This window comes from Haemaphysalis longicornis, unplaced genomic scaffold, assembly GCF_048455015.1.
Source record: "Haemaphysalis longicornis isolate Haplotype H1 unplaced genomic scaffold, Haemaphysalis longicornis Haplotype H1 scaffold_8, whole genome shotgun sequence".
In the NCBI taxonomy this organism is placed as follows: domain Eukaryota; kingdom Metazoa; phylum Arthropoda; class Arachnida; order Ixodida; family Ixodidae; genus Haemaphysalis; species Haemaphysalis longicornis.
In genome coordinates, this window is record NW_027526445.1 from 60,231,871 (window position 1) to 60,303,959 (window position 72,089).

Sequence of the window (72,089 nt, forward strand, 5' to 3'; positions counted from 1 at the left end):
AACTCAGCCAACGGGTGGGTGGCACCACTGAACTTGTGGCACTGGCTTGTTACCTGGCTTCCCGGTTTGCCCAGCGGGAATCGACCTTCCCGCTTTCTTCCTCCTTGCGCCGCGCCCTGTGGGGGCAAATACGACATTGAGTTTTTCCAATTAAGAGCCGCGTGACTCTCTTCCGCGGCGTCGGGCACCGCAAAAAGGTCCACGATGGCGCTGGCTCTGCACCGCTCATTGTCCTCGCCTAACGTCACATAGCGCTACTCGTCTTGGCTCAGTATTTTCTTGAACTGCTCCGCGACCAGCAGCCCCACCACTTCCTCAAAAGAGCGAACCAGCCTGGCCTCCAAATAGAAATGGAGGTAGCTCGCAAGCCGCGTAGTGAAATTCTGCCAGCCCTGTTCTTTCCTCATAGCTACCCCTAGGAATTTTTTCGGTATTCGCTCGAGGTCAGCCGTAGTCCCTTCATAACACACTGTAAACGCAAACTAGCCGGAAATGAAGTTGTAATCAAGTAATGTGCCCTTAAAAGTTTCTATAGCAAAAAGTGTTCTCCCAAGGCTTGGTGTAAAAAAGTGGACGAACCCTTATGGTAGTACCGTTGATCATCCGTGTAGCAAAAGAGAGGATTTAGAATGACTTAACACCATTTGTGAGATGGTGTTCGGTTCCTTGTATAGTACTACGTCCACAACAAACTCCCGATTTGGGGTAATCATCTCAAGCGGGCGGTCGCCATGTTATTCTTGTGTTGTTTCCGTGTATCAGCACTTCAACCGGGGCCTAATGCAAATTAGAACGAGTAAGCAGGACGCGACAGTTGCCTGCAGCTACAAAACCGATCCCGTACGTATACGCATATAGATGCTTCAGCAAGCGCGATCACAGGCAGACAGCGCGGCCGAGTTGTTTCATTTTGTTTATTTTGCGATAGGTGTTGTCAAACTCTGCTGCTAACAAAGAGACAGTTCTCGCCATTGCAAAAAATTGCTATGTTCATCTCCTTGGCTTGCTTGCGCATGTATAGACGATTTAAATTCTTGTGCCAGCATGGCAACGCAACCGACTGCACCTACTCAACTAGGCCTGGCAGCACGACTTGCTGCGAGCATGTAAACAACCTCCATGCTATTAACGCAGCGCGGCCGGTGACTAGGTGCAGCCAGAGCTTCAAGCCTCGCCTTGGGCCATCGTTTTTTCTTATTTTAGAATGACTAGTAGTGCCATTTGGGGGAAAGATTTTCATGTGCTCCTGTCACACGAGGAACGGCCGCTAACAGCGTTTGGGTACGGCGACAGCTGTGGACAGCTCGCTGGTAAGTGGTCTCTCATCAGTCGATGCGTTTGTCACACGTTTGTATATGGTTAACAGCGAAGTACCCGGGTACTCGTGCCCCACACAGCACGTACACGCACGGGCAAAGAAAAAAACGCACACTCGTTTTATTTTACTTGTTTGTGGGTTTTGGGGTATGCATTCGCATTCTTTTGTAGGCTGGTTTGTAACAGGGCATTCGAGATGCAATTGTTTGTCACGCGCGGCGTCGTTTTAAAGAAACGTGATGGTTACTTCGTGCTGGCGAAAATCAGCACAGTCAGACTGGAGCGGGAAGGAAGGTAGAGAGGTCGGGAGACAGGGCGTTCATAGTTAAAAGAAAGCGTAATATAAGACGAGATAAGGAACGCGACCCGCCTGCATTTCTCCGAACTTCAGGACAGAGCCACACATGGGTACGTTGTCACAAACTTGAACGAACGACGTATAAAAGTACCGTATATTTTTTTATTTCTATTCCACAGCGCCAAATTCTTGTACAGTCGTCCAATTCATTCATTCATTTAGGTTCAGTTCAATTCGCCCCGAGTAGTAGTACTAGTAGTAGTAGTAGTATTAATACCTTCATTGAGAGAAGAGAGAAAACGCTGAAACTCTCTAACGAAGCGGCGGTAACCCGACCACTCGCAGGCTCGCCGGCAAGAAAATACCAAAATGAAAACCCCGCCGCTCAGCTTTCACCGAAGCTCGAGTTTTTTCGAAGAGGCGAGCGTATATTTGCCAGTGCAATGCGCGTCGATGATTCTAGAAGGGAGAAAGAGGGAAGTGGTGCGCTTGTCGGCGGCGGGCGCGTAGCGGGTTGTGCCCTCTTTCTCTGCGAAGTGCGCAGTTATAAAAATAGACTAAGTTAGTTAGACGTTAGACTTAGTCAAGCTGAGCTAAGAGACAGAGTTGGCTATGTTTGGACGTCGTTATGTGACAACGGCACCTGCCAGTTTGTGCACCACACCATCGGCGACCGCTGCCTGGAGGACTCCAACGTAATCTCGGGCCTCGAATCACCGCGATCGTCTCGGACGGCCTGGCGTACGACGATGCCACGCATCACAGGCAGCCGAATCGCCTCCGACAGCCGTCCATCGTCCAGCCCGGGCGGTGAATACTGTGGGACTCTGTCTCTCATATGCCTCGAACTGTTTGTGTTCTTTCAATTAACTACTCTATTTTGTAATATTTATTAGTATCGCTCCTGATGGTTTGCCTGTCCAAATATAAGTCTTTGGGTTGTTTTAGTTCAAGGCTCTGACTCATTTGTACCGCTTTCGTCGGCAAAAGCCCCACATCAGCCGGCCACCCCCTTCGACACCTGTGCCCTGTACAATCGGTGGGGTTGTTTGCTCGCTTGAGTAGACTCCCCATATCTTCTAACAGCGCACCCTATTAAGGAATTGGTAACATACGTAAAAGATGCTATGACGCTATCGACCGATGAAATGCATATAGTGTGGTCCACGACGGCGACGTGGTTCGAACCCGAAATGTTTTTTATTTCTTTCGGATGATAATGAGGGGTCGGTATACAATCGAGGCCTGTCAATTGCCAGCTAAGGCCACGTAATAAAAACAAAAATTAATGCCCTGATGGAAGAGAACCGAGTTTGCCGTAGCATGACGCAAGTCTGCTGGGCACTAGAAGGGATATCGTTTTTTAGAAGAGCAATGCTCACACTCTTTTGTTGGCAATAACTTTGTCCTAATCAATAGCAACACCATACACAAAAATTACTCGAATAAACTCCATTTTGGCACGGAGCAGCTCCACACAAATGCACTGTGGTTTTTTGTGGCGAAAACTTCTACAATCGCGTTAACATTAATTAGGGCAGGTGTGTGTGGCCTTCAGTGTCGGTAAGTTTGCAACAATAGCGTTTCCATTTCAACTGTTTTTTTTGTTGACATGCAATCATAAGTAATTTGGTGCCATGAACGAGGTTTACGTTAGCTAACAAGGCTGTAGTAAAGGTTGCGGCAACAAATGACCGTTTGCACCAGTCATGCTTGTCAGCAGGGTGGCACAGAATACTAAGGTGTCGGAATACGGAAGGCTGACTCACCTATTTTATCACTACTGTAAAAAAAGAAAGTGTTTTCTGACCCAGTGAAGAACTTTCCTGTTTGACTGTGTTATGACAGATGGCCATACTAGATGAGACAAGCCGTAACAAATTAGCTTTGGATGTAACACCACGAGGAAAATAGGTGGAGGTATCTGCAAGTATCACTGAAACAGTGTGCGTCTGTCGGCATGAATCATTATTTGCTGACACGATTTTCTTCTGCAGATCCTGATACATGATCGAGTTGAATGACTTCATAGATCTGAAGGCAGGGTAGGCTGTGCTGTACAAGGCAAAGCTGCATTTGGAAACCAGGTTGGCTCCTCCAGCAGAAGTGAGTATTGCCACGGCTCACAAAAGCTGCACTTTTTTATGAAAGTGAGCCACCATGGTAGGGGAGAGGCAGTGTGAGTGTTTGCATCTTTAACTATGTGCCCACTCACTGGAACACATGCAAGCCGGCATCCTAAAGCAAGAAACAGCAGGTAACAAAACCGTTCCATACCAAAGTGTTTTAGTCAAAAACAGAAAAACGTGCACGCGTTCTGAACGAACCCCATGCAACCTCGAAAATGAAAACGCACGTTTGTCCTAAACAAGCTCGGCAGGAATTGTCAAGCCAAAATAGACATGAATCATGGTATCAATTCAGAGCATACTTGCAGCGCTGCTCTTTTTTTTTGCATCCAAACGTGGAACGAAATCCTCGAAAAATTTCTTGCAGGCGCCGTCAATGTTGTGCATTTGCCTTCCTTTTTCTTTGTCTTGCTTAATTGGAAATTTTTGTAGCGTGTCTGGGAACTGGGCTTTTTGCACGACATGCCAGCGGTGCAAAAAGCGGGACACACAAGAGGCAGCATATAGGTGTTTGGGCAACTGTTAGTTACAAGAGCAAATCTTCTGGCAATTTGAGATGCATCAGCATAGAAGTCAGCTTCAAAAGGCAAACATTAAATTGCGTGGGTGACCTCAGCTGCATTTGCGAATACCTCTACATTACGAAATGGATCTAGATAGTTCAACGTGGAGCCCTTCATTGTTTTGCAAGCTTGAGAAAGCTCCACAGCACATTCATAGTTGAGAACCACTGATCTAGCTACTGTGAATTTAAAATAAAATGAATATTTTATCAGGAGGCATAAAACCTAAGTATGAGAATCACTTCTTCGCAGGGTAAACTAGCAGACCAGCTTCAGCACGACCACACATTTGTGATTGTTTTTGCTGCCTGAAGGAATGCATTCGCTGATAATCAGATAATTGTGCATTTTATATGGATGCTTACTGCAGAAGCAATGTTCAAGAAATTCTCAGATAGGTACCTAGGAGTGCTAAAGGCGAACAAGTAAACAGGAATGTGCAACATTGGATAGGCCTTGGCATATATATATATATATATATATATATATATATATATATATGTTATCTCTGAGGGGCTGTGCATGTGCCCACAGCTCAGTCAATATGGAGAACTAGGCATCTGGTATTGGTTTGTGTGGGTTTTAATTCAGTCCGAGGTTCCTTTTGGGTGTGCGGGGGTAGTACAAGCAGGCTGGGTCAGGCTGTCTCCACTAACATATCTGAGCTCCTACCGAATCTTCTAAAACATGCTCTTCTTGCTGGCATGGGTACTTGATGGCTTACTTCCTTGCATTCTGTTGCTGATAGACACTCACATATCTTCACTTGCATGCCGACTTGCTTGCTTGCCTAGAAGGTTCGTTGTGGTTTTTTAAGAACTTTAAAACTTTTCAGGAGCAGTAAAACTGCTATATTTATATTCCAAAGTATTACAACCAAGCACTTCAATAGGTGCATGCTTGTTTTATATTCTGTTATAGATCAGCGAAATGGAATTCAGTTTTGAACGAGGAATTGATGGTGCGATGCTTTTTAAAAAATGACAAGCCACTTTAGTTTTTTTTACTGTACATAACCTGGCACGATTGCAAGTGGAACATTTTGATGAAGTTTAGTCTTATTACAAAACTGCCTTTCAAAACATTTGCAGGGGTTGGGATTCCGGCCTTGCTCGCATTAATTGTCGCCGTGGTGATTCATTCGAGGCCATTTTGACCCAGGTAAGTTTCAGGTTACAGTTGAGCCATGGCAAAGAGATATGGGAAGTTAAAATGACGCTGTTAGGTAAACTCAGCATAACTGGTACACTGATTTGCCTTGCTGCGACGAAAGTGATGGGCAGTTGAAAACGATTAATTCAAATGGCTAAAGCATGGCCATTAACTAGGCTGAACAAAAAGGCAATCTTCTTTTTCATACAGGTGTAGCACAAACAACAGTAACAGAAGCATAGATTCTAGGCTTCAGCTGGAGATTGCTCACTGGTCACTCAGTAATGGCTCAAAATAACAGTCGTTTGCTAGGAAAGGGATGTCGTTGCTGAAGAGGTATCATGATTTTTCATTCAGACAAATAATAATTGCCATCCTGCATCTCGAGAGATAACAAATCTAGTCATATTCATCGTCATCAGCCGCTGCTCATCAGCCGTCTGCTCATCAGCCACTGACCCATCAAAAGTGTGCTCGTGATTCTGATTCTCATGAAACTAACGAGCCAAACAAAGACTCCCTGTCACTATCTATCTTAAAGCATAGCGATCTTACTCCTCCAGATACTCTCCTAGGGGCAAGTCGTCTCTCTGTAAATATCAGGTTGCATTGGTGCCGTCGACACGTTGGGAGAATACCGTACAAAAGAAACTTTTGTGCTTAGAAACAGGATTCAACAAATTCTGTGGTTACATTTCAAGCTGAGATGGCTACTGAGACTGGTCACAAACGCGCCTCTACTGGGGCAGAAGTTAAGGATCGCTGGGTGGCTGTGAGAGGCGTTCTGTGGGGCCACTATTAGATCGGCTTCAACATTCATGGGGCCTCAAAAGGGCAATATGTTTTTCTTTAACAAAGCGTCAATACTGATGATTATGGGTTGCTTTAAAAAATATCTGTAATTGTCCAGAGCAGCCAAGGACGTCGGAGTTTGGGGAAGCACGACTGCTTTAGCTGAAAGTGATAAAACCTCTTGGTACATGGTAACGTTGAATTCAGTTGCTCCTATAGGCCATACATCACAGCTGCCTGGCTCACTTCCTGTTTATTCTAATGCAAACAGGGGCTGCATCATGAAACTGCTGCGAAGGAAATGCATTGTTTGATTAAAGATTTCGTAGCAATTAGAGCATCCTTCGGCAGCACATTAACACTGAAATGGCTATGGGAAGGTCTGGTTCATTTGAAACCAACTTGCTGTCCTCTTTCCACTCTGAAATGTTCTAGCTCCCTACCAGGGAAACCGTTACGGTCTAAGGTGTTTCAACTGAAAACCTTTCATTTTAAATGAAGATCCTATGCTCCGTAAAAATGAGTTGCATGTCCTTTTATGTACGGCAAAATCTCGCGCATCGCGCCAATCTGCCATGGGGCCATATCCTAATGTCAATGCACACACTATGAAAGAAGCTTGCACCTAATGCGTCACATTGTCTGCTGATAAGCATTTTAACTTTGCCCCTCTCATCATCAATCACTTCGTGGAGACGGCGGCATTTTTTTGCTTGCATGCTTTGTTGTCACTGTAGTAATTAATAGCAGAATCAGTGCTACAAATCACAGAATCGGTTCGTTTCACGTTAAAAATACTCACAGTAACACAATTTGCACCGCACGGAGGAACAATCGGTTTCAGTGATTACGCATAAGGGTAACTTGTTGTTCCTAAAGGGTCCCTGAAGGCAACCAGCAAGTTGGTTTCAAAGGGAAGTCGAACCTCCCCAAACCCATTTCAGCATTGATTTAGTGCCATGATGCCTTAAGTGCTAATAAATCGCTGGTCAAATGCTTATCAAACATGACGCAAACACGACTGCAGTCGCTGTTTGCATCAGGATAAACCGGAAGCAAGTGAAGCAACGGTGCTAGCAGTGTAGAAGCCACTAAATAAAACATTACCACGTACCAAGCAGTTTGGTCAGTTTCGTTCAAATCGCTCATGCTTTCCGAAACTCCCCTGTCATTTGCCATTCCAGACCACTAAGCAAACTGTTTCTATATTGAACCCGTGACCAGTATTTACTTCATTGAAGAAAAACATTGGCTTTGTGAGGCTTCGCAGGTGTTGGCGTCGAACGATTTTCTTGTGCGTAGCTCGCATGCTCCCTGGAAAAGCGGTACTGCCACCCCAAGTATGGACGAGTAGCACCATCCAGCGGAAGCCAAGAAAGAAGTTGCGCCCGTTGAGCCATTTAGGCGCTTCCAGTGAAACCGTGTGTTTGCTAGTTTCAACCTTACTTAAAAAAAGCCAGGTGTAAGAGGGGTATAATAGTATTCTCCGTGAGCTAATCTATCAACCTACAGAGTCTTGCATTTTAACTTCACTGTCATTTAAGGTTGTTTTTCGAGTATATTGTGCGAAAGTAATATCTTTTTATTGCTGCAAAAGCCACGATGGTTAATGTACTGACTCTTGGTTTATGAAGCTTTTGCATTCCTAATTTAAGTACTGAAATTCGCAGGTAACCTGGCCTGACAATTTTATTACTGTACCCAATGACTAAGTTCCTTTCCCCATAGTGTCTCTTTTCAATTTTACGTGTGGGGCATTTTTTTTTTCTTTTTTGCTTTTTTCAGGCATATGTTCCTTTGACTCGTTGCCTGCATTCCGTGAGCGGGGAAGTTAGCCTCCACATCGATGGCCAGTCCGTCTTGACAGCATCACCTTTATTGGGAGGACTGTGTAATCTGTTTGCATCGTTCTGGGTTTTCAACATTAAACATCCCAAGAAGGCACAAAGAGCTCTATCGTTTGTGGAACATGCCTTTTTGGACCTTGCCAGCACCAAACCACTTGTGAAGGATTTAGAACTAATTACCTTTTATCACATCAATATTGCTCACTAATATATAATTTGTTTTCAATCCTGCTTTCAATTTCTTTTGTACCGCATCCTCGTCTCAGTAGACCTCGGCCCCATCGCAGGAACGTCCAGTGGCTGTTTCCACGCGTGGACTGTGAAGGGATGGCATGAGCCATTGTTCATCGCCTACGGCAAGGCCGAATCGACGCGCGCTGTTCGCTACACGAACATGACGACGAATGCCCGAGCTCCTCATATGGCGTATGCCCACGCGCGAGCCTTCACGACGGCTGCGTGTCGCCGCGAGGAACGCCCTTCACGTGCTTTCAGAATTTTCTCAGTGTGCCGAACGAATTTGTGTCGGGCCAAAACAGCTTTGCTGATAAAATATATTTAACCGTAGCAGCAACACCAATTCTTGCAAACGAGCTCACTGCCCAACTTCGATGGGCACAGTTAAAAATTCACAAAATTTGTGTCTTTTCTAAAAATGAAGTGGACAGAGCATTGTGGCGAATACTACATCTGCTAAGTGGACAAGTAAAATTTTGCAGAATAAAGGCTTAGTTCTTACTAATCCCGTAGGTAGAGCTTATCATCTCATTTTACCTTGCATATATTTTACCTTGCTCGATAAATTTGCATTGAAATTTTATGGGTGTACAATTTTTAGTTGCACATTAGCTGTTTATAAGTACAAAACTGTTGTTAACCGTGTATTTGTAATAAACAGCGCATCATTTTTTAGCCGTGTTCATACACCAGAAACAGATTTAGTGTTTCGTTTTCGGTTACCTGCTGTTGGTTACTCTTCCTGCCGTATAGTTTGTGGAAGGGGCTCCTTCAATACGCTAGACTGTGGCTTTTTCCGCTCCTCCACAGCAATTTATTTGCATGAGTCACAAGTCATATAAATTTGAAACCTAACATGTGACGTTTGAAAACCTTTCGTGGCTCGTTCGGCGATCCACTCTCCGTATCTTCACGAGTACCTCTTTATCTTTTGGTGCCCTTATGACTGACATTACCTTTAGCGACCCAAATTTTTTGTTTGCTGAAATTTTATCTAAACAAGCATCTGGTGTTGATGACTTTCCAAGTGCCGTTTTGCACCGGTACGCAGAGGATATTGTGGGGTGTCTCTACTCAATTTTAATGCATTCCTTAATCAATCCTGTCTACCAAATGCATGCCTGTGGCCAAATATGATATGAGTATTCAAGGCGTTTGCCGTTTCTATGTTGAGACGAATTTCTCTCATCGCACTTTGCTAACTACTGAAACGCATTATTGCGAGTTAAATATTCAGCCACTGATAAGCCAGCGGTTTTTTGTTATCGGCGTTGGGTTGGGATATAAAAAATGTTTCCAAGTGACACAGGTAAGTAAAAACAAATTGACGCAATATTTCTGCATATATCAAAAGCTTTCGATCGAGTACCTTATGTATGGTTCGTGAACAATATCACGGCCTCTGTATCCTACAAGTGATGCTGCGCTAAATTTTGCCTACCTGTCTAAAATAGTCGAGCTCCTCGAATGTAAAATTTCAACTTTAATGTACTACCGGCAGTCAGAGGTGAGAGAAGGGTCAGTAATAGGCACATAGTTCATTGTCATATTTATAAACCACTTTTTGCAGCAGTCTCATAAAAGTCTACATAATAATTTGTTTTCGGACATTGTGTTTTTCATTCTGTTATTCCAAGTATACATTCACAAGTATTTTTGAATAACAACCTCTATAAACTCGCTGTCTGGAGGAAGAGAATTTATTACTTATTAAAAACAATTTTTATGACAATAGAGATCACAAAAATTGGTTAGCGCTCTCCTATAAAATGACACACCGTAGAAAAAAATATCCGGATCTTAATATTTAGGCAGAATGATTGCTAAAATCTAGAAATGGAGCAGGCATTGCGATGTCATTGGTAACAACGCACTGAAAATGCTTTGCTTTCTGTGCGTAACACAAACGCACTCACCACAAATTTAAGGTAGAGGCATACCGTACATTGATTAAACCAGTCGTCCGGTATTTATCAATTGCATTCTGCACGTACTAAAAACTTAGAAAGAAGAGTTGAATAAGTTGGCTTCCAGCGCAATTCTTTCTTCCTCATTCACAACACCATCGTGTTGGAGATACGTGCCGAGGTAGTTTTAAAGCTACTTAGAAAAAACAGCGCCAAAAAACAATACGACAGGGAGTAAAGACAAACACTGGGCTCAACTGCCAACTGAGGTTCATTTAGAAGAACAATGAATATTTATATACTAGAATCAAATCCATAACACAAACACACAAAATGGAAGTTGATTGTGGAAATGAAAGCAGCCACGTTTAATGCGTTGATCATGATCCTAGGTATTTTATGTCCCCATCGTACGACTTTAGAGAGGGTGTGCTCACGCACCTATCTCCCATTGTGTGAATGACGAAAGCCTTGTGTATCTCCCTCGTGCGCTGCTCACGATACCGCTTCAGGATGACGGTGCGGTGAAATGCTGGTGGGAATATCTGGTATTGCTGGCACTTTGCACAGTGTGCAGCTAGATTGCTGCCAGTGCCTGTCCGTACGGTGTTTGCGTGCTCCTTGAGCCGGTCGTTAATGCAACGGACAGTTTGCCCGAAATACCTTTTGCCACACGAGAACTCAATTTTATACACCACACCATATATACACTCCCTGAAGCGGTTTGCGCGTTTCTTACTGCATTTTGTGCTGTTTACCGGCCCCGCTTTCACACGGCCGCACATACCGCTAAGTTTTGTAGTAGCCGAAAAAACAACACGCACGCCCGCGCGGCCACCAGCCCTCTTACTTAGATGGGACACGCTATGGACACGCTATGTCCATAGCGTGTCCCATTGAATTAAGAAGGCGTGTGGTCGGCGGGCTTTCGTGTTGTTTTCATCAGCGAACCTTCATCGATTGTTCGCCTGGAGTCCTCCACATTCGCTGACCATGCAATGTTTTCTCCAATGGCCTAGCCAAAATCAAGTGATGATGTGTTTGTCTTACCCCGTTCGTTTACCCTAACGTGGTGCCCGTGCACCACGAACGCAAACAATACAATGCTAACAGAAGTTAGGCGGCAGTATTGTCATTGTCTCTATTTCTGTGCTCTGGGTTTTGTCAAAAAAGCATATTGAACTATACCGTATGCCCTTCGAGAGCGTGCACGCGTTTCCCGCGCAAACACTGGCCGCAGCTTCAAGTGATTCCGCGCCGCATTGATCTCAGCGCGACCCTAAGCTGCGGCCGCGGTAGTACGTGCAGTGCTTACAGCACTATTTCGCTTGCAGCATGGAGACTAGGCAAGCATGGAGGGAGGAGAGGGCAGCATATCGCTGTAGCACACGCACCATCACTCCCGGCATCTCCACTCCACATGTCCGTGTATTTTTCACGTCCGCTGCCAGGTGACGGCACCGGTATCTTCGGCCGTGCGTTCCACTGTTCGTATTTCAGTTGTCCTGGACTGTACTTTAGTTTTGATAGTGAGCTATACCATTTTAAATCTTAATAGCACCAACTAGATTTTAGAACCACCACTACTGAAAAATGAGGCGGGAATGTTTTGTGCTGTTTTCTGTTGTCCCACCAACAAACGTCTAATGCAGTATTTTTGTGTCAATTTCTTTTTATCTTATTTGGGCTATGGCATCTTTTAATGCGGTAATCGTATTAGAAGCTCAGTTGTTTTTGTCCCAGATTCTTGTTTTCCAAAATTCAATTGTAAAACTTTTTTTGCTGCGTCTGAAATAAGAGCGGGACATTCAGCCTGCGTGGATAGAGAGAGAGAGATAGTGTAAGGAAGAAAACAATTTATTCAAAAGCCCGGGTAAGTGCGTTTGGTGAGCGACAGCCGCAGCCTGCCGGTGAGCATGGCAACGCTTTTCGCGATACTCTTCTGGGTCTTCAAGTCCGAGCTGCAAGCGCCTTCTCCCAGAGCTCATCTGAAGGCATCAAGGGAAAGGGGTCTCCAGAGCATGCCCATAAGAGAAAGGCAACTGTGTCCTTCGCACCACACGCAGAGCAGTTAGATGACGGATGTAAATTCGGGTGAATATGGTGCACTATGGAGTGACATTACAGCGTCTTCCTTTGTAGTAGGCGCCAGGTGTTCGTCGGCATTAGTAAGATCCCGATGTGCGGCATCTTGCATTTGGATACATTCGGCGGGAGAGGCGGTAGTGTGCGGTGGTTTTCGTGATAGCTGACTAAGCCGTCTCGGGCTGGTCTGGCACCCTGGTATTGCGACGAGGCTTGGTCTTGCTCGGGTCCTGAGCCCTCCAGCTGCTTGTTTGACCGCCTTGTTACCCCCCGACCATGTATGAGCAGGAGTCTAGATCAATTCAACTTTGGTATTAGGAGGGTTTCGTACGAGTATTTTGAGTGCCTGAGGGGAAGTAAACCCTTTGGCGAAGTTTCTGGTGGCCGTTTTCAAATCTGAAATTATGATATCAGGGGTCGGCCCGTGAGCTAGTGCCAAAGCAAAAGCCGTTTATTCTGCCGTTGCCGGATTGCGGGTGTGTACAGTAAAACAATTGATGGGTGGAGTTCTGGGGTCGTACAGAACCGTCACAGCATAAGCATCCTGTGGAGCACTCACTAATGTACCGACAGCCATTTTCTTATATTTAGTTCGGTTAACGGTTCTCCCTCTGCCGCATTTCTACTGCAGCTTTTCGGGCTTGTTTCTGTATCTTTTTGTTTGTTGCTGTTGATGCCAATTTTATTGCAATAATTTTATGTCTCTAGTTTCAGTGCTTTCTCTTACGTTGCAGGCTTTTTATTCGCGAGTTTTCCTCCAATGTGTCCTAAATAGAAGCTTGGTCTCCTTCTGTGTGGAAGTGGCGTATGAACCGCTTATGACACTGTGATATAAAATTCCAAATAAATTCGCCTTTGTGTGAGATCACAGAACGAAGCGATTCTTATGTAATACGTTCTTGGAAAAAATAAAGTGTGATTCGTTCAGTTTTTTTTTCATATTTAAAATTAGTTCTCTTTTGCTGTTAGCTTGTGGCTCTCTACAGTACCATCGCGGGGAAGGTGTCAATGGTAGCAGGCGGAGAGAAAACACGCTGCTTCGCGGGGAATAGCAGAACGCTCTTGGGGCGTGACGAGTTACTTTGAAATGCAGTAGCAGTACCCTTCGGCAGTATTCAGTAACGCTTCAGCCAATAGAGCTTATTCACTCTTTGGAGAGACGGAACGCTGCTTTGAAGGAGTACAGTAATTCTCATACAGGGATTAGGTACTACGCCTCGAAAGGAGTACGTTAATCACACGAGGAGTATGTCGCCTCTCGTTTTAGGGGCCACAAGCCACTTCGGGGAATGGAAGACCAATGCTTCCAAATGGGGGGAAAAGCGGGACAAAAGTTTCTCCTTCTAGACAAAGTTTCCTTTACTTGTAGACAGAGATTATTAACGCAGATTTCAGCTGTTATGTTTTGATAAGCAGCCTAATAAATTTTGGCCTCTAAGAATGCCCATTGGACAAAGTTTTTCTTATTTACTTCAACTACCCTCGGGGCCAAAAGGTGTCGCATAGGGAGTGGTTACTAAACAAAAGACGAAAGTTTTACGAAGTGCAGAACAAACTACTACTATTGTGAGCAATATGAAAGGGAACACAGGAACGCGTAGAAAGCACCCTCACACCCAGCTATAAGTGATAGGCAGCTGCCGCCGTCGGAAACAAAGTGGAAAGTTCTAACAAGTGTTCCCATTTCCACCGGGCGTCTTATCGGCTGTCGGGGGATACCATATTGTCACGTAGCCAAGGACGAAGCAGTTGTTTGGAAAAGAAACAAGTTTATTGGAGCGAACTTGTGCTCCCCTAACAACTGAAAAGAATACAGAGGCGGCGAAGCAGTGGTCAACAAAGTGACGTACGTGCGTCGGCGAGCGTCGCAGAATCGAATGCCCCGGCGTCTGCACTGCAGGCTTTTTATCTTTCGGCGCGCGTGGTTCTCGAAACGTCGATTCGCATCGAGAACATAGTAGATCCAAGAAGATTATTCTGGGCTGTTCACGTAAGATCAGAATGCTCTCCCTATCACAACAGATAACACATGCGGCACAGAAAGAAAGAATGGAACACGCGCTTCCCTTGGCGCAGAGATAACGCAGACCGGCGCAGCCTGGCGGTAAAAGCAAAACACAAATAAACAAACCCAATGTATGGTTCGCGGCATTACCCCCCCTCTAAGAGTGCATCGACCCGATGCTAACATAAGCGACAGTCCGAACCAATGAAAATAAAAGTTTGTCATCGTCCGTAGAAAGGTTTTAGGCGAACCACGTGGACGACTTCAGGCCGCCTGCGTTGTCGTGATGTGCCGGAGTCACCATCAGGGATCACTTCGTAGGTAAGTTGGCCAACACGTCGTAGAATCTGGTAGGGTCCGAAATAGCGTCGCAGGAGCTTCTCACTGAGTCCGCGTCGTCGGATGGGAGTCCAAACCCACACACGATCCCCTGGTTGGTACTCGGCGTCTCGGCGTCGGAGGTTGTAGCGGCCCGCATCCACCAGCTGCTGGTCCGTTATACGAACTCGAGCGAGCTGGCGGGCCTCCTCCGCACGTTGAAGATATTCGTGGACGTCGGCGTTGAGATCGTCGTCTTCTACGTGCGGAAGCATGGCGTCGAGCATCGTAGTCGGCCTTCTACCGTAGACAAGCTCGAACGGCATCAGCTGCGTCGTCTCCTGGATAGCCGTGTTGTACGCAAACGTGACATACGGGAGCACTTCGTCCCAAGTCTTATGTTCAACGTCAACGTACATTGACAGCATATCTGCGATTGTCTTGTTCAGACGTTCTGTTAGTCCGTTCGTTTGGGGGTGGTACGCCGTCGTTCTTCGGTGATCCGTGTTGCTGTAGCGTAATACTCCTTGCATCAGCTCCGCAGTAAATGCCGTTCCGCGGTCTGTGATTAGGACTTCCGGGGCTCCATGTCGCAGCACAACTTGGCTTCTAAAGAACTTCGCCACTTCTTGTGCAGTCCCCCTCGGAAGAGCGGCGGTCTCTGCGTAGCGCGTCATGTAGTCTGTCGCTACGACAATCCACTTGTTCTGTGATCGTGACGTAGGGAACGGGCCTAAAAGGTCCATTCCAATCGGTTGAAATGGTCTCGATGGGACGGCGATCGGTTGCAGAAGTCCGGCGGGTCTTGTCGGCGGCGTTTTTCGTCGCTGGCAGTCACGGCAGCTCCGGACGTAGTGGGTGACGTCAGAGGTAAGGCCGGGCCAGTAGTACCTCGCCTTGATTTTTCCAATAGTGCGGGCTGTGCCGAGATGTCCGGAAGACGGGTCGTCGTGGCACGCTTCCAAAATTTCGTCACGAAGGTCCGCGGGGATGACGAGAAGGTAATTCGCTCTTGTTCCGGGGCTGAAATTCTTCTTCACGAGGACGGAGTTTCTCAGGCTGAATGCTGGTAAGCTGCGCTTGAAGGCCCTAGGAACGGCAACGTTGCATCCCTCGAGGTACTCGATTATGACGCGTAAGTCGGGGTCGGCACGCTGCTGGGCGGCTAGGTCGCTCTCCGTCACGATCCCGAAGAACGGCTGTCTTCATCAGAGTCTTGTGGTGGTGGGTCGACGGGGGCGCGGGACAGGCAGTCTGCGTCGGAGTGTTTCCTGCCGGATTTATAAACGACTGTAACGTCGAACTCCTGCAGGCGCAAGCTCGGCGAATATTATCGGCGACATGGCGTAGGCTGCTGCTTTGTAGAAGTGCCAGAACGGTGGGAGTGCCAACAGTTAGTAAAAGAGCGCCCTCCTTTCACGCTTTGTTTTTCACAGCGCCATCCGCGTATCGCTCCGAGTCTGTTTCGAGGCTGTTTGCCACGACCTTCTATGTTCCCTTTCATATCGCTCCATACAGTACATCGCGGTGAAGATATTTATACACCGACTACAGGCTTTGTAGCAAATAAACGCACGGTAACTAAGAAATGTAAGCTAGAGTGAAAAAAAAACACAAGAAAAAGGTAAACGTTGTGCAGGGGCAATACAATAGCCGGTGGTGCAATACTTTGCTGTCTGAAATTATGCATATTTTATGCTAGCGCACTTTAAAAATGTAGGTGATTTTCAATGATTCCCGTGGAGCGGTACCGCGGTTCCGATTCTACAAGGTGCGTAATAATAAACATAATTGAAACTACGAGTTCCGCCAAAAGGTAACCCCCCTTTATCGGAAGGGTCCAAGCGAGATAAAATATAATAAAGGGGCAAGATACAATCGTCACACAACGATGGCTGGGGAAACGGCTTATCAAATAAGCGGAGAAAGCACATGTTGCGACACTTACAAAAGGGAAGTTAAGTCACGATTTCACAGCTTTCAAGGTTGCTACGCGCTTCTAAATACAACGAGCAGTGTGGTTCAGTACTATTTCGCAGCAGTGTACATGCGTGCAACGATAGTACACTAAACTGCAGCGGCATATTCAATGTTTGGTTTTATAGCGCAGTTGAACGATAAAGTTTCAAGGAAAACCGGGTGGTTCAATATTGCGGAGGAGATAATCTAACATTCGGGTAGCATTTTTACACCTGTGCTACACAGCCGTTTCCAAGGCCTTCCGAAGGCCCTTGAACTACTTGTCTATCTAGTGTCCCGTTGTAAATGCACAGACCGCACTTGCAGGGGAGCGTTCCATTGTTAATTGAAAGTCGCCGTGTCGCACAGGTATTACTTACGTATGTACGGTGTACAATCCATGTCAGGTCGGTTAGTAAATAATATTCATGATGTTTAAACTTGTTCTGGATACAATAAGTGTCTTATAAAAGTAATATCTTAGCAGTTGATTCTCCCTCGAACACGTAATAACTTACATTTCTTGGCTTTAATTTCCGTAAGCCAAGTTGATTGTTTGTTGATTGTTCATTGTAGGGTTTAGCGCGCCGACGCAACGCAGGCGATGAGGCGCGCCGTAGTGGAGGGCTCCGGATTAATTTTGACCACCTGGGGATCTTTAACGTGCGCCGAAATCTCGTACACAAGGGCGTTTTTGCTTTTCGCCTCCATCAGAAAAGCGGCCGCCGCGGCCGGGAATCGAACCCGGGACCTCGTGCTCAGCAGCGCAACGCCTTAGCCACTGAGCCACCGCGGCGGGTCAAAAGCCAAGTTTTACATCACAGAAAAACGCACTTGAGATAAATTTGAAGACAGGTTAAATTGTTGTCAAAATGTATCTATCGGAAGATTACGCAGTCTTCCGCTTAATAATGAATATTGGAGGTACTACGTGAAGGTACATCAATAAAGTGTATAAGAACGGCGTAATTAGTACTGTGCCTGGTGGTACGCTGGCGTATGTAAACAGCACTTGGCTCAGAACTCATTTTGTTAACTGGAACGATGGTATCGCGATTAGTATCAGAAAGCATTCGAAACATTACAAGTTTAGGATGTATATTACCTAAATGTATTTACTTCGTGAAGCAACAATTTCATTCCGCTTTATCAAATGCTTTGGAAAAATCTGTAAATATGCAGTGGGCGCAGCAATATATATATAAAAAATAAAATTTATTTTTAGGGTAAAGTTTAGAAGTAGAGCTTTTACGAAAATATTTTCCTAAATTTTTTTGGGTACTGCAAAAAAAACTACGTTGGATTCAGGAAAGCTTGCCAGATTCGAAAACAAAACGTTCTGAAACATTTTACACGGAATGCTAGTAAGGAAAACGTGTCTATAATTTAACGGCGAACATTTGTCACCGGAGTTATTAAATCGTACAATTTTTTCAATACTTCGATTTGAAATACGCCATCGGTAAGTAATTTTTTATGAATTTTAAGAACAATGACACATTAGTAAAAACCGGTGCCTTTCAAAAACTTGGTTGAAATCTTGTCGGGCCAGGCGTAGATATAGCGTCATTTCTGTATATCTCAGGAGGGGAGTAAATCTCTCCGAGGCGGTGTCTGCACTCCTTATTTGGGGTGTCAGTTCTCGCGCGAGGTCGTGCAACACCTCGTTTCTCTTTCACTCCCGTATGTGCTGCAGTCCATATGATCTGGATCTGTCGCTGGGGCGGGTGACGGAAGGCATTGCGCGGATCGCAGCGTGAACAGTTCCGGCCTGGAAGTGCCAGAGGGCCTGCTGGCTGTCCGTCACTACAGTAGTAGCCTGGGTAGAGGAGATGGCCAGTGCGATTGCAACATCTTCCGCTTCAGCTGGTGAGAGTGTTTTGAGAAAGGCAGTGATAGCGTGTCCTCGTTTGGCGGGGCTTACGGCCAAGGCGAACACAGGATAGGTGTAGTATGTGGCCGCGTCTGTGAAGACCGCGTCAGCATACCGCCTGTACTGACGTGAGATGGACTCCGCGCGAGCCTCACGGCCTCCACTGTCGTGCTCAGAGTGCGTATTACGCGGCAAGGGTTTTACTTTAATGAGGTCTTGGGTTGGTCGGGACTGGGGCTCTAGAATTGGGCCATTGTAGCCCGGTGTACAAATTCCCAGTCATTAGAGGACCCGGCGGCCAGCGTTAGTGAAAGAAAGCCGTCGGTATTGTTGTAAGAGATGTCCTTCAACTAGTACAGAAGTCGTATTGTGGATACCGAGTTTAAAGGGTAGCAGAGTGGATGTGTTTGTAGATAGGCATAGTGCGCGCTTGAATTACCTTCGGAATATTGTATTGATGCTTTCACCCGCCGCGGTGGCTCAGTGGCTAAGGCGTTGCGCTGCGGAGCACAAGGTCACGGGTTCGATTCCCGGCCGCGGCGGCCGCTTTTCTGATGGAGGCAAAAAGCAAGAACGCCCGTGTGCACGAGATTTCGGGGCACGTTAAAGATCCCCAGGTGGTCAAAATTAATCCGGAGCACTCCACTACGGCGCGCCTCATCGCCTGCGTTGTGTCGGCGCGTTAAACCCTACAATCAATCAATCAATCAATGTATTGACGCTTTATTTTTCCTGCTTGTTCAGCAGATCATATGGTAGTACGTACGTGATGCGGAAAAGAATGAAGTGAACGAAGGGTAGCACCGCATTCTCCCGAAAGCCGCGCCTCTTCGTGATATTTCGGCGCAGCATATGGGACACCTGGTCTATAGTGTGCTTCAGCTGAGTTATGAGCAAGCAGTGTCATTTATCTTGCTGGAAGACCGTCCCAAGGGTCTTGATTTGAGGAGTGTGGTGAATAGTCTGGCCCTCGAGGTGAATCTCGACCGCTGGATGTTGGTCACGCTTGGGTCTTCCTGGTTGGATCATGAGGAGCTCAGACTTTTGCGGAACACACGAGAGCCCGCAGTATTTGGCGTACTCAGTGACGACATCGGCCGCCTATTGAATGCGAGCTTCCGTGTACTGCCGCGAGCCTGTGCCCGTACAATTGTCACATCGTGGGCATAAAGCCCATGCTTGATGATTGGAAGAGCTGCAAGTCGTTGTGGCAGTCGGATTAGTACGATATAAAATAGCATTGAGGATAGTACTGCTCCTTGTAGAGTGCCTCTGCTACCCAGGTTGACGGGGTGGGACTTCACTTCGCCAACGTGGAGTACCGCTTGCCTCTTTGTGAGGAAGTCTCGCACGTAAGCGGAGACGCGTTCGCCGCTCTGAATCCAAATGTAGAGGTTGGTATGAGGTCCCGATGGTGTAGTTGAGGCTGGAGGCGAGCGAGTACGATATTCTCCATGAGTTTACCGACGCAGGACATTAGCGATATAGGTCGTAGGTTGTCAATGGAAGGGGTCTTCTTCGGTTGTGGAATGAGGGGGAGGTAGGCGAGCTCCCATTCAGCAGAGATATTGTCTTGCCGCCCTCTATTGAGGCACGCGGTCAGAGACACGACGGAGCCGTCATCGAGGTGGCTAGTAGTCTATTAGAAATTAAATCAGGACCTGGCGCTCTGTTTTTCCGTATCCGGGACAGTTCCGCTCGTCCCTCCGAGAGGGGAATATCTTGGGGAGCTGTTGATGTAATATTGTAAGTTAGGGGATCATAGATGTGCTGTATTTTGTTAATCGCAACCTTGTTGTACCCAATCGCAAAGTTCCGGAATTGACTCATTGACAATCGACAATTGTTCTATGCGTGACATGTACTGGGAGAAGATACTTCGCTCATTGAAACGTATTTTTCGATAAGTTTTTCTATGCACAGACAGTACCTTGTTTTCGCATACATGGCGTCTAATAAAGGTATTTGCCTACTAAATTATGGCAGCCCTACATTTCTCCGTGCCACGTTATACGAGAGCTCTGTGCTTCTTACCTTGGCTTCAACGCGTTTGGCTGGCCGTGTACGTTTTTTTACTGATATTGAAACTCACGGAAGCGACCAAATTCTTGTAAGTATGAAGGTTATGAGATTCCATCACTCTTTCTCTCCTATTGTGAACCATAATATTGACTGTCCAAGATTTGAATCACTGATCGAGGTCGCCTGCCGAGATGGGATTTCAATAGGCCTACAGGTTGTTATCCCCAATGCAACACAATTATCCAAAAAACATACCTGTAACCTGGAAGAGTCACGAACGACGGCGCTGAATTAAACGGCGCGCCGCGCGACGGTTCACGCGTACAAAATCCGCGAACGAATTAAAAGCTGCTGACGCACACCCAAGAAAATACAGCAACGCATCACACAGGTCCATGCACACAGGTGGAAATTTTTGCGTGAGTCCTTCAACCCTCGGAAGCATCTCTCCTTTTTATGGAGTACAGAGCGTAGAGTGGCAACGCCTGTGCAGCAGTGATACCCCTTGAAAATATTGGCACTGCATGAAAACCATCAGGGGTTGGAAACAGCCAAATATTTCTGTCCGCGGGTAGCTGTTACAACCGATAACGTTATATCTTCGCGGGACAGCCGAGCCCACAATTCCCGCGATGAAGGTATGAACGTTCATTTTACAATGGAAGAAGTAGAGGCAGCTATTGCAGTGTACGGGTGTCGTGCACTACCGTGCCAGGATGGCGTAACATGCTTCACTTTATACATGTTTGGTCCTGGATTTCGACAAATGCGCTGGATCTATGTAATCAGACATGGAAAGATGGTGTCATACCCAGAAACAAGCCGTCTCATTTTATTGCTAAAGCCTGGAAAATCAACTCCTCACCTGGCATTGTACCTTCCTAGCGCCCTGGCAAGCAGTTATTGGTAAAGTCACGAAAAGAGTGATCCTCACGTGGCGGAAGGGTCACCTCGATTACTACAATGCACCCCCGAATTCTATCGCCGCTTTTCGACGAGTTCGCTCTTTATCGATTGTGTGGTTAACTTACTAACGTTTGTATAGCACGAAAAAAACAACCAAAAGTCTCAGCAGCCCTCTTACTTCACGTAAAGATGGCCCATGCCTGTGTGCTTCACGACAGTGTGCTGGACGCCCTTTGGCACTTGTCCCGAAATCCAGAAATGTCTTTTCGTCCCGAAACGGAAAGTCGATACCTTACTCCAGAAATCCCAAATTTCTTGGCAGGGCCCTTGACTTCGAGCAATTCACTTTAAAGAAGAAACTTTACGTCAAAGCCCACATTTTCAAATTTTCCACCTGAAATACGTGGGGAAAGTTGGATAGAGGAACGATGAGGCTTTGCGGAGCCCTTTTACTGGTAGTTTTGCGTTACCAGTACACGCTCCACTAAACTTCGGGCGATCCAGAGCATCCAAGCGCGGGCTCTCCGCACGTGTCCTAGTTTGCCGCGAAGGGCGTCAAAAGTGGGAATAATATTGTGCCTGTCTTCACCAAGATTATCCTATAGTAAAGAATGCGACCACTGAAACGCTCCGCCTACACGTCCAGCTGCCCACGAGGCTGCCATCTAACCAACGTGCGCAGCTTCCTCAAAGTCCACCACGCTGTTTATTTGGAGCCATTGGCGCAGAGCATAGGGCTGAAGTTCCGTTGAGTTATACGCCGTTGGTTGCACCATTCGGCCCGTTGTGGTTCCTGGCAACCTGTGAGATTCGTCTCGAAGTTTCGGGCATACGAAAAAAGGCTAGCGTGCCACCAGTGGCTCTCGGACAGTTTTCCAAACCATTACTGCACGTAAAACTCAATGACCGGAAGCATATATATACACATGGTTCTGTAACGTCCTCGAGCTCGGCAGCTGCGGTGGTCATACCATCATAATAAACCAAAAATTGATTCCGCGTCGCCCATGTCACGCGCTCAATGGCTACTGAACTTGCAGCCAACCATGAAAACCTTCAATACATAATGGAAGCTCACTTCCCCACCCCGAAATGGTCTGTTTTTACTACAAACTCCAAAGGCACTCTGCGAAGTTTCTGAGGAGCCCAGCGCTACGGCCCTTTCCACAAACTGGTGACCGAAATTACAGAATGGTTTCACCAGGCTTTCATAAAGGGCAATTACATTTTATTTCAGTGGCTGTCAGGTCACGTTGAAGTAACCGGCAATCTTTTGGCTGATACAGCTGCCCGTACAGGACGTGACGATGAAAGCACCATCGTCCTTTCGCTATCGACGACTGATGATACTTGGGCGCTTCGTCCGTTCGCGCGCAGAACCTTCATTAGTCAAAGGAATACAACGACGTTTGTGCATCTGAGCCACCACAAATGTGACCGCCTACTCCAGCGTCGTCTTCCGTATGGGCTGCCCGGATCACCGTCTACTTGACTTTGTACACTCTGATTGTGAGTGGCCTTCATAAAGACCTACTCCTGCTTCGTGGGGACCGCCAATAGTGCCTATTACAACGCCTGCGAGGTTTAAGAGGCAATCTAACATGTGATTTGTCGCTGCCCCAGTAATTATCGGAAATACGTGTTTTGGGCCGCGAGGTCAGCCGATTGAACAATCAACCATCCACTGTAGCCTATAATCTAGGACATCAACCCCGATAATACACTTCGTAGACGGCAACAAAACTTGCGCGTTTCATAGAGGATACAGGCTCAGCTGAATGACTATAGTGCCAACCTAGAGACTAAGGTATCCGAGCGCCCGCTCCCATCTTCTGTTTTTTCCAGCCCTCTATTTCATCCCGTGCACCCCGCTTATCCATTGTCGAGTAGCAATCAGGACTCTAAGCATAGATAACCTCTCGAACTTTTAGTCGCTTTTCCCTTCCTCCTAATTGATCTCATAAAGTGTCACTAGATAATATACAGCGTACGGTCACTGAGCCACGCAAGTCAGCAACGGCGGCCAAATTGTTATTTGTCAGTTTTGCCAGGTTGCCAGTTCTGAGTCCTCACGGCTAACGTGGACGAGACTTGTAAACAACACTATTGAAGTCATAAACACAAGACATCTTTGAACACACTTCTGCAGCTGAAATGATACGAAGAGCGTTATTTTCGATTTGCTTTCTGAACGACGCCAGTTGCGCGCAGCCACAGAGCAGGACGGAGAAGCAAACCGACAGATAATGCAGGTTGACCAACCAGTAACGCGTAAAGCACAAAAGAGGGGCTCCCTCAAACCTTCGCAGTTTAAACAAGCGTCACGTGATAAGAACTTACCAAATGATTACGGTAAGGAACAATAGGAGAAAAGAGTGCCGATACTCTGCAACACTTATCTCGTGGCCCTAGACTTAACATTTTAAAATCGAGCAACAATAGGGCGACATTTACCGCGATAATATTGCCGCAAGCGATGCCACCGCTTAGTTGCAGTATCAAGGCGCGGGTATAAAACGCTGTGAAAGCTTCCGTTATGCATAACTCGAATTCCTTGCATGTTTTGAGAAGAATGATCTTATTGCCTCGCGACCTTTTCTCCAGTTCAATGCGTCATTGAAGGCGCTCTCGTTGGCTTGTTAATGTGTCACCGCATTACTGAAGCCGCCTAAATTCTTCTGAAGTGCCCCAATTTTTGTTTCAATACTTTTTGTTCAGTTTTTATAGCTTTAATGTCGGACACCAGGTCATCATGGTCCTTCGTTGTTTCTGTCAATCATGTGTGAAGGCCCTTGCGAAGACGAGAAAGATTGTCGGTGATGTTATAAGCTCTCCAAGTGAAGCAGGGCATGAGAACGGGCACCGCGTGACCCGGGATTTCTCTTTATGTCACCTTAACAGAGATACATATGCATGCAGCCAAATCGCGCTATAAAAAATCACGCGGGACAGCCAAAAATTGCTAGTTTGCAACATCGTTGTGATGAAACACTACGGGCCAATTAACCCTGCGACCGTGGTTGAAAAAGCGAAGCTGTTAATGACACCCAAAAGGTTTACCCATGCGTCTTCACTTGAATAAACACTCGTGGCTCTACAATGAGTGAAACCAGAGACAAGTAAAATCCCTTAACCACACCCTTTATTACTTAAAAGATGTATGACTTGGTAAGGTTATATCTTTGCATGATCCATCAACGTCGGTTGGTTGACTTGTGTTAGTGAAACACGTGGATGGAAACACGTGTTTTGCATACAACTAAAGATACCTCAAAATCCGGTATTAAACAATTTCTCTTCTCCTCTGTCTCTGCCGCCGCCGGCGAAGGCGACGAGATCTGTGGCAGAGGCAGAGAAGATACTATGCATTTGTGTGAGCTTCCTTTAATTTTTATTTCCAGCGCATGCTCAAGGCACGCACACCGTCGCTACATGCACCGTGGGCGGAGCGCACAGCGGCGTGAACACTTGCGAGATGCTATTATGTGGCATTCAGCGAGAACGCAGGAGGTAAACCCGCGGATGTGCTCAGTGAGTGCACCGCCTCTATCCCCTGTGTCCAAGTAGGTTCGTATCTCAATCGGTAAGAGAACGGGCTCTCGCTCCGTTTGTGTTAACGTTCCCGGTTCCATTCTTGGCTGTGCCAGTAACTTCTTTTATTTGTCGCCGGGGGTTTTGTTCACATGAACGGTCGGGACAGAACCCTTGGGGGCGTAGAGCTTAAAAGCTTCTTTAAAACTGGCAGTTCTAAGCCAGCGATCAGCCCTAGGAATGAAAATGACGTATGTTAGCCGCAGACGTGTGGGCAAAAAGGAAATGAGTAGCGGTGACTTTAAAACTGCATTATTGGAAGATAACAGTTATGTTCTTCTGGCCCGTGCATCAAGCACGACCGATTAGGAAAGGCTCCACATATTTCACCTTCCACAATACCTCATCGGTAGGTCACTGCAATGAGCAATGAAAATTCGCACTTTGTTGGTGTGCACTAAGATATAAATGTTCGACACGATCTCATATTCTTGTGTGTTAACGTGTGTTCTTGTGTGTTCTGTGTTGTGTGTTCTTGTGTGTGAACAAGAGTAGCCTTCGTTAACGTCTTTTTCGTCACGGAAGGCGATCAATCATCTCGCACTTTCTTAGCTTTGTCGCTAGCTGCATTCATCTTTAAATGTCGCATGATCTTCGTAGCAAAATCGCCTACGACAAAGAAATACCATCCCGCACACGTTATTAGACTGAAGATTGACCCACCGGCCACCGACACCCAAAGCAACGATAGAGAAGAGGCAAACGTTCACATTAAATGCACTGCACTTTACTGCAAATTGAAACTACTGCATACGAGGAAAGAGCTTTGGGGTGGCGCTACCTGTTGGCACTCGACAGGGTGATGATGATAGGTACTGCCGTTCGGAAGTCGGTCTCTCCTTTCACGCGATAGTTGCCGCATTGTAAATTTTGGCCGAATTCGTAACACTGATGTTCCTCAAATATAATGGGGAAAATGGGGAACGTGACTGTAGTATAATGCTGCCGTCGCCCGTTGCCGTCGCCCGTTGCAGTTCCAAATACTGCTGCCGTCGCCCGTTGCAGTATTTGGAACACGACCAACACCAATTCGGGTTTAAGTGTGTGCAAGGGCGGTCCTTCAATTGCCAATAAAATTGTGACAGCGTTGAACGGAGCGGCCTTTTTTTCGTGTAACTAACTCACTATGAAGGCCCTCGGACACATCTTTCACGGGTAAACCGATTCTAAGCCGTGGCCCCACCGGCAGTCATGTCCAAGGCGGCACAGAAAATGTGTCCCACTACAGGCCCGTCTATAGCCACTTTCTGGCAGGTCCAGCCAGCATCAGGTTATGGCAGCCACTGGTCACACCTTAAGCGGCCAGCATTCGGCAACCAGCGCTTCGGTATTTCTCCGGTCGCCCATGCTCAGGCGCACAACGGCAGCTACCCGGCTGCCAGATATTGAGTTCACTTTTGGCTGCCGATGTTGAGAAACAGAATGGCCTAAGTAAGGTTTTAGGGCATCCGTTTTTCTTTTGGGAAGCGGTGTTCAACCGAAGCACGGTAAGCGACCGACCATGGAGTATTTATTCATTTACACTAAATTCCCTTACGGACGTTACATAGGGGTCGCAATGAAAAAAAAAAGCACATTGTAACATTAAAACCGCAACACCCATAAAAAATGCGAATAAATATGCGTTCATGTAGAAATGCATAGTTTCAAAAAAACGGTACAGAAAAGGCGCACAACAGCTATCCAATTCCTAAAATGCGAGGGTTAAAAAATGACCCAGGTTCAAGATAACACAAACATCGAACATTGAATTGATCCAAGAGGTTCAAAAATGACACAACCACTGAAAAATGATTTATACATTGCAGAATAAGTGTAACTCTTTAATAAATGAGTCGTGATTACTGAGGGTGACGATGTTACCTGGGAGATGATTCCAGTGACGAATAGCAAGTAAGAGTGGGGAGAGGAAAAATAGGTTGGTACGCGCGAATATTGGTCGAACTTTGAATGTATGATCTAAACGGGAAAAAACGCGACCAGCGGGTCTCATGTGCGATGAAGCAAAAAAAGACTGGCTGTGGTATAGCCTATGAAAAACCGATAAAAGACTATGAAGCCAGCGTTGTTGTAGATGTGGTAAGTTCAGGGATTGTTTCATTTCTGTTATACTTGATGTTCGTGAGTAGTTCCTGAGAATGAATCAGGCAGGTTTATTTGGGAGTGCCTCAAGCTTATTTACGAGATACGACTGATGGGCGTTCCAGATTAGCGCTGGATATTCAATCTTTCATCGAACCAGTGTTTGGTAGGCCAGAAGCTTTGTGGAAGTGTTAGCTGAATGCAGATTGCGCCTAATGAATCCGAGTGATTTAGAAGTTTTGCTGGTTATTGTATCGATATGGTGATTCCGGTTAGATCAGACGTTATGTTGACCCCCAAGTATTTTACCATGGTTGCGGTTTGTACAGGCATACTATTAACATAGTGACGGGGCTCAGACGCGCAGCTTTGGTAAGTGTTATGGCGTTAGTTTTGGGCACGTTTACTTCCTTTTGCCAATCCCTACACCATTTTGTCAGTTGATTAAGGTCTGCGTGCAAGGATAAGAAATTATGGGGGTTTTTGATTTGCTTATAAATGATGCAGTCATCCGCAAATAACGGCATAGTAGAGGAGATATTAGTGTTATTGTGATTGATATATAGTAAATATGAGATAGGACCCGAGACTGAGCCCTGTGGAACACCGGAAGTTACTTGAGCTAAAGAGGAGGAACGATCATTAATGGTTACCGACTGAAACCGATGGGTTAGGAAGTTTTTAATCCACCTGCTAACCTTAGTGTTGATATTAAGTTTTTTTCATTAAATGTGAGGGACCTTGTCGAATGCCTTGGCGCAATCAATGAATATAGCATCTATTTGTGAGGACGAATGTACTGCATCATGGAGATCAGTCATTTATTCGAATAACTGAGTTTCACAAAGAACGGCCTCTCAAAAAACCATGTTGAGTAGAAAAAAAGAAGCTGTGTTTTGTTAGGTAGCTCATTACGGCAGATGATAATATTTGTTCTAAAAGTTTGCAAACTCTGCTGGGTAAGGAAATCAGTCTGTAGTTCAGAGGCACAGGTGGGTCGCCTGACTTGAAGATGGGGATAACACGGGCAATTCTCCAAGTAAACGGTACGCATCCTGTGTCAATCGATTGCTGAAATAAAGCAGCTAAGATCGGAGATATGAACACTTTAGTCATTTTTAGTAGTTTGGTGCATATTTCTTGGGGCCTGAGGCAGAGTTGGGTACGAGTCAATCAATGGCTGCAGCAATACCCTCCTGAGTGATAAGTAAATCATCTATTACTGAATATAACGACTGTAAATTAAGAGTGGCTGGTTCGGGCTTTCATTTGTAAACACCGAACAAAAAAACAGAATTGAATTTATTTGCAGCCTCTGATGAAGAAACGTATCTACCATTTTTAGACAATGATATGGACGATGATGATGAGTACTTTGGATTTGTCACTTTCCAAAATTTTCTCGTGTTGCTCTGCAGTAGGTTTTTATATCGTTGTTGCAACATTTTCCCTTGCCTGCCTTGATTTCTGCTTTGCACAGTTTAGAGTGTTCTTTGTAGCGCTTCAAGCCATCGCCTGAATCAGATCGTCTGGCCTTGGAATAAGGTCGCTTTTTCTTATTGATGCAGCGTTTAACGCTGGTCGTAAACCACGCGCTTTGCGTCGATGACGTGATACTGATTCATGGGATGTATTTTTCTTTCAATTCCAGAAGCTTATCCCGAACCATTTGCCAGTTTTCATTTACATTTCTGAGAGCAAAGGAAGTGAAGAACTGCGCAAAAAATGGTAACAATTCGGTTTCTATCGTGGCGCGGTTCTCGCGGCTGTAATCAAAAATTGTTTGCTGTTTGTTCTCGGTTTTAGAGCTTTCTAATGTTACTTCAAAGTGCACTACGATGTGACGGTTGATGTTATCTAAAACATGTACGAGCCTATTGCTTGGTTCTATGGTCCCCACAAGATCTAAAATTCTGTCGACACGTGTAGGCAATCTGACCATTTGACTCATACTAAAGGCACACAATACATCGAGGAATTCTTGACAATCATGCCTTTTTGTGCTGCCATGTGGTTTGCCTGAGCGCCAATCAATCCCTGGGTAATTGAAGTCTCCAGCAAGAACTATTGGGTATTTTGGGTACCTGTTCTGTATAAAGCACAGCGATTCGTTTAAGTGCTCAATAAATTCGGGGGAAGAATCTGGCGGCCGGTAGCACACCCCGACAGCACAACGCACAGAGACAGATACGCGTACTATCACCCATGGGATCTCTATACAAGAAATTGTATAGACTAAATGGGCTTGCCATCTCTTTTTAACGGCCACAACAATACCACCACCGCGAGACACTGTTCTATCTTTTCTAAATACAGACTAGTTTTTAGACAACGACACCTCGCAGTAACTAATATCAGAGGAAAGCAACGACGTCTCAGTTCGAAGCACAATATCCGCCGAACATGATTCAGTGAACGAGCATAGGAGGTCCTGTTTATTAAATAGGCTGCGAAAATTTGCCAGGAGGATTGACAGCTTTGAAGATGAGCAATTTTTCAGCCACTTTTCTTTAATAGCCGTGGCGCTTGACTCCTCTAAAAGTGGCTAGCCCTGTTCCATAGCAGGGTTCCGCTCCTTGGCAAGGGCACGACTTTATTAGTTACCGATTCTAGGTGGTAAAGGTGGCCATTCAGGAGACGTTTATCTGAAAGTACCTTGTATCTTTCACATGGTTCCTTCGTTGCGTGGGAAAGACTATGAGCTGTTTTCTGATTAATTGCGTTATTGGAGAAATGGTTCCTTATTCCATACAAGCGGCGAGAATACGTCTTTCAGCTTCGATGCATTCTTTAGGATGTTATGTTTGTCTTTAAAGTTGAGAAATTTGACAACTACACTGCGGACAGTTCCTTCTTTCCAGTCACCTATTCTGTGTGCCCCCTCGATCTCACCGACTTGTATGTCTGTTTTCACTAACAAACTTGGTAATCGTTTCTTCAGTCTCTGCCCACTTTTCCGTACTAGTCTCAGGAAGGCCCTTAAAAGTAAGGTTATTGCGCCGTATGCGGTTGGCTAGGTCGTCAACAACAGGGTTCATTCGCTGAGTTTGGTTTGAGTCAATGTTCCTAAGCTGACCGCCTGATTCCTTTAGAAGGGAGCTGACACTACTGACGTCTACACGGAGGTCACGGACAGAACCAGATTGCTCGATCTCAGAGAGCCGCCTTTTGATATCCGTCACACTGAGCTGGAGGTCTTTCAATCTGCCAGATACCTCCTCCTGAAATTTGTCGTTTTATGTTATCAATTCCTTAACAAGTGTCAACAGCTGATCTAACTTCTCTGGCCCGGGGTTTGTTTCCACGTCGCCAGCCCAGACAAGCAAGTGGGCAAGACAAAACAAGATCAGCGAGAACCTTGCCTCACTACTCAGATGTCGAGTAAGACTTTCGGCTTGAATCCGCACCGGACAATCATTACGCGTAGAGCAACCGCCGCGAACAAAGCAGCCCACTTTAATACGGCCCGTGCACAGATCAACAGCCATCGCGAAGCCTGCGACAGTCAATCGTCTCCCTTTGAGGCTATTCGTATTTTTGTGGCAGTTGGTGCTCAGCTGGAGACCGGCCGGAGTGTGGCCCTCGTGCATTCGCTTTTCGTACGGTGAGTGGCAACAGTCGGGCGGCAGTTGTTCGGGCAACGGGATGACCGGCAGACGTACGTCCGCAGAGCGTGCGTTTTGCGTTCGGTGAGCGGTCGTCAGCAGAATACCTGAAAGCGACCGGACGCATAATATTTCGTACCCGGTGTTCAGAAGGATACTAGCAGGCGTAAAGTCCCAGGTTATCCGTCTCGGAAAGCGTCTGGGTGCCAAGAACCTGGCAACCAGTGTTTTGATGGAGACCGGCCGATGTACTATGAGCGTCAAATAAAACGCCAACACGAAAATATAAACCTTAACGCATAAATAGCGTGATTCGTTTCCATCACGTCAAAATGAACCGTGGCTTAATTACAAAGCAAAAATTTCAATAGAAATGTGTATTGGTCCAATAAAAATAATGTATCCGTCCTATAGGTGAGGCAATTGGTTCTACTTGAGTATCTATAAGAACAATATAAAATTTATTTGCCCGATAGAATGACATGTATTGGTCCAAAAGACGAATTCGTATTGGTTCCATTGGTCCCATTGTGACCAATAGTAGGACAACTAGCTATTGGGACCATTAGCTATTGGGATAGTGGTACCAATAGCTATTGGTTGTTTCAGCCTAATAGAACAATAGGGGATATCTGTTGGTGCAATACATTGTCCGGTGCTATTAATTTACAGGAGCGAAGAAAAAGTAGAGCTGTTAGCTTTTTTTCGGCGGTGTGCTGCTAAGCGCAAGAACGGGGGTGTGAACCCCGCCGCAGCGGTTGCTTTCCAGATCGAGGCGAAAGCTCAAACCGCCCTTGTGTCGATCTCGCGGTGCGGCGCACGGTTTACACCACCGGTGGTCAAAATTCTTCTGCAGCCCTGCAAGCAGTGTTTCTGCCCAAAAACATTCGATTCCCGTAACCTGCAAGCAGTTTGCGTTTAGTACGCCTAACAAATAACGTCCCTCTAACGCGTAAACATTTCCTAATAGAATTAACGAGCTGGAGCCGCCGGCGCATGGCGGATGCCCGCAATGCTTGCGAGAAGCAAAAATGCCGCGCGTATGATTGTGTGCCTACAGTAGTTGTGTATTTTTTCGCGAGCGTCAGCTGTCGCCTTCTTTACCATCACCTCTAATTTTTCTAATCCCGCTGTGCGCGGAGCAAGAGGAGCGGACATATTTGGTTTAGGTGCCGATTTAACGGCCGATTCTTAGGATGAGTGTCGTACTTCATATGTCTGCGGAAAGTGAAGCCTACAAAACCAAAATTATCACACATAATTAAGCCCGCATTATATAATTTTTCAATAATTTTAAGGTGAAATACAATAATTAAAACTGCTCAATAATGATTTTCAGACAATATGAACCTGACGGAGGCGGCGGAGGTTTCGTATGCAAGACAAAGCAAAATGGCTTCTTCCATGTCCCGTACTTCGCTTCGGCATTATCCCCCGCCCGGGCGTTCATCTCAGCGGCCAGCCACCATGTTTGGTTTGTGAATTTTACTGCCACACATTGTATTTGTTAGTTTTTAAAGTTACGAGGACCTCATCTCTTGACCACTAGAACGTAAAGACACCTTCCACGTCGCTCGTATTCAAGGATTCTTCTCTCCACGCACGGCAAGGTGACGAACGTTTGAAATTTCCTGTTTGAAATTTTTATAGCAAATAGCAAAGTAGGTCAACAAGCAGCGCTGTAATTTTTGAAAAAGCCACTATCGATGCAACCACATGTGAACTGAGTACAAATACATCCAGGATTTTGCTTTCCGATTAACGACTGTCAATATACCGTTTCGTACATATGAAGCGAAATTCTGCGGGTAATGTTTCATGCAGATGGAATCGAAACGGAATGTCTAGCTCTCGCAGCGTTACGTTCAGATCGGAGTACTCACGCACCGTAGTTCGTTGGGGTCTAGCGGCGTGCTGCCGAACAGTGGTTTGTTTCGCTTGGACGAAATGCTAGAACACATATCAAAATGTGCAATTATTGCGGAAGTTCATCATTATTGTCATACCATTTTTGCAGGTCTTGCAGCTTTGACTCCACGAATATATGCGCGGAAAATTCGACAGCCTGTGGAACATAGTTGGGCAATAAAGCTGCAGTCAACCAGCACTTACGGCTTCGTGGTATCTGAAGGATAGTGGGACCACGTTCTGTTTAGAAACTTGCTGACATAACCAAATGAATGCCATGAAATAAAGGCCTTGGCATGCATTTCGCCATATTTCAATTGGTGCTGCAGTGGGCCCATGATACTAATACACCTACAGCACTAGACCAATACACCAATAGTGCCAATTCAGCTATGGGACACGACCAATACACCAATAGGTAACAATACTCCTATAGGACTAGGCCATATACCAATACACCTATAGACTGATACACCATTAGCTATTGGTGTCAATACCCCAATAGGCTATTGGTTTTGTCTTTTGGCAATTTTTGCCAGGAAAGACAAAGATGGAAACAGTGGAATTCAAAATATATCAATCGCGTGCCATTATATGAAGTCTACAAAGATTTTTTTTTTAATTTTGCATGGTCTGGTTCATATTTTCGTGTTTGCGTTTCCTTTGACCCCGATAGTACGTCGGGTTTTTCCTTCGGGCACGAAAAGTCCACTGGGGCCGAGCGATGCAGACGCGTTTTTTATCTGCTACATGTTTCTACGCTTTAATGAAGGACCTTCATTTGTCAAGCAGCGATGAGTGGTAGCAGGTGATCCGGCAAGGTGCAAGGACTCACTGGACATCACAAGTTGACCTTTTAGCCCATCGTAATATATTTATCGCCACAAGAATGAGCCATGCCAAAGGGTCCACCTCGCCTCGTACTAGACTCTCCGGTTGTCGCATTTTCACTCTCCACATCGCACTTTTCACTAACCCATCGATCTTCCGTTCCTCTCATCCACATCCCCTTCGCTTCAAATGCAACAGCATCGCCTCCTTTTATTCACTCTTCTCTCTCACCCATTTTCTCTTCCCATTCGTCTCCACCACCGATTTTTCTCTCTTGCTCGCCCTAGTATTTCAACTTTGCCCAAATTTTCACCCAACCTTCACCTTATCATTCCAGCTCTTCCTACTGCCCTTCCCCTCCTGGATCCCTCAAACATTTTTCATCCCATTCTTACTACTTTACTTTTTCATTACTCTGCACTCACACTCCCCACTTTTATTTCCCTCGCTATCGTGCGTAATCTAGAGCTCCTTCTATTTCTGCTACCCCACTCCGTGTCCTCTGTCACCAATTTCCTCATGCCGCATTGTCTCATTTCCCACTCGTCCATTTCATTTTTCCTCATCCTATCCCGCTAAACTCCTCTCTTCCCCTCTCTCCCTATTACTATGCTTCTGTCTCGCTGCCCCATCCAGGGATTCACCTGAACGTCACACCACCCACAAATGACAAAGTTAAAGGTAACCAGTAGTAACAGTCAGTAACCATTTGTAGCCAGCAGTCGGTCAATGCCAATTTTTTAGTCATGTTACTGCTTGGTGGCCAGCATTTGCTGGCCCACCAATGCCAAATGGGCCAAGGTCGCACAATAGAGCATGCCGGTTGACCGTGTGACGTTCACTGGTTCTTTCAGGTTTCATAAAACTAAAACCATCACCTTTTTACCCGTAATTTCTGCCGATTATGAAATGTCAATAATTCCTAAAATTTACATGCAGAATGTTTTCGTATTTTACGTTTAATTTTTAAACCCATCACTAACTGCACCAACTGACTCAAAACCTCTTCAAGTGCGCATATCGAACCTTGTTATGAACTTAGTTCTACTTGCACATTTCTCATACCCTGATTGATTCGCCTAAGGTAGTTGGTATTTATTGTTTAATGTTAATGGGGTGATGAGGATGCAGCTTAAGTGCACAATTGTGTCCTATCTTCACAATCCTTGTCCCTTTGCTGCACCCAAACCTTCAAAATATGGACTGTTTTTTGTTTAAAGGCACTTTTTTCGTCATTGACATCTCTCTATGGCTTGTTGTTTCATCCTCAAGTGACATCACTGCTATGTCATAAAGTGGCACTTCAGTGTCAGTCAACACTAAAGGATAGCTCCAGAAATTTCGTGGTCGCAATACTGAGTAAAAATTGCATATGTTCACCATACTGTTGTTTAACGCAATAATTGGTGCGGACATGAACTTTTTTGCACTGGTTCGTACGAATTTCAAATTGTAGCTCCATACAACCGCACCACACAGCCAGTGAAGCAGTTCCTACTGGTCTGTAAGTTCTTTTTCCACTATGTCATACTGGTAATGTCAGAACACACATTGCCTGCGGCTACTTGTAGTTTGTTTAGTGCCATTTTATTATTTCGTCCCAGATCAAGTTGACGTTGGTTTGTTGCTGTGTGGTGATGGCAGTTCGTTTGCAACTACGCTGCTTCAGCTTCTCAAGATTACCAGTCTGTGCTGCGGTCTCTTTCTCAGGTGCGCCAAGCTCCGCATCATTCTTTCAAAAGCCGTCCAGCACGAAAGCTGGCTTCCAAGGAACAGGAGCTGGCTTGTTCGACATGATACTCTAATGAGGCTGTGTACCACAGGACCTCACAAAGAAAGCCCACACACAAAAAATGTATCCGAATGCCTTGAAAACGTGTAAATGTTAATTGAAAAAGTCAGCTTGAACACATGTTTAGCATTTTCATAAAGTATGTAGCACATTTGACGGAAACAAAATTCAAAATTAAGCAGGTTTTCATCCAGTCAAACAGCGTTCAACTGCTGACATGAGTACCACATGCAGCAGTCTTAGCATAAGCTGCAAACTTGCTACTTTCCCATTTCAAAAGCACGAAACTTACTGTAAAATTTAAGACAATCATCTTAGTACTGCAGCTACCGACAACATGTACAGTGCTTGTCGTGAATCATTACCGTTCAAGTCATTACTTAAAATATTGTATTAGCACTTGACGAGCAATATTGCACAATTTTAACAGAGTGCTGTTACTATTTCTAGATTGCTCTGTCAGCAGATTGAGCATATTGGAGCAGAGAAAAACAGGGTGCAGATAGTGCATGGACCGAGCTGCCCTCACAACGCTGGCCGCTTAGCAACAGAGCCGACATGTAACAGCACGGCATGCGTGCTGCTTGTTCCTTGACGGTTCTTGCGGCACCCACAATCACTTGTGAGCATTATGGAATCAAGCCTGCAGTGAATGCAGGGTGGAAAAGGTGGAAGAAGTCAGAAGTTTGACTAAATGCGGATACTGATGGGTAACAGAAGGAGGGACAAGCAGCGAAAGCCACAGTTAAAATAAGCAAACACCACCTCTCAGACACGTAGCGTGCTGTTCTGTGTACAAAGGCTGAAAGAAAATGTGTGCACTGGGCTTACGGAAAGAGGGTAAATATGATCACACTGCCCTAGACAATCACCAATGAATGTTAAATTTCTTTACACAAATTCATCACTTCAAAAACGTGTACACAAGCACAATACAAAAAAAACCTTGACCATGTGTCTTTTGTCGAGTCCATCACAAGCCACCCACATTACGAGCAGGTGGCTTGCCGTTTTGCAGTATAGCTCAAAGAGCCCATGCAGACCAAATATAAATTCAGTTTACCCATAAGGCCGTACTGACCAATATGACATTATTGCAAACTCTTAACAAATCATCAATACAATAAAGAATACCACTGAAGTGGTGGCATCTCACCACGCCCTTTTTGGGACGTCATACACTGCGAAGATTTTTTTTTTACACTTGGCAGCCACAGACCAAAGCCATTGACAAAAAAACATGACTATGCAGTTCCAGCAGTTCAATCGCCTTCCATTTGATCTTATCACTTAAATGCAAATGCACAATTATTGCTAAACCGTATGTTCAGTGTCATGTGTTTACGCTAAACACTGCTGAAGCCATGAAGCGCAAGGCTTGGGAGTTTTTTAGTATTTCCTGCCTTATTCGGTAAAGGACACATCCTTTGCAGGTGTTAAAGATGACTTCTTTGAAATGAAAGTTTTACTTGCTCTTTATGGCCCTTTAAAAATCTTCTAAGGCAGAAGTATTCTAGTACCATATCTCTCCAACAAACTGACAGGCAAAATCCCCATGCGCACCATCAAGCAGTAGCACAATTAAAACAAACATTTTTAATGCAGTCTGTTTACCTAAAAAAACAAATTAACTTTGCACACTCAATAGTGTATGCAAGGTATTGACTTGCCCAGTGAAATGGGCTTTTCATAGCTATGAGTTAAGTGTGAAAGAATGTAGATGAGAAAAGATAGTCGTAAAAAGTCTGATGTCACCGTCTAAAAGCCCAAAAAACTCTACACTTGCCCTCATGTAGCAGTGCGTGTAGTTTACCTGTAAGCAAACAATGCCTGCTGGCTTTGTTTATCAGCAATGAGAAGACCCCGAATGGAGGGCTGTTGATGGCACAGTCTACTGCTTCCCTTCAAAGCTGAGATTAGCAGTGCATGACTAACTTTTACCGCTATGCGGTTTCAGCTCGTGCGTTTCTTACATTTCGTTCTCTTTCAAAACGATCTTTTTCATCTTTTAATTTAAGCATTTCCAAGTTCTCACTGTTGTAAATCAAGAAAAAAATCAATGTTATCAAATGCTCGCTCAAGCTGCTGTTCATGGTACCACATGGTGCACAGCAATGTTCTGGTCTGAACCTTTAAACCTTGTTTCATCAAGCCAAAAATCATACAAGTCCACTCCCTGAAACGCTCCAACCTCCACAGACATCTAGTGCCCTGAAAAGAACCTTTTTGAGAACCGTAGTGTGAATGGATTGAATGCCTCAGTTTTTTTGTAATTGAGGCATTGGTTTTGTTGGTGCCATTGGTATACAGCCAAACTGCCTGTCACAACAGCTCACCGAAATGGACTAACGTGGAGATTTTGCATCTAAAACCCATGTACAAAAGCAATTCACGTCTGTTCACTTGCCCAAAGCTTGGCTCAAGGTGGCAGATTGAAATCCCTACTGTTGCACCTTAGTATTATTATCTAGGCTCCATTTCTGTTCAATATTTTAAATTCATTAAAGATCACCCGCCAGAGTGGCTCAGTGGCTACGGCATTGTGCTGCTGAGCCCACACATGTGGGTACTATTCTTGGCTGTAGTGGCCACTTGTCCGACGGAGGCGAAAAGATAAAACGCCCGTGGGTTCGAGCTGCTCGGTGCAAGTAAAGACCCCAGGTGGTCAAAACTAATTTGGAACCCTACACTACGGTGCGCCTCATCACCTGTGAAGCCTCTGCTTATTAAACCTCCTCATCAATCAGCTGAAATAAACACTTAAAAGTGGTTCAAATTACTATGCCTCGCAGCTCAGGTGACCTTTGGAACCTAAAACACAACAATGAATTTGTCACTTCAGTTCACGAGTTTTTTGAATGAAGGATTAGGAATCACGCGTAGGAATTACTACTTGGGAAGAGACAGCACTTGGCCTTTAAGTCGTCAAGTTCGCAGAGAAAATTGCTGAGGAACAGTCGGTTACCATTGCCACATCAAGCAAACTTCACCTGCATGAATAAGCGTATAGGTCTTCCACGGAGCGAAAAAGCTTCCCCACAATGCACACTTTCCCGTCACACCTCAGTATGTTCTCAACAATCGCAAACCTGCAAGGGGGAAGAAGGGTGCCATCGTCCGGTTCAGTTGTCTCCAAGGTGCACCCATTGTACACTACTTGTCCAAACTGCCTTGCATTATTGACACCTGCTGGAATGGGGCCTCGAACGTGTTCATGGGATAGTGACCATTCATATTCTGCTTCACGGGTTACGGAATTCTTTTCCATTATTTTCTTGAAAACTTGTGCCAATGGCCTGTTCCCAGAGCCGACAGCCCTTTTCAAGCTTCCCCGATAGTTTTCAAACCGGAAGCCCGAGAAGCAGTCCAAAGGACCAAATGTTCGAGCATGTTGTGCGAGATCAATACGGCCGTGCACATTGTACACAAAAACAGTATCACCATAAAGTTTCTCCGATCGCGCCTTTTCCAAAAATAATTTAAGCCTTTCTTCGGCATACGAAACCACGTTGTTTGGGGAGACTTTTGCACACAGGATTCGGATCACGACATGGAGGACAAGGAATGACTGATAAGATCTTTCAGTAAGCATTCCCTTTAGTACGCAGGGGCAGACGTAGATCAAAAACAGCCTGGCTTTTGTTGCCTTCCACCTCTCCCAATATTGCATTGGCCGAAGCTTTGTGCTGAAACCGCAAAGCGTATACGGGTGCAGCAAAGAGATCTTTTCGTTGATAAGAGCCAGCTGGGTATCTGATCGGCAGACAGAGTACGACCAGTACTTCACAAATGTTCGAACGACACCAAGCAGCACCAGGTGCATGTAATCTGTTGGGAACTGCGTGACCATTTTCAAAACTAAACGGTTGCATTGGAGAAACTTCACTGTGATGCTGCTCTTGCAGTTGTGCATTGAATGATGCATCAGTCCGGAGAGGGGCATTCGAATCGAGAAACGTTGTTCTTCCCAGCCACTTACCTGCCTTAGTGCACTTGTCACACCCGTAGTACGAGGTGTGTCCCTTGGCACACTGCACAAATACCCTTGAAGGGTAATCACACACTACAGTCCGTAAATTCACTTGGCACCGCTTCCCAAAGCGCACAACACCATCTTGTTGAACTTCACACATTTCTTTCGTGAACTCATCGAGGTAGTCATGCAGGCTGGCTGGTTTCTTTATTGCACAGAACCTTCCAATGAGGAAAGGTCCGCGTCCGCTATCTTTGGTTTCTTTGACCATTGCCAGTATTTGCCACACATAGCGGCTACAGTTCTTAACCCTGGCAGGTCATCGATGTTCAAAGTTATGTGAAGCTGTTGCACGTCAGCCACACAGAAACCCGTAGACAGGCACTTGGCGAGTCCTGCCTTCAGCCCGAAGTGGACATATTCTCCATTCGATAGGCGCCGAATAGTAGATTCCCTTGGTGTCACTAACCGGGTTCTGGAGTCACAGGGGAGGTCCGGTTTGAACTCTTTAAGAATACGCAGTAAGTCGGTTATGGCGGCATAAGAAATGCTGTGGGAGCCAGCCAAGACACGTAGCTTGTCTAAAAGACTGATCTCGGAAGCTACAGATGAACTAACTTGCTCTTCAAAAGTGCCATCGCCCTCAGAAATGTCACCACGTCCTTCGTCAGAGCACTCACCTTCAGACAAACCCACGATGATGGAGTGCAAACTTCCCTTCGGTGGCTGTTGCACCCAGGATCATCGCAGTTAGACGAAGGTTAGGCTTGTACCTGAAGTAGAGGACTTCAGCATCTCTTAGCTGACTTGCGGCGCGAGCTTTGACCCACCGAAGTTGCTGCCGCCTTGCTTTGCGATGAGCGGCGGCTCGCAACTTTGCAGCGGGCAGAGAAACTCACGGATGTTGATGGTTATGCCACAGGTAAAGAAGTGATGCCAGCCGGAGGGACGATTTGTTTTCCGACTCCACCTGTTGCCGCAACCACGCGGTAACGAAGCACACAGCCAAGAAAACTGAGTGGAAAATGCTTACCGTTGACTGAAATTTGCGGGCGCTATTACCACAATGCCTAAAAAAGGGGCCAAAGAAATACATCCTGATTGGTTACCCTTCGTGACGCTGAAATGCGAAAAATGCAAAAACAAACAAAACACGCTTTCGCGGCAGAGAGAGAGGGATAGCGGACGTCGCCTATTTGGAACAACGGTGATGCGACTCGTTCGAGCTTCAACAAATATTTGCTCCCAGTGATTAAAAACATTTTACGCTAGCGGCCCAACAACTGGTACAAATAAATGTAGAGCACATATATGCTAATAAATTACCCAGATATATGTATGTAGCAGAGGATGAGCCGAAAATAACGCCATCAAGCCAACTCTTTTCAACATATTATTGCAGCAACAATACTCACACTTACATTCACAGTGTAGAAATCCCACTGCTACACTCACGTTGTTTCTCTTCATTAAGGCAGAAGGTTCTGTCTCAGTAGCACCGATACGGACAAAACAGCTGGCAAATCGATCTATCACTCGCTATTCGTTTTCATATCCACGAAAATTGCTTGCTTCTACGACGAAACACGTTTCTACGCACTGAAGATTTCCACACTGTCATTTGAGTTGACTACCTAGGCACGATAACTAAAAACTCCGGTGCAGGGCAACTACTTATAAAACACTGCGCTACATAGACATTACACAAGATGTAAACATACGAAAACGCTACTAAGCGCGAGTTGCGCTTTCGTGTGTGTGCATCTTGTGTTGCGCCGTCCATCGCCTTCGTCAATGTAAATTGAGCGCAGTGTTTTATAAGTAGTAATGTACCAACTAGCCAGAAGCAAGCTCTCGTTGCAGGGCAACGTCAGTAAGTTGAAAGAATGGGCCGGCCGCCATTGCAACATGCCGGATGTAAACAATCTCATGCAGAGGCGCTTTTGCTACTTGCTACTTTTGGTTTCGGTCGCAAAGTGACGTCAACGATTCGCATTTCCCAATGACAATAAGTTGTTTTTAAGCATTTCACTGATTATTTTGTTTGTTAGTGTTGTGCTGTCTTGAAACATTTTCGCAATGGTTTTTGTTTGTTGGCAGTTGCGGATACCACGGCCGCGGTTACGCGGCATTTGAATGAAAGGCACACTGTGCGTCACTAAAGATCGAATCCCGAAAGCCGTGCAACCGAACTGGCACTGCACAGCGCTAAAAATATGGGAAAAAATTGTCAGCATGTCCGACAATAATGCCAAGGCAGATAAGCATTCATTTGTTGAGTGCGAAAGCTTATTTATGACGCGGTAGTAACGTTGTTCGATGATTAAAGGGGTGCTTGCGGCTGGTGTACGTCATCGCGGGAAACGCGAGATATAATCGGGAGTGTACGTTCTACTGAAAGTGCTTGCTTAAGCTGAAGATTTCTTTAAACATGGGTGCTGTACACCATTTATTTCATTTTGCTAACAGTACTCAATTCTAGCCAAGCTGGGCATCCTCAACAAACCTGGCATTATAAGCGCTTCGTACAGGGAACGTCTAATTAGCCGGAAGCAAACATCACTGCGCTAGAGGACCTCGCTCGCGACAGGCTCGATCCTATTGAGTGCAGATACCATAGTTCTCTCACCCCAGCTTCAATTATCTAAGCTCTGAAAGAACACCTGCAAAGGGAAAGGAAATATACCCCATCTGCCCCATGCACTGTTTAATGGGTCTCCAATTAAACTGCCATTTAGCTCTCGACCTGAGAAACGGCTCCCGCTTCTGAACCGTTTGCTCCTGGATTGAGGACCTACGCTCACATTATATGTTTAATAAAGTTCTGTCTCTCCCCCCCTCTCCCTCATTCATTCTATCTATCTATCTATCTATCTATCTATCTATCTATCTATCTATCTATCTATCTATCTATCTATCTATCTATCTATCTATCTATCTGTCTGTCTGTCTGTCTGTCTGTCTGTCTGTCTGTCTGTCTGTCTGTCTCTCTGTCTGTCTGTCTGTCTGTCTGTCTGTCCGTCCGTCGTCCGTCCGTCCGTCCATCCATCCATCCGTCCATCCATCCATCCGTCCATCCATCCGTCCGTCCGTCCGTCCGTCCGTCCGTCCATCCGTCCGACAAGTAGCAGCAACTTCTTCCACACTTCATCCTCCAAACTTCTTCCAACCCTCCATCTATCCGTCCGTCCATCCGTCCATCCGTCCGTCCGTCCGTCCGTCCGTCCGTCCATCCATCCATCCATCCATCCATCCATCCATCCATCCATCCATCCATCCATCCATCCATCCATCCATCCATCCATCCATCCATCCATCTATCCATTGGTCGGTCCGTCCATCCATCCATCCGCCCGTCCGTCCGACAAGTAGCAGCCAGTTCTTTTTTCCATTTTGATGTTTGTGGCAGCTGATTTTTATTTTTGATTGGAAATTGTCAATGTCATTTTTAGGTCTGTCTTGAAATATATACTAATTTTTGTACTAATGCAGCTGTCTTGGAAAAGGTTCTCTGGAACCAGGCGGAAATATTACCAAGCTTGGTTCCCTCAGCCGACAACGTGTTGTAGGAATGGCAGGCACCCCTACCCGGCCAGAGGACTGCCCCTCCCCCTGCCAGTCCAGACAGCGTTGGAGTTGGCGGTACTTAACTCCGACCCTAACTCGACAACCGAGAGAAGCTGGAGATGATGGTATTTTTGTGCATGCGCGCAGTTTGTGCTTACCGTATTTGCTCGAGTCTAATGCACCCTCGATTGTAATGTGCACCCGTTTTACGCGGTGGGAAGAATAAAATGATTGTTGAATTTTATTGTCCTTGATTTTATTACGAACTATACTTTTGTTATTTACCACAAAAATGCAACTTTGTGTCACTTCAAACAAGCAAGGTCTATTTCAAAGGTGACACGAAATGACATGTGCCGGTTCTTTCTTGCAAGGCAGCCACCACGATGACGGTCCGGGGCAGCACTGTTCTGTCGGTATGGGTCTCTGAGGCGCTCGCTACTGCTGCACGTAGTCTGCAGTGGGCCTTGTATTTGGGGATATCGCTTGCGAAAATTATCTTTTTCCGTTTGTGCCAGTCCCGTATGCAAATGTCCGGAACACTGAGCTTGTTACGCGGCCTGATTTCCATCACTTTCAGCGCACAAGTTTACTTCATTCTTCAACACAGCATTGGGATGAACCCGCCGTGTCTTCGCAGTGGGAAATTCCACGGCGGAAAGAACAGAGGAATGCGAAAAAAGGCTATGCAGACAACAAAGGAAAACATGCGTCAACTGCGAAGTGCCGGCTACGTGTTCAGTAGTGACGCAGCCATCTTGAAACGCTGACGGTGATACGGCGCCAAAGTTTTGAGTCATACACCATTTTATAGCGCATGTGATTTTGGGACCTATTTTTCTGCAAATAAGGTGCGCGTTAGATGCTAGTAAATACAGTACATGTTTTGCCACTTCCATATCCGAGGAGGAGGCAGCAAGAAGAAGAGAATTGTTGTGCTAGATTAGTGGTTCCGAAATAAGGGTACACAGGCCCCAGGGGGTCTAAAAGCCCTTCCAGAAACTCATCTTCCCTCCCTCGTACCTTTCTCTTTTCTGCCAAACCTTGTTTGCAACACAAAAAGCGACTCACTGTTTCACTTGCAATTTCAATTCTTACATTGGACTTTTCCAAAACCAATTAGCAATGCAGGAAAGCCACACACACAAAAGGCAGCGTATAAGTGTTCTTGTATCTGCAAGAGGGAATGGTTTGGCAATACACCCCTCACCAGCATAAAAGTCAGACACAACAGCGGCAATTGATATTGAATAAGTATGTGGGCAGCATCAGCTGCAAGGGTATAGTTTGACATTATGACGTGGATAAACAAAAATCATTTCGTGATCCCCTGTTGCTTTTGCAAGCCCGGAAGTGCTCCCCCCCGGCCACTCATGGTTGAGAGCAATTGTTGTAAATTATTGGGCATCCTTCATTTACCAGTCATAGATGCTCCTCAGATAGTCTGGAACGGGTAGTCCAGGGGGCCCATTCATGACCGTAACTGTTGGTTGCCAAATATAGAATAGTTTTTATACACTACAGATGGCAGGAGGCTACTGAGGAAATCGCAAGAATTGTTAATTGCAAAATCATTGTCACAAGTGAGTTGGTCGCAAACGCTAAAGTTTTAAAAGCCATATAGAAGGGTACACGTGAAAACCACATAGAGTTAAACCCGGTTATAAATCTGAAAAAAAAACTAACAATTCGTTATAGGGAATCATTTAATACAAGCATACAAATGAATTCGGCATTATAAAAGCAGATGTCATTTATGAACGCATTTTACTGGTTAAACTGCCCTACCTTGACATGAAAAGTCTTGTATCTTCTGCTTGAACAAACTTCACAGCCTGAGACCGTATACACTTTTTTACACTGTTTGAAGAGTCACACAGCTGAGGCTGCAACTTTTCACATCAGGAAAGAAGCCCTGTACTAGTGCTAGTGCAGAAATCACCACAAACATTTTCAGCAAGAGATCGTAGTGGCTTTCCTCATAGCACGCACTTTTACTTGCGTTTGGCCAACTAAGACCTTTTATGGTGTTGGCAAAGTAAGACCTTACAATCTCTCCAAAGGTCGCAACACTATCATTCTCGAACTCGAGGAATGATCTGGCAATGATGTCTGGAATTTTTCTCAGCTCGCTCCACAGTTTGGCAACACAGGCGATGGCTCCGTTGTGCCCAGGATTTTCCAAGTCATCACTGGCACGCAGAAGCTGCAGCTTCGAAGCGATTTATGTAGTTTCTTCAGTACCTTCTGCCTAGAACCTACTTCGAGAAGGCTCATAGCTCCATGCTGATCGTGCAAAGACGAATCAACCTTTGTGCACTCTGGGGATACGGGACTTCTCACCGAATTTGACTTGGTTTATGATAGCCTGGCTTCACAACGAAATACAATTCCGGCAGCTCCGCTCTAGCTAGAGCTGTCCAATGAATATTTCTAGGGCTGACCATCACATCTGCACTTCGAAAAAAAGAACCCCATGAAGAGCGATCTACTCAAACACAAAGAATGAAAAAAAAAACATGGTGGACAGGCCAAGATTTATGAGTTAACAAAACTTGTTTCTCAGGTAGTTGGTACATACTTTAAGAAAGAAGAAAACGTGGTGCGAACTTTACGTGGACGAAGAAAACCAGGTAAGACATGTACATGCGACTGTATATGTCTTACCTTGTTTTCTTCGTCCACGCCTAATTTGCGCCACGTTTTCTTCTTTCTTTAGGGCCAATATTATTTTTATTGGGGGGGGGGGGGGGCAACCGCTCAGATGGCACTAGGGTGTCACAATAGGGAAAGAGAGCGAGAAAAAGGGGAAAGAGTGGCCCACTGCCCATGAGTGGCTGGGATAAGCAACTGTTAGGGGTGTCCCAGTGGAATTTCTCCTCCGCCTTCAGGGAAAACCAACTTTGGGGGGACACCTGCGCCATTTGCTGTTGAAAATAGCGGCCGTCACTGGTATTTGTTCGATATGGGTGTAATTTTTGCTATATATTTTCACTGCGATTACGCCGTGACCAGAAATAGTTCGGTATACAGGGTAATTTGATAGAAACAGATTCGATTGTGGTTGTCTTGTGCATTAGGTGGATTACTCTGCCTATAAACCTACCATGAGCTAACTTTTGCTACAGCTGAGGTGCAAATTTCTCTTCATGGGCAGTTATTTTTATCTGAAGCTCACCCTTTTATGATGCCTTCGCACAGTTGTGTGAGCAAAGTTAGAAGCCACCAACAGGATACAAAAGTGTCATGTATCCTGTTGAATGTATGAAGAAATTTTTGGAGGGGTTACTTTAAACTTCTGTAGCCAAATTTAAATAAACTGTGATGCAGTGAGTTGGCCCAGTTGTTAAAGCACTGTTCTGCTGATCTCAAGAATGTAATTTCGGTGGGCGGCCACGGTTATTCGGTGTGAGGAGCAGATCGATCAGTGCGGCTGCTACACATGAGCCTATGACTGATTCAGTTTCTTTGCAAGTAGCGTGCCGTCCCATTCAATGGAGGTAGACATATAGTAAAAATATAAGAGCTTTCTGGAAAGACAGGGCTCACAATACCTAACTTTCAGGGAAGGAGCCAATTTGTGTGTGGGACACACTCAGAATGGCGGTTTTCATGTTTTTTACTGCAAAAGATGTGGCTGGCATCCTGCTTTCAAGATATGCGTTTTATCACAATCAAGTAATGGGCAAAGTTATTGAGGCTAAATTTATTTGTGATCCATATTTACCTGACCAGCACGTGCCTAAACACTCTGTACTTCTGGGAGGCAAAGCACTTGATAATTTGAAGTTATATTTGTTTGCGAACCTCTTTTTTATGTAACCTTTTATAGCACCTGTGATGGCTTTATTTTATGTCAGTGGTTTTTATCCGCGTTCTGTTCAAATATTTACGTTTCCATGAATTGTTGACAAAAACATACCTAAAAGCATGTTATTTGAATTTCAGCATGTGTAGTCAGCGTTAGACTGAAGGCTTATTTGTAGGCCATGACTATGGCGGATTCTGTTGTGTGGAACTTTCGACCACTGCGCCCCCCCCCTTCATTGTTTTTTTTTTTACCAGACTGACTACTTCCGCAAAAATGGTGGTCCAGGCTACCAAGTGTCCGGAAGAACAATCATGAGCATGCTTTTCAGTAATTCTCTGGCGAAGGGATGCAGCTGATCAGGGTCGAAGGGCCGAAGGAGGCGTTTGCTGATCATCATAACGTCTTGGCGCTTATTCTTGGTAGGTGGCCCTAATTGATCTGGTGAATTGAATACGACGATTTGGCTTTTATGACCCGCCGCAATGGCTCATTGGCTGAGGCGTTGTGCGGCTGAGCAGGAGGACGCGAGTTCTATTCCTGGCCGCGACGGTCACTTTTCTGATGGAGGCGAAACGCAAAAACACCCATGTGTATAAGATTTCGGCATATATTAAAGATCCCCTGCAGCTTGTCGTAATTAATCCGCAGCCCTCCACTACGGCGCGCCAAATCGCTTCGTTGCGTCGGCATGTCAAACCCTACAATCAGTCAATCAATAAGTCAATTTGGTTTTCACACTTCCTACTGCTGCATATATGTCAGTTTTTTTTCGTTTGGCCATAAATTCTGATGTGAGTGATTAGGGAGGTTTTCCATTTATTATCTTCATTTTTTTGTTATTTTTCTCTCGCACTCGTTCAATTCACGCAGTATAAAAGATTTTTCTACTAAACTGTTTGGCTTTCGCACCGCTCATTATTAGTGTGATAATATTTTCATAAATAATATTTTCTTTACATCATTGGGGAATTCGGGGTTTCTTCGGGGAACATAATGGTGCAGACATATGCCTTTAGACGTGTGTATCTGTAAACGCAAGTGTAAACTGAAAATTGAAGGTTCAAAGTTGAACAACCTGAAAATTCAAAGTCGAAGAAGTTGAAGTTTCTAGCACTTGAAACATTTATACCTTATTTACTATTAATACCCGAACGCAAGGCCTGGGGATGCAATACAAGTCAGATAATTGTGACACAGTTACATGCACTCTTGTGTCTCACTGCTGATTTTCAGTTTTACCGCGTCTCGAGCCTCTAAACTGAGCGAACAAAAGAGACACCAAAGAAAGAAGAAAATGGAAGAGGAAAGTGTGGTGAGACTGTGAGGGAGAGGGCAGTATGCTGAGGCGGCACGAGACGTTCCCAGGGGTAATGCGCTACGAGATAACCTAGGGAATGGGTACGCCAGCGAATAGGGAGCCTCCAGGAAAGCAGAGAATGAAAGTATTGCAAAATGTGTAGGGGGGGGGGGGGCAATGTACCAAGGCTGCACCACAGAAACCCAGCACATGCTGAGGGCTACAAGTACATCTGCTCTTTGTCGTCATTCTGGTTGATTGGCTCATTCAAACGACATGCCATAGCATGGGAGGTTCAAACACAAGTTACAACAACATGCTCCGCGGTAGTGACACGCTGCGAGGTAATAATGGAAGGGTAGCACATGCCATCGTGCGTTCGCTGATCACGCGATTACTTCCATAGACGAAGAAGCTATGTGCCATTACCATGAAAACTGCAGCTAGTTCTGTGCACAAATTTCGCTTTAGAAGGTGTAGTAACGGTCAGCCTTTTTTAGTTTTTGCGTGCAGTACTGCATTATTTTAGTGCGCCTTAAAATTAGATAGCACTAAAGGAGCACTAAAAGGAGCACTTTAAGCACTAAAATGATGCAGTTTAAGCTTAGGAGGGCTAAATATGGCTCAATAAGATTTTCAGGAGGACTGCCTCAAAGGAAATCATAGTTAAAAAGAGGCGCAGTACATGTGGAAACCATACAGTGCCTAATTTTTCCCCTCCACCCCTGCTTTTTATGCAGCTGCACTGCGGCTAAGATTTCCCGACTTACAGAAGACCAGTATTGCTGCTGTCGTGAAGAAATAGATCTATTCAGCATCGGACCGTGAAGGCGGCCGCCAACAGCGAAGAGCCGAGAAAGCCACAAGCATGGAATAAACAAATTATGCTGTCAACAGAGACTGATCAATGAGCATGGCTGTGGGGTAGTTCACTGTGCTGTGGGTACAGTGGCCTCGCACCTGGGGCGCACAGTGGCCGCACAGTGGCTGCCGGTCCCAGGCCACGTTCCAATAACCATAATCCAGCCGCAATCCCGCGGCCATTAGCAGGCCGTGCTTGGGTGGCCGTAATTCGGCATTTTTTGGTGGCCGTAGGCTAGCCGTTCTCTAGTGAACGTAGTCCAGCCGTGTTCTGGTTGCTGTCGTACGGCCGCAGCCGTACGGCCGAAATGAGGCCGTATGACGGAAGGTGGTCCAACGGCTAATGGTGACTGGCTGTTGGATAGCTACATGAATACGGCCGTTTACTTCCCGAAGGCCAACATTTAAACACGGGCCGTGAATGCATGCCGGAAAATGGTCGGAGAGAAATTCACTGGCTAACGAACTTCGGCCTGCGTTGGCCGGGCAGTCCTGTACTGCCTGGGGAAACTATGTGCGATAAAAAATCGCGCATAATTGTTCCCTTTCAACTCGACCGGGGACAACGCGACGAATGCTGCGCGCTCTCTTCCGGAGAGGGGGCGGCTCACGGCGTTCTCTTCGGCGGCCTTGGATATACCACAAGCCGGGTAGTTTTCCCCTTTTCTCTGCTATGTGCTGGGGTGATTTTCCCGTCAGGTGCCACAAAAAACCAGGTATGGCTGCCTGATTGCTAGCCGCCCGCTTAGGCTGGTAGGGCGTTTTTGAAGCAGTAAACGTTTGTTGTCGAGTGGTGTCTTTGAAAGGGCATAATTAAATTTGTCACTGAAACTCCATGGGCACTCAAAACGTAAAAGAAGGTTACAACTGTGCATGCAGGTTTAGGCATAGAACAGGCTGGTACACAGCGCCACCTTCACAGGAAATGCAAGGAATAGATGTGAAGGCGACCAGCCACAACCAATAGAAGAGCCCATGACCGGATGATGTCTTTTAGGCCATGCCAGTGGTGCATAATAAAGAAAATTGGAGGGAGTGCGTTTGGTTTTTCCGCACTTTCACTGTGATTTGCGCGCTCCCCGCTTCACATGCACGTGTAATCTTTGGCTCACGTATTTCTGGCAGTGTAATCACAGGTCGCACTGGTTTACTTGCAATGCTCAAAGATTGTTGTAAGGTCCCTTGAAGGACATATAAGTAGAATTCAAGAAGAGGAAATGGTTGCGAAGGGAAGAAAACCGTTGGTCATTTAGGGTAACAGGCTGGATCCCTAGAGAAGGCAAGCTTGTCAGGGGGTGGCAGAAACTTAGGTGGTCATATAAGATCAAGAAGTTCGCTTGGATAAATTGGTCGCAGTTAGCACAGGACCTGGATAATTGAAAAATCCATGGGAGGGGCCATTGCTCTGCAGTGGACCTAAATAGGCTAGTGGTGATGATGATGACGGCATTTCACCAATCAGGACTTGTGCGTCAGTAGAACCGTCCATGAATTTTTTTTATATTTGACCTTTACTTTGCGTCAACGGATTATAAAAGGGAAAATAGGACATACTACACATTTCCAAGCTACTCCTTGTACATGTATCATTGCCATGGCTATTTTGGCACTAGGAAATATGCTATCACATCTTTAAACTTTTGTTCGTTTAATTTTTGCAGGCACAGCCGCATTTTACAAGCTAGCTGGACGACATTAATTAGATCTCCCTTGTTTTACAGACTTATGGATAGAGTTCTCCCTAGCTTTCATTAACCGTATTGCTCCAGAGGTCTTCCCGTTCTCATACAGTGGCACCGCTGCGAGGTGAGTAGACCACTTATATGCTTTTGGCAACTCTGCAGGGACTATGTGTCTCACCCCTCCCCCTGTGAATCGTACTATAACCATGGGAGAGAACAGAGTACCCCGCTCTTCGGTCCAGTACTTTCTTTGTACATTTTGTATGAAGGTTGAAATGAATATCAGTCAGCGTCAAATAGCTCATCTTGTAGACAGGTTGAAATTTTTCTCCCATGCAATGGAGAGAGAGAAAAAGGAACCCCTTTATTAGGGAAGAAAGCCAAGAGGTTTGCCGGAATCTCAATATTGACATGCTAGTTGGTGGGGAAAGGTGTAGGGGGGATCGAAGAAGCCCTCTAGATGACAGGTAGAAGAGGAAAAAAGAGGCCAAAAAAGGTAGCTTCAGTTTGTGTGACCAGTTTGATAAACATCACGTTCACAGTTGGTTATAAATCATTTCAGTGATGATTCTCTCCTCCAGGTTTTCAAAATGGTCCTTCAAGTGCTTTGTGCTGAACTGAACTGAGGAGTACTTTTGCTGTGATAGTTCCTGGGCATACGCGCTCTACCTCGTCCACCAAACCAAGAGCCACTTGTTTGCTATAGGTTTTCCAGCGCAGTTGTGTGCACATTTCCTGTGCACTCTTGCCCAAAAACCAAGTACGGTTAACATAAGGCTACAGGTTTAACTACGTATCTTATCCGATACTCATAACGAATTTTTAGGGATGGCGGTCATCTGTGCTCAAAAAAATTAAAATTTCCTCACATTCTTGCCTAGAGTTTGTGTGACCTGCATGTTGTGTGCTCAAAACCTTGGCTAGTCATCCAGCTTCGGTGTTGCACGGCTCGTAGTTTTCCCGTACCACCTCTCGATAATGTCGCCATTTTGTGTAATCATGTACACAGATTCACCTTATCAGCCTTGCACTACAATGAGAACGCTGAAAGAGAGCAGGCAAAGTCTCTGAGTGGGGACCACCATTCTCCAGTGATATCTCCGAAAACTAGGAAGGGAGACCACACTGTCATCACCACAAAAGTTCTATCCACTTATGTGACTCCGTGCATCTGGCAGTAGCTCAATATTTAGTAGCCAGTGCATATGAGCGTTGGAAACTACAATCTAGTTTTTTACTGTTTGCTGCCATCTTTTTATTACCGGTATCTGGCTTGTTCTTATTTAATAAACAGTGCCTTCTATTACAAGTATGAGTGCATAATTCGTGTGGGCTAGCACATTACTTTACTTGGCTGCTTTTGTTGTATACCAGTCTTTAGGCGAACATTTTTGGTTTTGCTGTCATGCATGAACCGGCTGATATTGCTTGCGGGCTCTCTGGACCAGGTGCAAAGAGCCTTGGACGGTTGGTTCAGCGATGCCATTGGAGCCCTAAGCGAACTTCAAATAGTGTCACCGCCTCTAACCACCTCAGTTGGGCCCGTTGACAAGGCGGCAGCAGTGCAGGCTTTCTGGAGCCGCTTCGACTGCTCGTAGGGCAACAATTCTTAGAGGGACTCCTGTAACCTTCTAGAGGTTAAAAGCTCTTCTACCTCTCTCTGCGCATCTGCTTTCAAGTCTTTTCATCGTTAACCTGGAAGGCTTGTTAACTTTTTGTGGAAGTTTACCGCGCCGAAGCTACACGCGGGCTGCGGGGAACGCAATAGTGGAGGGTTACAGATCCATTTGGGGAGCTGGGGATATTTGACATGCGCCGAAATAATACGCACTGGCGTTTTAGTTTTTGCCTTCATTAAAAATGGAGCCACTACGGTCAGGATTGAAGGCGCGTACTTGAGATCAGGATGCTTGAGAGACTGCGCCGGGTCAGCAGGTAATTTATGTACCCCTTCTTGCTCCTGCTTGTTTACTTTATTCTCTCCGTTTTTCACCATTGAGTACGCTAAAACTTGTGCCGTAAGCCGAAGTCGTAGATAACATGTCCAGCATTATTCAGGTACACCTCTTGCATGTTCCTGGTTGTAACACAGGTTGGCTTAGCACCTGTGGCATCTGCACGTTGCCAGTGTGGTCAAGGCGGGAGTACAGTAGATACAGCTCATCAGCATGCTGGGTGTTTTAGAAGGTGATCTCTACAGATAGCAACTCTACCGGAACAAGGCATAACAGTCTGCGGCATTGTCAGGGCAACGCAACTGCCTTTTGTTGATTTCATGACGTATCCATCATCTTGGCTCATGTATTGCATGTGCGACATGAAAACAACCATAGCTGCCGCGACGTTGTTATCAGTCGTAATGATTTGAGTGGACACACGTCCTGCATAATGACTTCGTGTTCATTACGTCCGTCTCAATAGAACAGAAGCAAACCGCAGGCTGGAGTTTGCCACTTTGAACGCTTTTACAAGTGGATCACGCTGGTCGACTGGATCAGGAGCAGCCTTTGATTTTGAATGGCGCAGGCCATGTGTATACATGGCCTGCGCCATGTATACAGGTGGTTCCATTTATAGTGTCCAACAATTTCGTTTCATGTGTTGGTGATTCTCACGCAACAAACAACTAGTACAGTTTTTCTTGGAATACAAACCTTCCTGCGCCGTCAGTAACTACTCCGACAGCCTTTCACTTTTATTAATCCTTATTAACCCATTTATTCAGTCTGCTACCGTTATTCTCATAAAAAAACACCCTTTTCCTACTTTGAAATTTACTGCGTCTTTCTATATAACAAGTTCTAGATCATGCTTTTCTGTGGGGGAATGATCTTGCGGATACTGTCAGCTGCAGTGCTGTGACAAGAGGAGAGGAGCTTCGTGGAAGGTGCTGGAAAACCAGAGTGCGCTCTTTGCTGATAAGGACGGTCACTTGGTATGGCAGGAGACCATTATCAACAACTGCGACCGGGAAGCATATCGATGGACCGCCAGTGTACTTGACCTCCCTAACATTTCCTTTCTCCCAAGAAACTGACTCACCTGATAACCTGACCTGGCTGGTTTCCTCATGACTTTCACCGCCTATAATTTGCAGTTAATTATCAGTGTTTCTGTGGTGCGCCTGCCGATTCAGTTTCGCACTATTTAATAAAATTAAAATGCTCCAAAACAGCCAGCCACATTCAGAGCCTTTGTCATCTCTAGAGATCACCGTTACAGCGGCCACATCTTTGCAACCTTCTGTACAATTTGAAGTCCGTGGATTTTCATGGAGCTTGTCAATTTCAGTTCTAGAACTATGCATGAGGTGTGATGGCTATTGTTTTCAGTGACTTGCATGTGAGCCCTGTTGTGCATGTAGTTCCAGTCCTTACCTCCAAGCTCTCCTTAGTGTCGGCATTGTCGAGGGGTATTATTGGGCTTTTTGTCTTGTATCGGCACTCCTACTTGCGGAACTTTGTGTTTAACGGGATTACCCCTAGATACGTGCCACCCATGAACTGCTTCTCTACAATACTGCGGCCAAGGTCCCAGTTCTTCATGTGAACTCGTACCGGCGAGACAGGCAGAATACCATCTCAGCTCTGACTCGTGCTTTCTTTGAGAGTACTGCTCACACTTGTTGTACTGTTCCAAAAACCCGCAACTCGGAGTGCTTATTTGCGCTGCAAATATTGAACATTTTATGTTCATAGTTACGTTCCGCAATACGCTGGTACAGTTTTTGCAATCTTTGTGTGTGATAGTTTTATTTTATGTGCCTAATTCTCTATCTGAGCAGTTGCGTGTAACGTTATGTCATTATGTCGCCGCCTTTCATTCGATTTTCAATTGTGTACACATAGTTAGCGGTGTATCGCGATATGTTTTCCTAGTGTACCTGCTGCTTTGTGTGAACTGACTTGAAAATTTTCTCTTCTTCTCTGTTTTGTGTGAACTTGCGGTTAGTGTATTTTTGAATTTTCTTTTTAAACTTTCCTTCGATGTCCTGCGGTTACGTACTTCAGGTTGATTTTTTGTTCTTAAAATTGGCTTTGCTTTAAAAATGTTAAGTTGGCTTCTACCCGTATTTGTTTACTTTATATTCGCTTTAAAGCTGTAAAAGTCAAGCTGGAACTGTTCTCGTTCACCGCTTTTTTTTCTTCGGAACGTGTGGGGAGGGGGAATATGGAATTGGAAAAGACGCAGCGTGCAAACCACCATAGCTGCCATGGCTTTGTGACAGGGCCTGATGCTTTACAATAATTTCCACGTGTTAGAGCTCTCTGTGTAAGTGTGTATTGCAAATTGTTTTCCTTCCCTGCTTAACTGCAGCTTCACTTTGGGTGTCATTTGTACATGTTGAACTAGGTTAGCAAAAAATGTGTTGTAGTCACTTTGAATGATTGTGTCCATGCATGATCACATACGTATATAGTTTTTCATCAGTAAGAGCAATGTGAGCAGTGTGATAATATGAAGTGTTATCAGTACCTGGGAATCACAAATCAAATAAAGAGAGTGTTGCTGTTCCAGATGACACCATTTTTTACACTTGGTCGTACCATAATCCTGCTTATTCCTGAGAAGAAAATTCCTCCCTGATTTTGCTGACGGCGCAACTTGGGATTACTACCCGGCGACAATGTGCCAGTACACCCTAAAATAGAAATATTATACAGTTGAAGTAGTAATAACAAAACTGAAGAAACCGTACTAGTGCAAAGAAAATTAGCTTTTATTTGCTCCAGAAAATCGTTACTCCGCTACAAGTCTTCTTTCTTAAAAAGCCTTCTTCCATGACAAAACATGAGTGGTGTGAATTTAGGCAGTAACTGTATATCAACCAAGCGACAGCAACAGCTGTATAAAGGTGTATCTCACCTCCTTATACCTTTCTTAAAATGTTTAGAAGCACAACAAAATTGAACCCTACAATTTTGAAAGAATTGTTTCGTCAATAGAGGTGCCGGATACCTGGTTTTGTAGAAGGCCTGTAGTCCCTAGGAAACTAACAAATCAGGTGTTTCTCGTCCCCGAAAGTATACGTGGCAAATACGAAGCTTCGCTAGACAAAGAAAGTGCGACAAAGAATTGCGAAGAAGAAAACTCGAAAATGGTTAGAACAAAACTGTTGCAATTAGGAAAAAAAAGTATGAGCGCCCGCATTAACCGTAGTCCCAAAATACCTGTGAATCTACGGACGTTCACAATGCCTTGTCGGTCCTCCATGAGCCAGTAGTAGGTAATTTTGAGCTCGTGAATATTTTTGACACCCTTTGGGAATGTCGGGTGGGCCGTTATGGACGACTCGCACGCCGGAGTGTTGCAAGGACGCGGGGAATTTTCCGGCAACACTTAGACTCCAGCGACGTGGGCACCAGTCTTCAGTGGCCGCGAGTGCACCTTTAAAAAACACAAATTTCTAGTCGCCGCTGCAGTACAAGCGCAGTGGAAACGCATTCTGCCCAACCAGGCGTATGCAAAAAGGGCCCTAGATCTGCGTTTGTATACGCAATAACCACTACCAGTGAAATCGCACCTTCCCGGCCAGGTAACGGGCATTTTTTTATAATAAAAAAAGTGCGGCTATTGGCAAGGAAGATAATTTTTTATTTCTTAAATGAACCAATTGTGCACATTTGCTGCAGTTTAACAGTTCACGTTGCCTAACCTCCAGCCTCCTGTGTCATCGTTGCCACCGCCAGCGTCAATTCCATCGTCGCCATTCCCCGACTCGCTACTGGCCAGCGGGTCAAATTGAAAATGCTTCGCCACTACTGTCGCAGCAACATTACAAAAAAGGCAGAAACTACTCATCTTAGTCTGAAGATTCAGACATGACGGCGCGGGCAAGTGTGAATCACGTGAAATCCGTAGCAGACGATGCGGCGAACGTCCCTGGCGTCACCGGTGAAACCATGACGTCAGAGTGTCCAGCTTGTAGGCTTGCATTTGAACGGCCATTTTAAAGCACGGTGACCGAATTTGAAACTTGTTGCGATAAACGTGCTCTTATTATTCCTATGCTGGCGGCTGACAGCTTTCGTTTCGATTTTCGTCATTACTGAGCCAATAGGTATTCTTTACAACATGAAAATCGAAAGCGAGAAATTTAGTGTCAGTACTCTATTAAAAATTCAAGCAGCAACAGTTACGAAATGTTCTACTAGATAGTTCCCATGTTCTGCTTGGAACGCACGTGGACGTCGGCAACGCGGGTCTATAAAGGCTGATGTAGTTCACCTTCATTCACGCGCACCTCCACCGTAAGGTACAGCTGACGTAGAGGCACCCGGCCTGGAGCAGTAAAACGCAGTATATTTAAATTGACTTCAGCAGACCTTTAGCGTGTTTATTTTGGGAGGAGGGCGACGAAAGAGAGACAAGATAAGGGTAGAGTGGTAAAGCGAAGGGGGCATTAAAATCTCAAATGCCTACAAACACTATCGTCTTTTCTCGACACTTTTGACGAACGGAGCAGACACGGGGCGAATTTTTTTTTCTTTACAAATCATACAAAACACAAGAAGAAGACGGTGACAACCACGAGCGCTGACGTGGTTGTCACCTTCTTCTTGAGTTTTGTCTGTGTTGCGCTCTTCCCTATTTGTTATCATGTATCAACTAGCCCAAGCCTTAACCCTCGCAAACTTTTTGGACGCGTTACTGAAACAAGAATCAGTGTGTAAGCACTATTAAAGAGCTTTATGAAAGGCTGACATTTATGGTGGTATTCCGATGTAAAACGGTCGCTTTCTAAAAGCTTGGAATGGAGTACTTGGCTTCAGTTATATATTTTTTTGACCTGCCCCATAGATGCTGTGTAGAGAAATAAATAAACACATGGTCGATTAGTACCCATGTACTGTCATACCTTCTGAAAAGTATAAATTATCCTGAAAATGTGAAAAATGGATGTGATATTGTTTGACAAATTTATTTTTTGATAGTGGCCAAACAAATACAAACTGAAAAAAAAAATTGTTTCTCACAAAAGAATGTAAAATAATCAATTAAAACGACGCGTAACTATCACGATTTATGGTTCATATATGGAAAATACCTTTATAGGCTTAAAAAGCAACTGCACGACTGCGGTGGCAAAAAATGATTAGTTCTACGGATTTCGCACCTGGCTTGGTACTTGCAATTCATTACGCCCGGTGAAAAAATCTGGAAACTGTTGGTCATCCTGGGGTATTTCACCTTATATATCCAAACAATACACAGAAAAGCATCACATTCCTGTAAACAGTAGGGTTGAAGGAGCCAAAGCTGGCTATATGCGTCTCCGCCAACCGCAATATTGCACAACTGCAGGCATGATGCGCGGGGGCCTTCCCTGCTTAAAAAGCAACCAAAGCAGAAAAATCAGTCATTTCCAAAAACAGTTTGCTGAAGACCTGCTCAAAATTTTTTGATTCACCCAAATAAAACACAAGGCAGCCACAATGGTTAAAGCAACATAAAAAGCTGCAACAATTTTGTGTTCCAACCAAAGCTTATCGAACCCGTTTGCTTTAAATTTTAGGCTGAATCAAGAGTGCAACAGCGCTGCCTTAAATTAAGTGCAAATACGGAGATAGAGGTTTATTGAAAGGATTTGTCATGCAGTGGCCAAAACCAGGCTGACGATGACGATGATGAAATAAAATAGAAGCCTTGTAATTTGAAAATGAAGAGGACCAATGTATATTTTAAGTCAAGTGCAGTAGGAATAAGAGTTAAGCTTTTTCCGGCCTGTTGTGCAACTGTACCTTATCGTAGGTCCAACGATCAGGAACTACAAGACCTGCAACAGCTTGAGCCGAACAATGGCACTACCCGCTGTGTAAGTCAAAATATTCTACGACATGCACCAGAGCGCTTGAGAGCCAGTCGATTGAACTTTGCCCTAAGTGCACACGTGCGTGTGCTTCTCCCTCATTATATTGGGTGTGTACTAAGATTGGTTTTGGTATATACACTTTGGGCTATGGGCCAACATTTATACACTGAAGGAGTATATATTACTCAAGGTTTTATGCCTATATACTCAAAGATGCCAGGGGCTGCTAGTTCGAAAGTGCCTGTTGTGTATACTGTCCCATTAGAATGCTGGGGAATGTTCCTTCCTTAACAATACAGTGCAGCACGGGGACATGGTCATCAATTTTGATTAAATGTAATTTCAAGTTAACAAATTTGTAACTAGTATGGTTTCAATGTATGATATTTTCATTTTATAGCAATAAAATGCTTTTACTCGCCAGTGTGGTGCATAAGTAGTACATTCATAATCAGTCCCTGTAGCACCCTCACCTTGCAATTTCATCACAGAATTGGATGTACGCCTGCCTTCAAACAACCAAACCTAACTTACTGACACAAAATGTTCGTGTTACGTTTTTTCTGCTTCTATTGGCGCCTATAAGCCCACTAGTTATTGATTGGCACATCAGATAATCGGTCGCAGCCTAAATATTTATTTACATCCTCGAGCAATACGAGCAGGAGCAGGATAACTCTCTAGCAGGCTAAGAGCGTTCTCTGTCATGACCAATTCATGCAGCTTCATCATCTACAATGTTGCCGACGATTTTGCAGCGATATAGGAGCAATGAGAATTCAATTGCGTGAGAATTCATTAGAGCCTGGTGAAATTTTTGCAGAATCTGTCATCAGTCCACTTATTTGAGAGACCATTGCAACTACGCCGGGAGGGGCATTGTGTGTCAATCGGCAGTTAACACACAATCAGTGGAGGGTGTAGTGACATCATCGCCATCGTCACCATGAGCGCCACTGTCATCATCCTCATCCTTTCAAAGTCATCATCAGTGGTTCCTGGCCAGGTCAGCAGTGCCCCGCGCGCCAGAGATCGAACACCACTGCGCTCCAGGGGTGGTCGTATGCTATCGCTGCTCTCTTAGTTCCGGCCGGGGCTTACGCACCTGAATAAAAGTAGGAGGCCACAGTGTATCACCAAGTCCCCAGCTCTCTTTCCTACATGTGGTGACCGGGACGTGATACCTGGGCAGCGGCGCACCAACACGGTAACTTAGGGGAATCCACCGATAACGGTGTTCGACGTACGCCACCTCAGAGGTTGGTTTTTCAAGCTGGAGGCCACCTTCTCGCTGAATCGTGTCACCATTCAGACGCTCAAGCACTCCATCCTCTGGCAGACGCATCTCCTCAAGCTCCGCTGCGTTCTCGCCCTACCAGCGCCCTGCGAAACCCATTACGACGACCTTCTCGCTGTCGTGCGTGTGTACTGCTTCAGCTTCGAATGCGTTTGACCTGAGTGAGATAAGGTACCCATGAGGTACACGCCCGCTTCGCCGTCGCGCATAGTACCTTCTGCACCATCGGCGTCGTTTCCTGCCACGAGTGTCGCCATCGTAGACTCCAACTCAGGCGCGGCAGCCACACCCTTACCGACGGGACTGGCAGTCGACGACACCGCGGACGTCCACCGACCACCGCTCTTCTCGCCCCCTTCCGTCACTCCATGTGAAGGCATCGGTGAGCCACGCAATATCGAGGAAGCCAATAACGACGAAGTTGTCTTAACGGAAAACAAGCTCATTGGAGCGAACTTGTGCGCCCCTAGTAACTCCAAGAATGCATAAGCGGCGAAACAGCAGTCAGCAAAGTGACTTGCGCAAAGGAGTGCCGGGGAGTCGTATACCGCGGCGTCTGCTGTGCAGGCTTTTATCTTTTGGCGCGACTGTTTCTAGAACCATCAATTTAGATACAGAACATTGTAGATCAAAGAAGATTATTCTAGGCTAGTGATGTTATGGTGAAACCCTGTTCGTATCAGAATAAGATAACCCGTGCGGCATAAAAATAAATAATGCAACTTTGCGCTTCGCTTAGGACACAGATAAAACAGCCATGCGGGGTCAGGCAGTAAAAATAAAACATCAACAAACAAACACATTGCATTTTTCGCGGCAATATCGCCTCTGGTCTGTCTTTTCATTACGTTAAATTCTGTGATTTGTGTTGCAACCCGCATTCCTTTGAAGAATACAAAACACAAAATGTACTCGTTGGTATACAGGTTCCGTGATATTTGCACAAAGCGCCCATGCACTCATTGCCTGTCCATAAACTCAGTCGCCGTACGCAGTGACAGCCCTTCTGTCGAACTAGCGTTTTGCAGTAATATACATTCATTATGATAGAAGCAGAACCCAAACAGGACTAAGCTCTAATATGGGGGTTACGTCCGCATTCAGTTGCTACAATAGGTGGCGTTACACTTGGGCATGCTATACCACTACCATCCAAGTATGCCTCTATTGTTTGTAATTGGAATTGGCGACGTTTTCGTGTTTACGTTTATTACTAATGTTGCCCTACGGAAAATCCAGCAGCAAAACTTTTATTTTTTCATTTGAGTTTGTGGTAATTTGCGTTTTTGGAACAAATTTCCTCTCTATGTTTTGGGTGACAACGATTTTGATGATCCCTGTATAAATGCATTTGGGATGGTGCCTTGCCCGTATATTATTAGGCATCCTTCTATAACGCGTTTGTTCGAACTCCTTGGGTTTGGCGCGGTGAAAACTGCCGAGGCCAGAGACGGCCAGGATATTCGACGGCAGCACCATGCGACGTCAAAGGTCAGCAACAGCAATGTGTATCACTGTCACATAACAAAGCCCCATTAAAATACGTTGGCTCTGCAGTGGACTGAATTCTATACTTCTAAAATGTCTAACAACGCCTAATTTTTTCCAGTTACATCATGTGAAAATGGGCTACACACTCTTCAGAACAGTCTTTCATGTGCACGACACCGTGATTAAAAAATGCCCGGTTAGATGCGTAGCGACAGGCTCACTGAAAGAAAAATGTGCAAGGTAGAAAAATGTGGAGTCGATGTTATTTGTTATTCTACGACAGCGCAAAAAATTAAATTTTAGGTTTTCTTTTAATCGAATATTTTTTCCGTAATGCAAAAGCTTAGCTTATATTATCAAATCCTGCTTTCTCAAAAAAAAAAAACTCCGGACTACGGAGTGTTATGGCACAGTTTACTGTAAAGAGAACAGCAGCCCTCCGTAAGGCATACGACATGAAGATTTTGTGTTATGCCCTTTAAAAGCTATAGAAAAGATTGCGGCTTGCCTCCGCTATGTGGGCATATGCAAAGCGAAAGCCTGGCCTAGCCTGGTTAAGCCTTTGTTTTGTTGTTTATCATTTCATCTAGCTGTAACTGTTGTAATATTCTTCCAAAGAATGCCATTGTCTAGAGTTGTGGTCCCGGTTCCGGGGGTACCGTAGATGATAGGCTCCACGGAAGCGCCGCGGGGTGGCCACATACCGCTGGCGACGATGGATCAAAGCATGCAGCTGCCAACCTATTGCTAAGATATGACGGTCCGGCCCCACTGTCATCTATGAAAGAGCTCCTATACACGCCGCGAGTTATGTTTTTAGGCTCTAACCAGCTACACAGAGCGTGCGCGCCAAGCCGGCAGCGGCGGCGGCGGCATCTAGCGAATGCAGCTGTCGGTGACCTCGTCCTACCAAGTCACGTAATGCGTTGCAAAGGCTACAGCTTAGCTCCATTCAAGTGAATTTAAAATACACCGCGGCGTCTACACCGTTCGATGAAATAACAAATGTTTCATTTAAAATAAATGTTATGGCTATCTCGACCAATATGCCGAACAAGAAGCCACCGCATAGCTCACAAGCGCTCATAGGCTGTCTGCACAGTGAGCCAGTCGCATGAGATTTTGTCGCGAAACTTAATACTACCCGTCGTTGACATATGTACTGTTATTGAACACCAAATACACCTGAACACCGTTCGCTGGTATTGTATCATTATACACCAGAATAGCTTGGGTAGCTTATTACCTTAGGTGCACTACTCATTCTATGCACCACTCGATCTCTCGAAGATTTTGCAGTTTTCTGTTTTTTAAAATACGTGTTTTGTTTGTCCACCTGAGTCTCATTCTTAATTAACGAAAAGGTCTCCCCAGCGGTCGATCTTCACGTGTTTTAAGCTGTACCATGGGTTGTGTTTGAGAAGGCTTATATACCCTGCACTTTATCAGTGGTCAGTGTGCGGCGGTAAGGCTTTCAGTTGCCACAGGATACGTACTGGCTCTGTTGTTTTACTTCACCATAAATCAAAAGCAGGACGAAGGCGAACAAAATAACTCACCAATGTGTCAAAGTATGAGTTCCACAATTTCCAGCACCAACATTGCAAGAATTTTTTCTTCACTCGAGGTACTTGACTCAATGGCCTATAATAAAAGATCTTATCTTGCAATAGTAGTCACACCCTTTCAATAAACGTGCGCACTGCACCATATACGCTATTAGGACATCCAGAAATTACGAATGTATAGTTTGTCCAATGCGGATTGTTGGCAATGAAGAATGTATAGCTGTGCCGCGGGTTGTTTCACTTTGCTTCAGGTCAACGTTTATGTTTTCGTAAGTGTTTATGACATTTGCTATGGATGCTTAACGATCATTCTTCATTTTAAGTGACTCAATCGCTTTCCCCTTACTCCTGATGCTGCAAATGGAGGGCTTTTCTCCAAGAAATCTCTTGTAAAGGGTTGATTCGGTTAATTGAGAAATAATTACCGTCTTCAAGAGAGATAATTGTGGTGTTCACAATGAACAAGGAACAAAAAGTGCTGTTAAGTTGAATAATTGCGGGAAACCGATGAACACTCTCGAAGAAAGTGCATGGAGTGAATAGTTTTGGAGCAAAAAAATTATTGTGGTATTTATTTTATTCTGGCTCGTTTTTTGTGTTTTTGGGCACGATGCGGTCACACGGATAACTAGCCGCCGTGGCTCCGCAGTGGCGGTGCTTCAATGGGCTCTGGTGGTGGCTGCTCAAGATTATAATGTCCATCGTTTCTTGATAATGAAGTGGATACTTTATATAATTTAGTTTCAGTGATTGTCCGGGACATACTCATATAATCTGTAACAATCCAATCCGGCGCGTAATATTGAAAAGACCAGATTCTGAGGACTGCCGACGTGGAAATGCAATTTCGCATTCTTTTCACAAACCTTCGTTGTTCTTCGATATTTTGTCAAGGCCCAGAGCAAAATGAATGAATGGCTCACCTATACCAAAGGGAACTCAGCTCCATGTGGAGAGTTTAGCTCAAGAGAAGTAGCATTCATTTTACCTATGAGAAGAAAAGGTTCATTTAGCTGGCAGAAAGGGCCTTAAAATTCAGAGCACGAGAGTTGTAAGTTAGGAGGGACGTACAGAGAGCATGCATTTATAAGCCAAATAAAAAATATAGCTCGGATTGCTGCGGCCTCAAGGGCACTGTACAAGGTGATAGGGTGGTAGGCTAAGTATAAGAAATGCCTTGAACAATAGGAATTTTTAAAGGCATTGTTTGACACTTTGATGCATCTGCTGTATGTGTACAAGTTATTTCCATTATTTAATCTATTTCCAACAGTGTGCTACGTTTATTGCGTGTTTCTGACGGTTTGATGCATTCCAGTATTTGTTCAAACTGTTTTGATCAGTGTACTATGGGTATTGTGCCTAATTTGTTTTCTTCTGATGCCCCCACTGCTTCGGCCCTTCAATGGGCCTGCAGTAAGTTTTAAATAGAATTATATTAAAAATAAATATCAATGCGAATATGGCCACAGCTCCCGGAGGGTGTTTGCAGCCATCCCTGTTCTTTGTGAATACCATTTTATTGCTCGAAAAATTTGTGTATTTAAAATTTGTTGTGGTTCATAAGCACACGTTAGACTTAGCTGATTAAAAATGCAGTACTCTTCCACATCATCAAGATTATTACTATTTCGGAACTATTCATTTTTTCTTTGTTAACTCCACCTCTCACTTGAAGAGAAAGAAAACGTCCCCGTTGTGAGAATCAAAGAAAGGGTGGTTACTCAAACTTAGCCTGTATATTAAAACAGTTTGAAGTGTAAACCATGATGGCGTCTTTTTATTCAGCGGCTTTTTTTGTAGACTTACAATGCCATGCCCACACGAAAGTTCTATTTTTTCGATACAAAATACAACCATTTGAGAAATCGGTTGTTGTAAAAGTTGGTTGCAACAGCTTTACTCGCGTATTGCATTTCCCCAGATATCAAAAATTCACACCTCGGTTTGATCAAATTTTCCCGAAACTGTTTTGTCTAAAACTTTTTAGTTTGATTATCTTTATTTTATCTGAAACACAATTTTGGACATTCCATGGCTTTTCTCTGACGGTATTGTATCCCGTTTCTCGCTCACAAAATGTATAGATCTTTTGGTGTGTGGTTGTATCGTGTTTTCTCGAACGATCGATTGCTCCAAATTTAAAAGAAGACACGCCCACAAAAAACCTTTCTCATGAGAGCAGACATCAGTCTCAGTAAGATGTCTTGTATTGCTTTATACACACCATCGAATAAAAGAAAGCTTATTTGCATGTTTGAAACCAGCATGTTTTTTTTTAATTTAACGGCTTGATTACGTGAAAGTATAACAGATATGTGAACTTGCTTATCATTTTAAAAATGTAATGCCTTGTAGAATTTTAGCACGGAAAACATAAAAAAGGGTGTAAGAAACGACCGTTTTAAAGAACCAGCCCGAATAAAAACATATTTCTCAAAACCCGCAATCTATATCACCAAGCTACGTGAAAATCGCGCTTAAACGGTTATGTAATGGGCAAAGATAAGAGAGAATGTTGTTCTTCAGTGTGAATGCATAGTAAGGGCAGTTCAAACCATGTATTGTAATGCCCTCTATGATAGACTTAGGCCCGCTGTCACTAAATATGAATTAAAAATTAAACCGTCTTACTCAGAGAAAAACCTGCGAAATGTGTAAGACGATTTATTTTGACCCTAAATGTTTTGGACAGGTGCGTGATCTGCTTTGGAACTGGTGTTCTCTTGCACAAACTCGACACTAATTTATAGCCGGAGATTTAAATGAGCAATTCTGGACAAATAAATTTGCGTTCAAGAACAAAAAGGCGTGCCAATTTACCTGTGATTATGGCTGTAAAGCGGAGCTGTAAACGACAACCGCAACGATAAGCCCTGCGACGTCACCTATATTCACAAACATGGCTCTACAAAGAGTAAAACCAGACTGTCACAAAGTCGAGCGTTCGACGCCTAAAAGTACCGTATATTTTTTTTTTCATTTCTTTGTACAGCGCCTAATTTTTGTTAAAGTCGTTCGATTTATTCAGTTTGGTTCTATCCGCACCTACAAAATGCTGAAACTCCCTCGAACGAAGATGTTGTAACGCGATCACTCACCGCCTCGCCCGCAAGAAAATACCAAAATAAAAGCTCCATCGCTCAGCTTTCACTGAAGCCGCGAGTTCTATCAAGGGGGCACGCGTGGCCTGGCCAGTGCTAAAGCGCGCCAATGATTCCAGAAGGGAAAAAGAGGGAAGCTGTTCTGTCGATGGCGGCGGGCGCGTTGTGCGCTGTGCCCTCTATCTCGGCGACGGCGCAGTTATAACAAAGAGGCTCGCGCCGAAGCAAGTTAGCTACGTTTGGACGTCGTGATGTGACAAGGGGTTCGGCCTGTTTGTGCACTACACCATCGGAAACCGCGGCCTGCAGGACTCCAACGTATTCCCGGGCCTCGAATCACCGTGATCGTCTCGGACGGCCTGGCCTACAACGGAGCTACGCTTCCCAGGTAGCCGAATCGACTCCAGCCGCGGTGCACTGTCCCGCCGGGTCGGTGAATATTGTGGCACTCAGTCTCTCATATACATCGAACTGTTCGTTTTCTTTGTACGTAACTGCTCTACTTCATAATATCCATTTGTTAACACTCCTGATTGTAATATTTGGTCTATTTGTAACTGTTTCTCGAATTTGTATTCGTTTTAAGTTGTCTCTCGTTATCGTTGCATGTCCTTGTTCTTGTGAAGTATTTTGCCCGTCTAAATACAAGTCTTTGTGCTGTTTTCTTTCAAGGCTCTGACTCATTTTTCCCCCTCTGGTCGGTGAAAGCCGCGCATCAGATGGCCACACCCTTCGTCACCGGTGCCCTGTAGATTCGGTAGGATTGTGAGCTCGCTTAAGTCGACTCCTAAGATCTCCTAAAAGCGCACCCAATTAGGGAAACCGTGACAATTTCTGTAGTCCACGACAAGACGTCTGGTGTGAGCGGTAAGGATGAAAAGAGCGTGGAACTTTTTGGCATAGGTTATTACTGTCTTTATAAGTTACTGCTCTCGTTGAATTTCTCTGAATAGGTATACGTAGCTAGAGGCTGGAGTATTGTAAATAAATTGGGATACTTTAGCAATCACGGTTTCAGAGAAAATTGTAGCGCTGGGCTGCCAGCTGTGCCTGTAAGTGGCCGAACTACGAAAGTGGGTCGCGCAGAAAGAAAATGAAGAAAAGAAGAAAGCAGAGAGAGCAAGACAGGCAGCGCGAGAAGAAGCTAAGAATGCTCGTGAAGAGGTTGAGACAGCAAGAGAGGCAGCGCGAGACGAAAGACAGGCAGCACGAGAAGAGGCTGGGAGGGTTGAAAGACAAAGGGAGAAGGAAGTTCAGAGAAAACTTCATTTGGAACCAGCGAGAGCAGAGCGAGAAGAGAAAGGACGCAAAGCTGAACTCGACATTCTAAAAAGGCCACTCCAGATACTATGGTTGAAGGGGGGATCATCATCAGGTGAGAAAAATGCGAGTTAAAAGAATACTGGCCGAAGTACTCACCGTGAAAAGAAAAGGGAAGGCCAGGATAGCTCCGGAATCGAAAAGGCGGATGTATCCGCGATCACAGAGGAGGAAGCACTACCAGACTTGTGCGATAGCGCACGCCTTCAGACATCATACGATGAACCTGCAGATGAATCTGCGGTGCTTGTGGATGGCGATAACATCCCGGTTGTGGATACCTTCATGACGTCGGGACCCAACGGCCTAGACGAAAGTGTACCCGAAATTGCGGGGATAGTGCCCGAGGAAACCGTTGTCTTTCCAAAATACACGGATGGAAGCACGCTTATTTTGCAGGAAGACCAAGTTCGAGACAGCGAACTCGCTGATCAGGCTAGCGCCATGTGCGTAGTCGTAGCTGACAGGTCGAGAAGGAAAGAGACCGATACTGCGTTGAAGATTGAGGTCCCCGAGCGAACCGAGGCCGCACTCAGCGGATAGAGCTCGCTGTAAATAAGCGTCGGCGACAATTTGGTGATTCAGCGGTGGAAGAGAAACCACCCACTGTTTCGAAAGAAGAGCCGGTTATTTAAGAACCCCGATCCGATGCATCCGATAGAGGCGAAGCCGTGCTCGTAGTAACACGAGTACTGGCAAAAGCGAAGTCGGTACATTTCCGGCGATTAGAAACTGCGGCCCTTACGACGGAGCTGCCTCGGAGGAGGACATCCGAAGGGCACGGAAAGAACAAGCCATTCAAAACTGGGCTTACAAAACTCGCCAAGCAAATGAGTTACCAGAAGAAGGAGTGCAGGTTTAGGCTCAAGAGTAAGCTAAAACATCCCTACTGCCATTTGTCCCGACGGGAGGTGGGAAGAAGCGCCAAGCCGGTACTAGCCACTCCGATGTTCGAAAGACGAAGGCCCAGACACTGAAGCATTTTCTTGGGCCCGGTATCACGGCGGTCACGAAAGAGTTTGTCGCTTCGCGCGACATTTGGAAAGGAACTTCTCCAAAGAGAAGAATTCCGCAGGTGCAGTTACGCAAGCGCCTGATAGACACGTGCTAAACATGAATGCAAGATTCAGGTATGCATGCGTGTAAGAGTAGAATTTATGATCGCGATTTTTTTTTGACGTCGTGTGCTGTACCTGGCCATTGTATTCTTTATTTGCTTGTTGTACTGAACGCAAAGTTAGCATTTATGTGGTCACTCTGGCTGCACAGTGTATACGGTGTGTATGCCCTTACTAGTGGCGTGTTGCGTGAACTTTGCTTTCACGGTTGCACAGTACATGCTGTGTAATATTGACGTTACTAGATGTGCAGTCACATCTTTGCGGTCGCATCTTATTGTACTCTTTATATTGTTGTGAGCAGCATATATAGTTCATAAGAGTTTTATTACACCAGTAAATTGTATGTGTTACTGGGTACTGACGTACACTAATTGAACGTTGCCCTGCGAGACATTCACACTCAAGCGAACCCGGTATTTTCATGGGTTTCGCACTTGTAATGACGACTGTCCAGACATTTATTACGGGCACTAGCTTAATTCGAGTGCTCATAACTGTATTGTTCTTAAACTTATCAGTTCTCCCTAAAACGCATATTTGTCAAGGAATCTGTGACAACCCCTTGAACCTTACGCGAGATCAGTACGTGTCATTAATGTACTTAGGATATTGTACTCTTCTAGATATTGTGTTGGTAAGCAATGTTTTGCTCGCTAAATGTGAATGACACGCAAGGATTTGTGAGTTTTGAGAGTATTATTGCATAATATTCTGAAACGGGGGGGGGGGGGGGGCTTTGTCACAAACTGAGGCGTACGAAGCCTAAAAGTACCGTATAATTTTTTCATGTTATTGTACAGCACCTAATTCTTGTTAAAGTCATCCGATTTATTGAGTTCGGTTGTATTCGCCCCTACAATATGCTGGAAATCTCTCGAACGAAGAAGCGATAACACGATCACTCGCCTGCTCGCCAGCAAAAAAATAGCAAAATAAAAGCTACGCCGCTGAGCTTCCACCGAAGCTTCAAGTTCTTTAGAGGGGCACGCGTGGCCTTGCCAGAGCTAAAGCGCGCAAATGATTCCAGAAGGGAGAAAGAGGGAAGCTGTTCGGTCGACGGCGGCGGGCACGTTGTGTGTTGTGCCCTCTCTCTCTGCGACGGTGCAGTTATAAAGAAGAGACTCGCGCCGAAGAAAGTTAGCTACGTTTGGACGTCGTAATGTGAAAACGTCTTCAGCCAGTTTGTGCACAACATCATAAATGACCCGCGCCCTGGAGGACTCCAACGTACTGCCGGACTTCCAATCACTGTGATCGCCTAGGACGTCCTGGCCTACAGCAAAGCCACGGTTCCCGGATACCCGATTCGCCTCCGGCAGCGGTGCATCGTCCGGTCCGGTCGGTGAATATTGTGGGACTGTTTCTCTCATATACATCGAACTGTTCGTTTTTTTAAAGTAACTGCTATACTTCGTATTAAGATTTTGTTAACACTCCTGATTTTATCATTTGGTCTGTTTTTGAACTGGTTCTCGCATTTGTATTCGATCTAAGTTGTCTCTCATGATCGTTACATGTCCTCGTTCTTGTGCAGTGTTTTGCCTGTCCAATATAAGTCTTGGTGTTGTTTTTGTTGGAGGCTCTGACTCATTCTTGCCGCTCTGATCGGCGAAAGCCGCACATCAGACGGCCACCCCCTTCGTCACCTGTGCCTTCTAGATTAGGTGGGGTTGTGTGCTACCTTGAGTCGACTCCTCACATCTTCTAACAGTCACCCAATTAAGAAAACGGTGACACAGAGTCATGTGAAATGCACTAATGGCGCGCTTTAGTCGTTCAAAACGGTTTTCTTTGCTAAGGTGAGATCATTGCAAGCTCTTCGAATGGTGCTTGGTTGAGTTGTACTGGTGAAGCACTTGAGTAGAAACTATCTTTTTATAAAACTAAAGGAACCTAAAACCCGGTATTTGGCGATCTAACTCCTGCTCCATCTTTGCCGCTGCCGATGAAGACGATGAGATCGGCGGCAGAGAGGGAGGAGCAGTGCAATGACATGCATTGGTGGGCACTTCTTTTCATCATTATAATCATCATGATCTGGCTGTCTACGCCCACTGCAAAGAAAAGACCTCTCCCTTAGAACTCACATCGTGCCGGCCCTGTGCAAACTGCTACCAGTTCATCCCCGCAAACCTCCTGATTTCATTTGGTCATCCAACATTTTGTCGCCCCTGCTCGCTTGTCTTCTCTAGGGATCCACTCTGTAACTCTTACACCTAAACGATTATCTTGCCTTCGCATTACCCGCCCTGCCCTCACCAAGTTCTTATTCTTTATTTGCACTTATATGCCCTTAACACACGTTTGTTTCCTCAGCCACTCCTCTCTCTTCTTGCTCCTTAACCTTACACCTATCATCTTGCGTTCCATTGCACGCCGAGTCGTCGTCAATTTAGTTGAACTGTTTTTGTGAGCTTCTCCGTCTCTGCCCGAGAAGTGAGCACCGCGTCCTCGACTGTTCTCTCTAGTGACAATGGTAGGCTGTCATTTATTACCTGAGAATGCCTGCCGAACGCACTCCACCCCACTGTTATCGTTGTTATTATTTCTGCCTCATTGTTGGGTTCCGAGGTTGGGATCATAAGTAATTGTACTCCCTAAGTACTTATACTCGCCAAGTAATTATACAAAGCAATGGTAGCGAATAAAGTTCTGACGAGCCCCTGCACTGCGATTTATTCAAGTTAGAGCTTTCTTCGCGATGGGCCACTGAAAAGAAAGTAGGCAGGTTGTGATGGGGTGATCCAACCGGGTGAAATAATTAGGCATATTGTTCAGTGCATTTCAAAACTAGTTTAGTAACAGGTTAATATTCTTTTCAAGCAAAGCTTTCTACCTGTACCCCCCAAGGGTTCTTTGGCGACCGTTGATGTCATCAGAAACCTCCCGCGAACAAATAAAAGAATTTACCGCAGCGCCAGGAATCGAACCAGGAGCAAACAGGGTAACAAAAGTAGAGCCCCTTGTCTTACCGATTTATCTACGAGCCCACGCGGCAACGGGGAAGACAAGTGGTGCACTCACCAAGCACATCTACGGGTTTAACGCCTGCACTCTCACTAAATGCCGCGCGAAAAAAATTAAAGGAAGCTCACACAAACACATGGCATCTCCATACTAGTACGTCAATGGGACTGTGGCTTCCAGTGGTCACCTAAACACCACAGCTCCTTGTCGTCCGCCCTCACGCTAGACGATACCTCAAGGAACACATTGAAATATTTCTTGATAGCCAGGCCATAAATCCAAGCCCCAGCATCAAGATCGTGGGACTGCATGTACAGGCCAACACCAACAGTGACATATCCTGGCAGCGCCTCGAACACAGCATCAATAAATCATACACATCATCAGGCGAGTTGCCACCAAGAATCGAGGCTTCAAGGAATACGATACCTTTCGATTATTTCAAGCATTTGGCCTCTCGAGAATCACTTAGGTAAAACCCCTGTATTCTTCTCGGCAAGGAGGACATAAAGATTCTTTATAAAATAATTATAAAGGCGGTTGAGCAACTCAATTGTATTTTTATGAGTGCGTCCACAGAGACGCTGCTTAGCTCGGGGCTCTACAACACAGTGGAGGAGCTGATAGTGGCCATTCGTCTATCCAGAAGCTCCGAGTGAGCAGAACTGCGGCGGGTCGCCGCATCTTTCATCACATTGGTTGTGCAGCAAAAAATTGCTCTGGGTACACGAAACTCGTGAAAAGAGCAATTGTCAAGACCTGTCTTGGCAACGCGTTGACGAAATCTTGCCCCCATGCCATCCAAAGCGGTTTTGAGGTGCAAACAAGGCGGCTTGTGACTGCAGGATACCCGATGGGGGTTCTGACAGCTGTATTCGAGTCCATGTTAAAGGAAGGAAAGAAAGGGGGCCAGCCTGAGGCTGCCCCCACCAAGAAAGAGCGCTTTGCGGTTATTCCGTACATACACAGAGTTGCCCATGGCCTGAAAAAAGTAGGAA